The following is a 67,944-nucleotide window of genomic DNA, read 5'->3' on the forward strand; positions in this document are numbered from 1 at the left end:
GATTGACAAGACAGAACTAAATAAATAATTTTACCTCTGATTCAAAAAGCAAAATGGAGTTTGTTTAGGGTTGTTAACAAGAGTTGGATATGACAGAAGATTGACAAGGAAGAGCTAAATAAACAATTTTAGCTCTAATTCAAGAAGCAAAATGAGGATTAAGACCCGGTGCAATACCTAGGGTATTGTATCGGGTGCAATTTACCCACCTTCTCTCACAACATTTTTTAACTTTTTACTTTTTTAACTTTAACTTTTACTTTTTCTAACTTTTTTCTTAATATTTTTTAATCAATGCTTGAAATTGAAAATTACTTTTTGCAACTATTAATCTTAGTCATTTATAAATATTGCATCAGGTGTGAGTATTGCATCTGATTTCAATCGACAAAATGATGAACTCCACTGCCTAGAATCACTTGCTTCAGATTACGTAAGATGGCACTCAGGTTTGTGGCCAACTATAGTGCAATTATTCTCTGATTAGACACAAAACCAATAACTGTAAGCTTTATCAAGTACATATGTATCGCCATCGGACTAGTAAGTGGCTGCTTATTTTTATCTTACTCAAACATTGTCCTATCTTAGCCGACTAAAGCAATTTTGTGTATGAAATTAGGTTTTACTACAAGTTATCATTAAAAGAAGAGTTAGTGCTTCATTCTTGTTGAGGTGTGAAGATAATCCAAACTTTGTAAATAGACAGATGTCATGGATATATTAAGATTCTCATTAAGTCTTAATGAGAATTTTTATATAAAGTGAAGTATAATCCAAACCATATTCTAAATTTTCGTTGCTTTATAAGAAAAAAAACCGAAAATGTGACATACTTTTTTTAAAAATAAGAAATAATTACTACATGTCTGCTAACCCTGCAGCTCGATCCCTTCTTCCCTAGATTCCAAGTATTTTGTACATGGAAAATGTCAATTCAATTACAAAACTCTTCCCCCTCTAAACCCCAAGTACTTTGTACATAGAAAGTGTCAATTCAACTATTTGTGAAGTATTTGGTGTGAAGTATAAAGTAAAACACTAAAAATATGATTATTTATACTGAAAATTTTCTCTCAAAAGCAAACAGGATAACTCTCATTGGCATTGTGATTATTATTTGTCAAAGTCTACTCTACCATAGCGCATAAGTCTCGAGGGCATTGTAGAAGTAGACCTTAAAGTCAATAAAGAAATCGAGAGAATCACGATCAAGTGTAATAATCAATCGCATGCAATTATTTGACGAAAACTGCTCGAGATTTCCAACTTAATAATTCAATCCATTTACTAATTAATAGATCAACATCCTATTATTACACCAAATCGATCACAGTTGAAGGTAACTAAATAGGGCTGGTCTGTTTTTACTCTTTGGACAAGCCGACATAGCCATCTTTATCAACTTTAATCATCACAAAAATTCTAAGCCATTCGTGCCTAATATAATGTGACATCTCGCAAAAAAAAAAAAAAAAAAAAAAAAAAAACCCACAATAATTATCATTAGTATAATTGTAGTTCATCTTACAGAATTGGACTCTATTTACCAGAGTTTCATTCGAAATAAAGCATGGGACAACCGTAAATTTTTTTTTTTTGAGGAACAAAGTACAAAAAAATTTAAAAAATCAAATGAAAACCCATAATAATTATCATTAGTATAATTGTAGTTCATCTTACAAATTGGACTCTATTTACCAGAGTTTCATTCGAAATAAAGCATAGGACAACCGTAAATTTTTTTTTTTTTTTTTGAGGAACAAAGTACAATGTTGACACAAACACATAGAGAGCCTTGACATTTGAAATCCGAATAACCAATAGGTGTGTATTTGATAAAGCCCAAAAGTTAAGAACTAAAAAGCAGAACCAAAAAAAAATATTAGATCCAATTAGACATTTTTAAGAGCCTGGCCTCCCTTGTGCATCTCCACGTTTCCATTAGAGAATTCTTCAGTCATGAATTTGGCCCAGAACCAATGAGACCTCCATACTTGGTTCATCTCTTCAATTGGAATATTCTTTGTCTCAGGCAAAAAGTAGTAGATATATATGGTCATTACCACCACAAAGAAGGCAAAGAAGAGGAATAGCCCAAACTTCATATGGCACAGCATATTTAAGAAGGCTTGAGCAACAACAAATGTGAAAACCATGTTCACTGACACGTTGATACTCTGAGCAGCTGATCGAATTTCGAGTGGGAAAACTTCACTAGGCACCAACCAGCCAAGAGGACCCCAAGACCATGCAAATGCAGCAACATAGATGCAAATGAAGAGCACCACAACGATTGCATACCACTTGGGCAATTCACCAGGCTGACCATCTATTCCAAATTTAGCACCAATGCAAGCTGCAACAATGATCTGTGGACAAAAAAGAACATCAAATTAACTTTGTGTCAACAAAAACTATAATATATTGGATCAAATTACTAGCTGGCTAAGAGTTACCTGGCAGATAAGCATTTGAGCTCCACCCTCAAGGAAGAGGAATCTCCTTCCCCATCTATCAACACCATAGATTGAAACAAGGGTTGCAACAACATTAACAAGGCCAGTGATCACAGAAGACATCAGTGAAGCATCGTCTCCGAACCCAATGGTGTTAAACAAGACAGGTGCATAGAACATGATCACATTGATGCCAGTGAATTGTTGAAAGAAGGGAATCAGGGTGGCAACAGCTACGTGTGGCCTGTATTTTCTTTGTAACAAGTTTCTCCAAGGGTGTTCCACTTGCTTTGATAATTCACTAGCCATGACAAGGTCATTGAATTCCTCATCAACATTTTCAAGACCCCTAATTCTCTTAAGTTTTTCTCTGGCGTCCTCCATGTTACCACGTTCAATCAAGGAGTTCGGGGTATCGGGAAGAAACAGTGAACCGGCTGTTAATATAATTGCAGGGACAATAGCACCACCCAAGCTCAAACGCCATCCCCAACCACCATCAATCTTGGCAAAGAAGTAGTTCAACACATTGGCAATGAGGATACCAACTGTGATTGACAATTGGAACCCAATGTTGAGAGCACCTCTGTATTTGTATGGAGCCGTTTCAGATAGGTAGAGTGGCACAGACTATAATTACAATTTACAAACACCCAAAAAAAGAAAATTTAATCAGATTAAATGTCTGATGATAAAACTGATACTATTTTAATGTGGTTAGTAACAACTAACAAGTAATAATCAGACTGGAGAAAAAGAAAAAAAAAAATGAAAATGTCGTTCTCTAGAGATAGTTTAATAAAAAAATAAAAAAACAATATTTCCAAAAGCTAAATAATAAACAAAATATCAAACAAAGGGAGTGCAGAAGCCCATATCGGATCAGAAACAACTTTGTACACAAAATTCATTTTTTTTCATGTTCCAAACAATTGTCTCATCCGGTACACTTCTTATTTAAGATACCATAGTCAAAACTACGAAATAAGATCCAAAAGGTAAGAAAAGTAGAAGTAGAGTTTCAACAAATCTAAGAATACAAATACAAAGAGGCATATAAAACGACAAAAAAAGAAGAAGAAGAAACAGACATCACTAAAACCAAAGGAATATCGCATTGTATATGTGCTTCGATTTTGTTTTCAGACAACAATATTTTTTTGCTCTCTACAGACAACTTTCTTTGTACCAAAATACAAAAACACACCAAAAATAAAAATCATGATCCAAAACCAAAAAAAAAAAAAACAAAGAACAATACCTGATTAGCGAACCCAATACCGAAACCAAGAAGTATACGGCCAACAATCAACATCCACACAGCTTGGGCAAAGCCATTGAGAAGAGCACCGGCGAAGAAGAGCAGACCACCAAGCAACATAGACGGTTTCCGTCCAAGTTTACGTGTCACAGTGGATGCCACAAGTGATGAAAGAAGAGCAGCCAAATACAACGACGATGTGAACATGGTTAAAGTCTCACTATTATATTGGCAGTACTGGTTGGTCGACGTATCATCATGCTTCGACCGATAAACCTTTGGGAAAAACTTACGCAAGAAAGGGTCCATGGAGGTGACCCCACCTGTTAAAACACCATAACTTAACGTAAAAAAAAAATATTAAAAATAAAGATATTCATGATTCAAATATAAAGTTATGTTCTCGTATAATTACCAGAAATTCCAATATCGTAACCGAAAATCAAACCCCCCATGGCGGCAACGACACATGTTACGAGGACATAGGGAGTGAGGTTTCCAGGGTACTCCTTGCCCGGACCCGTGGGAATTCCTCCGACTGCAGGCATTCTCGCTGTGTTTTTTTGTTCACGTCCAAATTTACAAAAAAATAAAAAAAGACAATGAACAAAAAAATAGAGAGAAAGAGAGTGACCAAAAACCGTCTACTATGCCAAAAGGGAAAAAGATGGATCTCCTAAACTGGTTTAGCTAATGTTTATATAGACATAGAAAAAGTGGAAAAAATATATATTTTTGTTCTAAAATTTTGTTTTAACTATTTTACTTAAATTAAGGAGAATCGTTGAGCTGTCAAACTATAATAATATAGCTATCTTTTATACAAATCCAAGTCAATTTTATACGAGGACACGGTGTTTACTTTGTAGATAAGGTCAATGAAGTGGCATCTATACATTATAAACTTTCGACCGTTGGATTATCCTATAAATTTAGAAATTTATAACAATCGGACTGTGGGAACATCACTAATTTTTTTCCAAACTATCGAAGTTCGTTACTAATAGTCAATTTATTTTTGGATGAGGTAGTTGCCTTTGCAGTTAATACAGGCTGTAATCTCTGAAGTTGTGCTGTAATTTATCTAAACATATTAACAATATATATTTTTCATCTTTTATAAATAAATAAAATGGCAAGATTTAGGTACAGCTTTTAAGTGCTGTTCATTAAATTATCTTCTTAAAATTATGCTATGTGGATTTTTTCTCATGAAATAGAAATGTAATTTTTAGTTAAATAGCCACATAACTTAATCTTTAAAAAAAACTTAAGAAATACCACATAAAAGTAGTAAAGTACTGTACCTAAATTTCGCCAAAATAATACATACATGCATATATATATATATATATATATATATATATATATATATATATATATATATAAGTGAGACATTAATAGTACTTGTAGAGGAAAAGGAATTGCCCGTCCAGCTTATACAGGATGTACTTTTAGAAATTTTTTTGTCATAATTAAAAAAAAAATTAACCATATATTTCTAACTATTAAATAGATCTGATCACAACTTCAAATATGGAATTCAAAGGGATCAAATAGGAAATGAAACTCTGAATCATAGAATTATAATGAAATATACCATCAACCAACATTTACCAAATTTGAAAAAGAGCTAGAAGAAAGGGTTCGATCCTCGCAGTTTTATTTCTCGAACCAAGAGATCCATGAATCGGGATCCTAATGCATATAGATACAAATAGTCCAATGGGAGTAAGAATTTCCAAGAACATTTGGAATATTTCATTTCTGAACAGAATAGCCATTTTCATTTTCAAGTAGTGTTTGATCGAATTCCTATGATGCCATTGGAGCTTATCGTCAGAAAAGAATCAATTTAGATAGTACTTTATGGCTCCGATGGTAACTAGACTAACGTATTATTGCTTCAAGAGAAGCTCCTATCGAAGTTCACTATGAATCTTTGGGTACTTATCATGAGATTTATGAGCACTACTTATTAGTAAGAACACACAGTAATAGGATTTCAAAGTAAATTTTTTTTTTTTTTTATTGGATATAATTTACTTGGAGAGTTTTTTTTTTCAAAATTTTTTTTTTTGATGCATGAACTTTGGATCGATGTGAGTCAGCAAAAAGTTTTTCTTGCTTTGCTCACAAAAAATTTGGCTTAGTTCATGGTATTAGGATAATTTTTTTTGGTGATGTGAAATGGTATTTGGATAAATTTTTATTATTATTTATCAAGGTATTAGGATAATGTTTTTTTTTTTTAGAATACTAAATATTTTTAACACAAACAAGAGGAGAGGCGAGAAATTTTTTTTTTTTTTTTATTATGTTGGATTAATAGTATAGAGTATGTGGATGTGGTAGGTACGTTAGGATATACTATTATGTCGTTGTAATAATAAAGTGGGGGGATACGTGAGCTTAAAAAAACCCTTTACAGCAAAGTAATAGGAGCATGTGATATCAATGATACACCTATACAATTGTACGTATTTTCCGAGGTCTTAAAAAACTTTTAACTAGCCCATATGAGCACTTGCACAAAGTGATTGTATAATTGAAAAAAAAAAATCAGATTTTAGTCAATCATGCCACAAATTTATCCATATCACTTTATAGAATTCTGTAAAAATATATGGTTGAAACTGTAGCCGCGTAAATTACTTAATTTATACTAAAATTTAAATTTAGTTTTATTTTTTATTTACATATCTCGATAATGAAGGAAAGAAGCAGATCATGGTTGTTGTGTGTGAAAAAGAGAGAGAATTAAAAAAATCAAAATTAATCTATTTACTGAAATGTAATGTAAATTAAATGATTTGAAGTAGTGTGTTTTGAAAAGTGAGTATGTCAAATAAAAATAAAAATAAAAGTAAGTTTTTAAACTAAAATAGACAAAAACATTTGTATGAACGGATGCAAAATGCGAAAGAAGAGTTGTCAAACAATAAAAATTAATTTTACTATAAAAAATTTGATTTTCATAAATTAAAATTTTACAATATTTCACATCATAAAAACAGTCATTATTGATTATTATTTTTTATATGGTAACATAATAACATTTATTTTTTTTAATCAATTTTTTAAAGATAAGTGTTACTTCCACAATATTTTCACAATACTTTCACAAAAAATTATAAGCGTTGCTATTGGTTCTAATTTAAACCTATCATTGAAATTACTTCTTTGTCCGCTAATAACAAACCCTAAGGCCGTAACAAGTAATTATAAAATACTCTCGAAATACCATAAATGTATACTTTCACTCTCAAATAATTGTGAGTCCCACTAATTGAAATGGGGAAATACGCATTTATGGTACTCCTAGAGTATTTAATAATTTTTCGGCGATAACAACTTGTCACTTATTATTTGTTGTGAAAGTACAGTAAAGAAGTTGTAAATATAGCATTTTCCTTATTTAAAATTTATATATTAATCAAGAAATAACTTTTATCCATTTCAAAAAAAAAATATTACTACAAAGATGGAATATCAATGAATATTGATTTAATCATTGCAAGAAAGTTGGAAGAGTTTTCGGTGCTATTTTTGTGATTAAGGCTGCGTTTGGTTCTACGGTAAATCAGTTTTAGAAAATATTTTACACATTTGCATGTGTTTGGCAGTAACTGAAAATTTGGTCAAACTGAAAATCACTTACACTTTAACTGTAAAATACCCATTCCCACCCGTAAAACCATTTCCGTTTCTATTTTACCTTCAAATAGAATTTTTCAGACTGAAAACAGAAAAGGAGAGAGAGAGAGAGAGAGAACAACGGTAGTCACACCAGAAGAGAGAGAGAGAGAGCTAGAGGGAGATTGCCGAATCCAGTCAAATCACGCCGGTGAAGCTTAGATCGTCGCCCTCAACCCAAAGCCTTGCCGTCAAGCTCGCGCGAACGAGATCGAAGCGCGAGATCGCACCGTAGAGCGCGCGCTAGCAAGATCGAGGCGCGAGATTCTACCATAGAACTTGCGCTGTGAGATTGGTCTCGTCGCCCATGACCCACCAACCACTGATCTCTCTTTTTCTCGATCTACCTCTCCCTTTCCGTCGATTTGCGATGACTCTCTCTTCCTCCTCCCTCTCTTAGTTTGACCGAATGATTTATGTGGGAATGGTGTTGTTTTGATTTTTGTTTGTTTAAAAGTTGATGTATTGCAATTTTATATTATAAAATTTGTTTGGAAGCTGAGAAAATGGCTGAGAAAATGTGAGAAATTAGTAGAAAAAATTTGCATTTTCAAAATGTTACCAAACACTTGAAATTATTTTCTAATATAATTTTTAAAATGCAACCAAACATTAGAAAATATTTTCCTTTCCTGAAGTTATTTTACACCCGAAAATTAATTTACACTGAAACAAACGCAACCTAAAAGCCAATAATTTTGTTTCTGGATATGTGTGTGGCCTTGGGAGCATAAATCGATGCTAATTTTCTATTTATGGTTCCACTGTAATCAGAATTCAGTTTATCATCACGCTGGGTCGGGCTAATAAAGACATGACTTTTAACTTGTAAGTTAACTGTTGTGGTCTTGTTCCTCAATTCGCAGAAAACAGCGAAGCAGTGAAGACTTTTCGTTTTTTGTTTTTTTTGACAAGTTATAAGTTTAAAATAAATAAATAAGTAAACAAATAAATTTCCTTAAATAAGATAAAAAACCACTGAAAACTGAAAAAAAAAAAAATTCTGAATTGATTTTCTTTTTCTCGCGATGGTCTAACACTCATTACTATGATTGCCTTACATGATGGTGTAGAAAAAAAAAATAGATCCATATATTAATGTAAGATAATCAATAACAATTTGCTATAAAAGAAAATCGTGATAAAATTTATGTAAAAGTGTATGCTACTAACATTATTATATCCTATCTAATAATTTAGTTTTGGTCAAGAAAATATAATTACCAAGAAATTCTATTGGTCTGGGGGGATTTTATCTCTATGTACTATCTTGTGACCCAATTATAATAAAATGCTTATAAAAAAATTATAATAAAATGACTACTTCAACAACTTAAAAGATATATAAGTTTAAAAAATAAGTTAAAATTTTATCCTATATATAGATATAAAAGTATTATATCCACTTTTCAGCTTTAGATAGCATTTCTAAATATATATTTTTCTGTTTTTACTTTTGTTTTTTAATTTTTTTTCCCCACTTTCATTTTTGTCACCATAAAACTCCTCTCTCGGTCGCATTTCTAAATATATATTTGTCTATTTTTACTTTTGTTTTTTGATTTTTTTTTTCTTACTTTCATTTTCAGTCACCATATAACTCCTCTCTCCGTTGCATATCTCTCTGATTTTTCTACCATTGTTTCTTATCCTTCCTTTGCAGTTTTAACTTTTAACTTTTATCTCTTATTCTTCCTTCGTTACACATTCAACCACAGCTCTACGTTGCAGGCTTGCACAAACATACCCACAAGCAAAACACATGCACACATAATGTCAAAACATATCTTAGTCTCGAAATCAAAACACATTTTACTGCAATTATCCAAAATGCCAATATCCAATTTTACCCAAACCTCAAATCTTTGTACCTGAATTCCAACTATACACCAACCCATGAAACAAATACTAGCCAGTCTACCCTAAGTCTTAACAAAAACCAACAGTCGAAATTGGAGGCCGGTGAGAGATCTGGAATAACAATTCTTTTGTTTGAACATTGAAATTTTTGTTCCCATAATAAATACCCACATTTTTTATGGCAAAAATTTCTCCCAATTTTCTAGACATCTGTAAATGTCTGTGACTGTGAGGTTGTCTTTGGTATAAAGGGTGAGAATTTCTGAGTGGAGGAGCTCAGTGACCTTGGCAAGATTGAGCTTTTCATGTTATGAAGCTTCTTGGAATAGTTAGTGTACCTTGAGGAAAGAGGAATAAAGGAAACCATCGTAGCTCTCCAACTTGTTACTAGTAGTCTAGTACTTTGAGTTATTCTAAGACCATAACTATTTTTGCCACAATTTTATCACAACTTCTAACCTGATAGAATATGAATAATTACTTATCATTTTATCACTCACATTTTACCACATCAGAATTATAATAAAGTTATGGCCAAAATAATTGTGATTTTAGATATTTTTTGTCCGTTACTTCTTAATGTAATTCTTGCTTTAATCACCCTACTTTCCCAAAAAGGGAAAAAAAGTCAATCCCCCATAGTCTTATATTTAACGGGATAAATGAACGTTAAAATTTTGTTGTCAATCATTAGATGATTATTTTTATTTTTGATAATTTAATAATTCGATAATATAATTAGGAAATATCAATTGAGCTACAAGTGTTTTATTAGTCATTTAAAGCTAACAAAAAATGATCATTTAATTGTGGGGAATAGAGTAAATGGATTTTCAAAAATGTAAGGAAAAACAAATATTATTCTTTTTGTTTTCCTTGGTAAAATCTACATTGAGCATTTTAATGGTTTATAATTCTTTTTTTATAACTTTTCCATGGGATTTACATTGAGTTTAGTGTAATTATGTCTTTATATACATGGTAAAATTGTAGTATAATTAGATCATCTGTCACTAGCCTTTCATTACAAGATCTTGAACCAACAGTATAGTAGCGACCTATGGCTCCAAATCTCCAATGCTTAAGTAAATTTATTTATTTATTTTGGTAATTAGGAATACTAATTTGCTTTATGTTAATGAACAATTTTAAAAATGTTTTGATACTATTTTTGTGAGAAATATATAAAATTGTCACCAAAAAAAAAAATCAAAATTTTTTTTCATTTTCCATAAATATTTCTAAAAGTATTCCCTAAGTGAATGTCTTAAGACACCTATTAACAAAATCCTTAAATTATATATTTAAAACAAAATACCTCATCATTGTATAAGATTGTGTATGGGAAAGTTTTCTTATATTTATCACTATCCATTGTGGTTGTAATGAACCTTAAATGGTGGTCATTATTAACCCCATTATTATTATTATTATTATTATTATTATTATTATTATTATTATTTATATACAAGATAGAATTCTACTCTAGCCTAATCTAAGTGTATATGTGTGTGAAGCTCCCTCTTGGAGACTTGAACCCCGGCCATTGCCCCTCACACTCCATAAGCACTTATACTTGTGGAGTGACCATCGCACCAAGGGTATACGGTGGTATTATTAACCCCGTTATGTATGTTAATTCTTACAATATACTCATTAATTTCAATAATGGAGGAGTAATAGTCTTTCTCGATCTAATAATTGGTTTCGGTAATTGGACAAAATGCTTAAGATGGATACACCAGTCATAACATAATGCATAAATATCCAAACTCACTTTTTTGGTCCATTTTTACTGAATTTTTCTCAAACCCTCTTTGTTTGTTACTTTCTTGACACTGTCTATTTTTTTCCAAAAAGCTAGCTAGCCACAAGAATATGCTAATAGATTGTGTAAATCAAGGACTTCCACCCGGCATTTTCATTGCACAACTAAAGTGAAAAGTTGGATTGGGAAAAGAAAGTAAATTAAAACAAAGAAAAAGAGATTCAAAACAAAAGGCAAAAGAAAATTAGAGAATTTCTTTTACCTTAATTTGTGGTTTGTGGTGTTCACTATTCAACACAATTTCCCTTAACGATTTCTTCACTTTAAGAACTTTTTTTGGAATGCTTCAGTGAGAAGGTGACTCTTGAAGTTTTTGACTTTTGATTCGTCTTGAAATTATTGATTTTTTTTTTTACTCAAAGTGAAGAAATTAAAAATAATAATACCTAACAAAAGTGAGGTATTAAAAAAATTAATTTAAACAAATAAAGTAAGTTTTTCAAATAAATTCAAACAATAACTATATTGAATTGAATTATTCTCCAAAAAAGTAACACTTTGTGTTGAATTAATGCAATTGTAAGGGCGGGTTTTGGATCCTAAGCCCAAAAGTAAAAGGATTAAGGCCTAAAGAGTCCAATACAAAGAATTTGTAGAGAGTGTGCTAAAAACTAGGCTTCAATTACTTGAACAACACTCACAATGGATTAGAGATGACAAGAAATCAAAGACAAACAAGTTTTATGCAAAGAAACTCTTCCTCAGCAATGTTCGAGAAGAATAGTTCTTGAATATATTTCTTTTAAACTTGGTTACAATTACAGTTCTTAGTGCTACAGTGTTTTTTCTACAAATTCTCAAATGATCCTCGTGTAATGGGGCATTTCTTCATTATATTCTCTTCTTTTGCTTCATCTCCACCCTCCACGTGTAGGTCAAGTTGCTTGCTTTGATCCCTATCCCATCAACACCTTCCTAAAGTTTTTAGAAGTAGCTGTAAAGCTGAATATCACTGTTTAGACATCACCTCCACATTAATACGGCCAGAGAGTTAGCTACAAAACATTTAATGCGGTGGTAGCAGTTTTTCCTTAGATATTTCTTAGCTTCCCTTTATCCTATTCCCTCCTGGTGTTTATCCTCAGTAATAGAATTGCCCCGAGCGTTGCTCTTGGTGTTTATCCTTCTGATCTCTACTCTATTAAGCCAAGAAGGCATTTCTCCTCAGACTACCTTCCCAAACCCTCATGACCGGAATCCTTCCATAACTCACTGATTGGTACTTCTCCATTAAAGCCTACATGTCCTCGGACTGCTAAATGTTTTTGGACAAGGCCCACGGCCCAATATACACTCCTAGCCCCTTCATCCCTACAATAGCCCCTCGAAATTCTCCTCTTTTGCTCCTCTTTTACCCAAAGCACACTCCTAACATTTCAACATCCAAGACGCGCCTGCAGTTAATTTCTGCTGCTCTATGTCCCTCACGTTCTACAGTACGATGAAGATCCAACGGCCAAAGATTTTATGGGGACTTGGGTGGGAATTCTCCCGCTTGCTTTTCCCTCTAATACATATACTGCCTGAAGACTTCATTTGCTTCACTTTTTGCACTCTCAAATCTCAAGAACTAGTCCGAGGAGCCCTTCTTCCCTTCCGTAAGTTGTTTTCAGTATTTTTTTATTCTAATTGTCTCTTCTATTTTTCTTAATTTAGAGCCCTTTCTTCCTCGGCTCCCCTAACATCACCTTGCCTCCCTTCTACCTTCAACCTTTCTTTCACAAAGGTAGATTCGCTTATCTAGTAGACACCTCAGAGGGTATAGAGAGCTTTAAAGCTCAATATTGAATCCCACCAGGGGTTTCTATTAGGTATTGCAAATAGGGGGACTAGTACACCTAAAGGCAAGAGGGAGGAGTGGTAATCCTGATGATCGCCTTCATAGAGGAAGGGATGAGAATTCCTATGGGTAGAGTAACTAGGGATTACTTAATTGCTCACAGACTTACCCCTACCCAATGTACCCCTAATATGTTTAGGATACTAAAGAGTAGATGCCCTCAATAAGAAGATGGGTGTGAACCTCATCCATTATGACATTAATTGGATTTACAATCATCATAAACTAACAGGGCAGGGGTATTACCTAAAAACTAGATTTCCCACGGTTAGGCTCATATCGTGTCTCCCTGAGTCTAACAATGGTATGAATAAGGACTTTCTAATTGTCTCAGGGGAGTGGCATGATGAGCTTCACTGTCCGACCAGAGAAGGGACACCAGGTGGGGTATCTTAGCTCTAGGTTTATGATTCTAACAATACCCTTTTTTTCTCACTAATATTTCCTTTGCTCAATCTTTCTATTTGTACTTGTAATTTAATTTTTCTTTTATATGCACTGTTTTCTAACAATATTTTTGGTTTTTAATGAATTTGCAGACAAGTATTTTGCTATTCCGAACTTCAGCCTTGTTAACGAACCTGATCTGACAAAAATACTTCAAGACGAGATTTTTGTTCACAAAGATGGACAACTAAGAGCAGCCCACCTCATCCTTGGCTACAATCCTCTCTCATCCAACTTCCAGGTGCCTAAGTACGTGATTAAAGCAAAGGACCCTTGCCTATACTTAATCAGCGTTGCGTATCGAGTTTCCTTAACTCAGGCCCTGCTCTAGAAGGTGTGCAGCAAGCATAATTACCTTTCCAATACACAACCAAGGAAGAAGCAACTCCTTCCCAGCCAGCTATTAAAGAAGAAGAAGAAGAAGAAGAAGAAGAAAAAGAAAAAGAAGAAGAAGAAGAAGTGGTTGAAGTCTCAAACTCTGAGGACAACTTCGAGGTCTTCAACCAACCCTAATCCCCCGAAGTTCTAGCTGGTCACTTCAGCCATCTTCCCCCAGCCTAAGTAAGCCACACCCAAGAAGCTTCCACTGTCCTTGACGCTATGGTGCTACAACGCAAAACCAAATCAAGTCTCCTAGACCTGTTGGAGTCTCACGTTAGAGGTAACATGCCCGAAAAGGTGATCCAGACCAAGCCTTTCACCCCTTCCTTTACTTAAGCTTTCTAACTTGACCTTGCCGACAAGAAGAGGAAAAGGGAATAAAAGGGGAAGGAGGTGCTGAAGGAAGGGAAGGGCCTACCTTCCAAGGAAGCTGAGCCCTAACAGGGAGCCAAAGCAGCCTAGAACACTCACACAAGGTCCTCAAGCGAAGGATCAATGGTGGAGAGGGGGAATGACCGCCAGGTTAAGGTACCAGCCTGGAACCCCGCCTTGGTGTTGGACGTAGCTCCTCTTCCAACTAATGCCTCTATAAGGGACTTCTAACATGGGAAGGCCGAGTATGTGGCCAACGCCGTGGTGCAGGCCCTTTTACTGCCTAGGGACATAGTCGGTCTCAGGTCCATAAAAGGCATGAAGTATTCCTCAGTTTGAAGAGGGACCTTGCCCTAGTATGCCTTTTAAATGATTTTTTTTTTAGTTAAGGTTGTGATGGCTTTTTCTAACCATTATGTTTTTTCCTTGAAAGGCTATTCAAGCTGCGCATAGGGCTGAGGAGTTGGTGAACAGCTCCTATAGGCAGATGATGAAGGAAAAATTCTGGTTTTGTAATTCATACAAAACCCACAGCGGAAGCAACGAACTTGGATCTATTTCATTCATGATTGATAACGTGCACAATGTAAATTTCAGAATTTAAGAACAAGATAGCGTACCTTGGTATGGAGAAATTCAAAACAAAGATTAGAAGCACTTGGGAACACTTTTAATCTTCACTCCAATTCCACTTTACGCCCAAGATGTGTGGTCTCTCAATCAGTTTTCAAAGGGAGAATGAAAGTGTGTCTCACACTCTCTCACACATCGTTTCTTTTTCTTTTCTAATCTCTTCTAATAAAAATTCTGTATGTTTCTCCCTTTATAACTAACTGATTATCTAATTGGGCTGGCCTATTGGGCCTTTTCAATTGGGCTTTAGTGTGTGGCTTGGAGTGGGACCAAAAGGGACCAATAAGACACTAGCTCCAATGGGCCTTGGGCTTTTCCGTCAACTCTTGACAAGTCCAAAGTTACCATTAATCACATTTAATACCACTATATAAATATAATTGCACTCTAGGCCTTATTAATAAATTATATCCCAAGACTTTATTATACACGTAACCCCTTCATAAAATATTCGTAGTAACACAAAGTCATAAATGTAGACTGCCACTTTGTAAATTACTACATCTTATCCTTGAGTACCCAGTTTAATTCTTTAAAGTTATTCATTATATATTTATGAAATCCAATTTCATAAATATATACTTTAGTAATTTCTTACTAAAGTGGTTAGGCCTAACTCACTGAATAACTGAAACCATTAAACTTATCTCAAGGGAATATTTTATATCTCTATCAAGAGACTATAAATTCCATCTTGAGAATATATGTTCCATCAACACTAAATGTGGCTACCCAACATACTGAGGTTTTGACCGTCACTTCAGATCTCACTCCTGATATATCAAAGCAACCTACACTTCATGATCAGGTCCATTATTCTCTCAGGATTAAGAGTTCATGCAAATAGAAGTCGTGAGATTTATTATTCATTTGACAGTCATTAGAAGAATAATAAATCTCACAGCGGTCCAGTTCAATATGTTTCAACTCTTAAAACATATCAACATATCAACTAGAAGTTTCCACTTCCATGATCAAGACAAATCATCTTAGTTGACATGTTATAGTCTTCGCAGATGAAATGCCCAATTTCATCACCGACTACGAACTATAAATTCTGAGTTTACAAAGAACTTGTGATTTACATCTTCTGTGACTTTTCACATAAATCACATACAATGCATCTCATGGACTATATGATAATGTCTCATATTCACGTTACCACTATTTTAGATAATAATAAAACAACTTTATCAATCACAATATTAAGTCATACATCATGTCATACATAAAGTCATACATCATGTCATACATAATGTCATACATAATATCATACATAGCATCATACAATTGGATTTAAGGCACTAATCCTAACAGATGAAAGATAAGGAAGGGAGGCCCATTGCTGCTATGGACACCTTTAATGTAGCCGAGAAGAGGATTCAAGAGCTGAACAACAAACTAACCGAGGCTGACAGAGATAAGAAAAGCGTCGAGGCTGCCCTATAAGGAGCTGAGAGGTAGGCGGAGAGTCAACATAAATAGCTCATTCAGACCGAGGACCAGCTAACTGCAGCTAAAGAGCAGATTGAGGTCCTGAAGAAAAAGTTGGAAGAGGCTGAGAAGGCCATAGACAAAGCTAAACAGGATGGCTACAAAGTGGGGGTAACAAAGACCAAGGAGGCACTTAGGGCTGAAGTCTCAGGGGTGTGTAGAATATACTGCCTCCAAGTGTGGAATGAGGTCCTCAACCAGGCTAGGGTTAAGGCCTCCTCTGCCCTTATGGGAGCAGAGAATGTCTACTATCTCCCTGCAATCTGAGCATCAAGCACTCCAAGCTCTAGAGTTGAAGTTGCTTCCAAGGAGACAAATCCTAACCAGGGCAATCTTGCCAAGGCGCTCCCTTCTTCCACCAGTCCTTCCAAAGAGGCAGGACAGACTGACGCAGCTGAAAGGGAGAAGGATGCAACTAAAGGAGTTGTCCCTAATGCCCTCCAAGCCTCTAGTTGCGCCCAAGGACCCCTCTAAGGGTAAGGAAGCCTCTCAGAGCCTAGAAATTGTTCTAGCTACCCTTCCTATGCCTACTAAGGAGGACCCTAAAGGCAAAGGTCTAGCCTCCACAACTGCTGGAACAACCAAATCCACCAAGGCCACAGGAAAAGACAACCCTCCCCTGAAGATTAAATAGGGCTTAGGCTAAAGTTTGTAGACCTTTTTTTTTTATGTATCCGTTATTTACGTTTTTAAAGTTTGTACTAATTTCCATTTCCAAGGCTTAACTTAATGACAGTTACGAACTTTCTATTATATATGTGGTACTTGTGCAAATTCTAATATAACCTTCACTTTATCTTACACTTAGTTGATATAAGAATGAGATACAATTTCATCTGATTTAAAACATGCCTATATCCTTGATTTCAACAATCATTTGTACAAGTGATAGTATAACTGCTACAATCTACATAATCAACTACACAACAGGCTAAGCCTTCCAAATCTACAAGCTTCAATAAAAAGTAATTCTAACTTCAAAGACATACCTTACATGCTTGGAACAAGTAATTGACTTGACTATATGTGCTTTAGGCTTTTCATTTCAACCTTAAATAATGGTAAACCATATACTTACTTACAATTTTGCATGCTCATCCACTTGACAACCTATCAAAACAGTGATAGATGTTAATTTACTTATAGCATATGGTTCGAGGAACCAAACATGACTATAGTTCTGCTAAACACCTAGGGAGATATTGAATAGTGTTAATTTATCCAAGGTATATGGTTCGAGGAGCCCAATATGACCAAGATTATGTTTAACACATGAATATTTGCTTAGGAAGTATTAATTTACCTAAGGTATGTGGTCCAAGGAACGGGACATGACCAAGGTTTTGTTTAATACTTAAACAAATAATAAGAAATATAAATTTACTCAAGGTATGTGGTTCGAGGAACCAAGCATGACTAAAGTTCTATTTGATACCTAAACAAATAATGAGGAGCACTAATTTACCCAAGATATATGGTCTGAGGAACCAGACATGACCGAGGTTTTGTTTAATATTCAAACAAGTAATAAACGCAACACATAATGTCAAAAATAAAAACATGGCAGAGTTTCATTTCATTAATAATAATACCTTCGCATGTTATTTATATTCCAAGGATGTGGTATGACCTTTTCATCTAAATTTTCTAGGAAATAAGTCCCTATACTAGCTACCGAGGTGATACGATATGACCCTTCCTAATTGGGCCCCAACTTTTTCCATGCTGGGTTTTTTGCAATACCAACAACCATTCTTAATACTAAGTTTCCAGGCGCTAATGGTCTTAACCTTACACTTAAGTCATACCCCTATTTGAGCTTCTGTTGATAATATACTAACTGAACCATGACATTTTCTCTTCGCTCTTTAATCAAATCCAAGCTCTTCTCTAATAAGTTGTCATTGCTGTTTAGAGAGAACAAGCTTATTCTCAGCGTTGGGAATCTAGTCTCTAGAGAAATCATAGCCTCGGCCCCATAAGCCATTAAAAAGAGTGTTTTCCTTGTTGACCTACGAGGGGTAGTTCGATATGTCCAGAGAACATGTGGCAGCTCTTCCACCCATTTACCCTTTGCATCATCCAACTTCTTCTTGAGTCCATTCACTATGACCTTATAAACAGTCTCGGCCTATCCATTCCCTTGTGGATAAGCTGGAGTTAAATACATATTCTTGATACCCAATTCGCAACAGTATCTCCTGAAAGCTTTGCTATCAAACTGAAGCCCATTGTCTGAGATGAGGGTATAAGGAATCCTAAATCAAGTGACACTATTCTTCCACACAAACCTCTTGACATCCACATCCTTAATATTTGCTAGTGGCTCAGCTTCAACCCACTTGGTGAAATATTTAGTATCGACCAAAAGTCATCTTCTATTTTATGCTGCTTTAGGGAAGAGTCTTACAATGTCTAAGCCCCATTAAGCAAAAGGCCAAGGACTAGACAGAGGATTAAGGACACCCCTTGGCTGATCTTTGGACAACCAAAACCGAGGAGCTTTTCTTCACACTTTATCAGCCTCCCCCTTCTCCTCGGACAAGATGTCATCCTTAAGGAACAGCACAATAGAGTCCATCCAACTAGGCCCTACCCTAATTTGATGAATCTGGACCTTCTCCCTCTTCTCAGTAGGCTTACATAAATCCCTTAACCAGGATAACTTGAGGTAAACTTTGCGCCGAGGAGGTTGCGATAGTGGCAAGAAAGTCAGCATGCGTATTTTTGCTTCTAGAGATTTGCAGTAAGGTGAAAGACTCAAACCTTGATTGCAAGTGACAAACTTGAAACAAATACTCTTGCATTCTCAAATCCGTGGCTTCCAGTTCTCCCTTTACCTGGCCTACAACCAACCTTTAATCTGAAAATACCTCTACTGTTCTTCCTCCCATTTTTTGAACCATAGCCCTTCCTACCAACAAAGCGTCATACTCCGCCTCATTGTTTGTGGCCGAGAAGTCCAACCTTAAGGATTTCTCAATAATGATCCTTTTAGGGGATACCACAACTAGCCCTACTCCAGATCCTTTTTAATTCGCTACACCATCAACGTATACCCTCCAAGATAAAGTCTCTTGCAAGGAGATCACCCCAACTGATTTTCCATCCATGTATTGCTTTTCCATGTCCTCTTCCATTGGAAACTCAATAAACTCAGCCACCAAATCTGCAAGGACTTGGCCTTTAATAGAAGTGTAAGGCATATACTTGATATAAAAAACTCCTAGGATTGTTCCCCATTTTGCAATCCTCCCTGTGTAATCAGCTTTCTAAAGCAGTGATTGAAGAGGAAGTTGGGTTAGAATCACAACGGTGTAAGCTTGGAAGTAATGAGGGAGCTTCCGTGTAGCATGCACCACCACCAAGATGACTTTCTCCAATGGTAGATAATGAACATCTGCTTCATATAACAAGTTTCTCACATAATAAACTGGTCTCTGTACCCTATCATCAACTCGTATTAGTACTAGGCTTACTTATTAGAGGCTACAACAATGTAAGCAACTAGAACCTCCTTCTCCTTGGGCCTGGACATAATGGGTGGCTGAGAAAAATATTCCTTCAATTGCTGGAAGGCCAAGGCACATTCTTCGGTTCACTCAAATCCCTTCCACTTATGCAACAACTGGTAGAAAGGCCTATACCTGTCCGCTAACCTAGAAATGAATCAATTTAAAACAGCAGTCATTCCTGTCAACTTCTAGACCTCTTTGGGATTCCGAAGAGGCTGTAGATTGTTAATTGCTCTAATTTGATTTGGGTCGACCTCAATTCCGTGATGAGTGACCATATAACCCAAAAAATTTCTTGAACTAATGCCAAAAGAACACTTAGAAGCATTAAGGCGCAATTTGTGTTTCGTCAATATTTCATAAATATTCATGTGATCATTCACATGCTCAGACTCCACTTTACTCTTCACCACCATATCATCTAGAAACTAGTTATTCTTATTAATAAAATAGAAACGTCAACTTAAAAGTGATTATTAACATAACATATGATCACTTGTGTTCTATGTGTTTAAAGGGATTGTTCATGGTGAACAATCCCTACAGTCAAAGGGCAAATGCATACATGCATGTAAAAGTGCTTGCCTTTCTATTAGACCTGTAAACGTTGTGAGGTGGGGGAAGTGAATCATATCTTCGTATTTACTATCTAGAATTGACTTAATCATAGGGAAAAATCAAAAACAAATTAACAGCCATTAAGTTTTTGTGTCTATCTAAAAAATTGACAAAGCAGTAGAGTCAAAGTTTTAGTACCGATTTTAAAGATAGAATAAAAGACAGTGAAAAAAAGAGAGAGATTTGCTTCTATCCAAAAAATTTATAAAGCAATAGAGAAAAAATTGATAAGAACAATTGCTAAAATTTAGTATAAAAACTAGGCAATTAAATAGGAGTAACCACATCTTTTAAATCGTACTTTTATTACATAATCCAAGTCTTCGCTGTTAAATATTGTTTCTGTAAATATCGCTTAGTCAAAAGTTGATGATATGTATTTTTATCTAGTGATCTAATCTTTTAGATACTACCATTTTTGTAAAGATTACGTAGTCAAGAGACTCACTCAAGACTCAAGTGATAATATGTGAATATATGGATATATATACGGCTTTTTAATTTTTACCAATTTTTTTTATTACATTGCAATATTAAAGGTTTTTCAAAATTTTCTATTTAAGAGTTTTCTCTCATCTTAAATCAAAGAGATAACTGATAAGATAAAAGGAAAATTAAGTCATAAATATTCTCTCGTATTAAGTTTATTTTTTCTAATTAAATTAATCTCCCTTCAAAAAAAAAAAAAAAAAACAGAAGTTGATAATAATAATTAAGTTTTTGTGTTTATCCAAAAAATAAATAAATAAAAAGTTGATAAGAAAAGTAAATTGTTTTTTTTTTTTTTACTTTTTATTTAAAAATTTGCTGCAATTTGGTACAACTACTTTTTTTTTTCTTTTTTTTTGTGAGAAAGTGGTACATCTACTTAACTTAACAGCGGCTTCTAAATCCAACTTTTTATACTATGATATGGTATATGATATGATTTAATTATTGTTAGAGTCCCGACAAATAGTGAAACACTTTTAGCCACATATTTACAAACCACACATTCTAATATTTAAGGAGGAGGAAGGTTTTAGTAAAGGAGTTTCGGTCTCACTCTCTCAAGCTCTAAAGCTATTTATATTTTACTATCTTTAACACTTTTTCTTTATTTTTTTAAGTATGCAACTGATATAAGAATCGAGTGTTGTTTTCTATTTATGTAGGACCTAGGTTGCATCAACCTTCAATAGAGCTCCATTCTTCCATCAAACAAAATTTTATTATGCAGGTGTCACTGTGTCAGACTCAATCTAGTGAATCAAGTATCAACTAGTGCCAGACCTTACAGGCTCACACGTGCAATCAAGGTACGATTTTTTGGGTAAGATTGTTTTCGAGGACTAACAAATGATAACTCTAAGGATACACCCAACGTGATAACATGTAAAGATGGTAAATTGTGATTAGAACAATATTAATTTCACATGTTGTCAAATTGAGTGTTTTTAGACTTATCGAGTTATCGTTAACTAATAGCTTATGAAAATTTGTACATTAGCGTCTTCATTTTCGAAAGGATTAAAGCAATCGGTTTGAAATAATGTCTCATTAAACGGAGGTCATTATCGAAATTGCCCCTAACCTTTTCCTAAGAGCAAAACTGACCTACAAAAAATAAGAAAAGAATGCATACAGACCAGTTTTGCCTTATGTCCAACAATGTATCATCTGTCTCTCATAATGGGCCAATGAAATACCATTTTTGTGTCCATCTCACACCTTCTTGAGTCAATCAAAGTGGAGGCCATTGTGGTTACTAAAGACTTCTGACCTCTTTTTGGCTATTAAAAAGATTTATTCAAAAAAAAAAAAAAGGTGAAAGTAGTTTTTACTTTTTACGACATTAGAGATTTGAGAACAATTTATTTAGTTCTTTTTTTGTGTTAAAATATATTTATACTTTGAAAAAAATGAAATTTTAAAAAGCTGTGCATAAAATCAAAAATGCCAAAAAACTAACATATAAGTTGTACCCAAACACACGCTCAGAGACAGATTACACCAAGTCGCCAACATATAATTCAGACTAAATTATTCAACAAACTAAAAATTCAGTTTAAATTCAAGCAGACTTTAAAGAGATGCAATGTAAATAATGTTGACTGTTTAACACCATGGATTTAACAATATTGGAGCACGTCATTTACTACATCAAGAAAAAATATAACGACGTCGAAGGTAACAACCACACAGGCCCATGAGTAGGATATTAATTTCTGGTTAATTTATTAAGTGGACCACCTATTGGTATGGACCTGTTTATTTTTCTTAGTAATAGGACCCATTTCTATGAAGCGTTTTTTAGGTCCTGCTTAGCTTATATTTGAAAATGTGAATGACTCTCATTGCACCATGTCTACTACTAGTAGGTCTAATAATTAATTTGGACCATCATCAAGTGGATGCCCTGTCCCGCCCCCACTCCAAGTTGTCAACTGTCTCATGCAGATTTTCCCTACCTGAAAAAGGAGACAAGATGGGAATGGATTTATCGATCCCATCCTATTTTGCCATATTCATCCTAAATGTATGTGTGTGTATATATATATATATATAATTTATTTTCTTTTTGTACATATTCTAGTACCAATTTATCTTTTTCACCTAATACTCTCGTTGTCACCCTTCCTCGCACACCTTTTACTTTCATCGGCGTAGGCATCACCTCAAGACAAGCAAAATGTCTCGTATGCCTTGTTGCTCCCATCTTGAGCAAATTTTCTCGCCTCGAAAAATTTAGATTTTTCCCTCCTCGAAAAGAAAGATGGGACACTCATGCTTGTTTATATATGTTTCTCTTTTTGCTCTTTTCTCTCAATTTATTGGACTAATTAAGATATGTGCTCTCTCTCATATTTAATATCTTAATTCAAGTTAGAAAAACCAAAGACATGTGCGGAGAGAGAGAGAGAGAGAGAGCACAGGAAAGCCAGGCTAATGAAGATGACAGGCTGAGGGACTCAAAAAGTACTTGATGCAACCACAGCTACACACCAAGTAGACAGAAAAAGACCTATCATCTTCATACCAATACTTCCACATGTTCCGGACATTGGTAGGTCAATTGAAAGCTAAATACTTAAAACTTAGATAATACATTGTATCAGTACCCCAAGCATGTTTTGGAGTAGCAAGTTGGATACAATAAATACAATCCTCATAAAAGCCAGATATTCTTATAGTATTAATGATAATACATGGTATCCCCACCCCTTTTGGGCATAGCAATTGAATTTAATAAATACGCTCCTCATTAAAGCCATATATTTCATGTAACAGTTTCAAATTTCCATACCATTTATCCTATGATATGATATGCTAGAATATGAAGAAAAATACATTTTATTTTTCCCAAGGACCAGAGTTGAGCTCCTTATACATAAAATGTTAAGATCATATTGCAGTTACCTTTCAAGATTCAAAAGGATTAGCATTTTTTGTCCTATGCATTTGAACCTTGGAATTCAATAGTAAGCACTTTCATTCAATCAGACATGAGAAAATAATTATTAACTGCACTACATGAGTAGGAAAAACATTAAGCTCTAACAGATAGACATATGCTTTTTTTTTTTTTTTTTGCGAGAAGATTAGAATTAAAAGAGACATTAAACTGGCACTTAGCACAAATGTAGGAAAGTTAAGGCACAAACAAACATATATGCTAATCTGGGAAGCACGGGTGCGGCGTTTGGGCCGCCGCACCCGCGTCCGACGTGGCCCGATGCGGGGACGCGCAGGCGACGCCGCTGCCTGCACGTCTGTGCCGCGTCGGGCATTAAAAAAATAATTTTTTGGCGTGATTTGCGCTGATACGGCGCCGATTCGGGCCGACGCGCGCAAAATCAGGCCAATTCGGCCCGAATCGGTCCGTATTGGGCGCAAACCGATACCGGCCGAAATCAGCAGATACTGGCCGAAATTCAAAAAAAAAAAAACTAAAGGTGCGTAACCGTTTAACTTGGCCGGAAAAAAAATAAAAATAAAAAATTGTGCAAACGCACCATTTGGAAAAAAACCAAGACCCAGCCCTCTCCCTCTTCATTTTTCTTGCGCCTCTCTCCCACTCTCTGCCTTCACTCTTCAGCTAGGCTCTCTCCCATTCTCTGTATTCTAGTTATTATTTACTATTGCTCTTAAATTTGGTATATATTTCTATAATGTGAAAAAAGTATGTTTAGCAATATATTAAAAATATAAATATAAATATTTTTAATAATTTTTTAATCGCTGCACCCGCACCCTACTTTTTCAAAAATTGCAGAGTCCCGCACCCGCACCCGAATCTCGAAACGCACCCGTGCTTCATAGATGCTAATACACGCTCAGGCAGCTTCATAATGTCCAAGCACAGCATATATCTATCCTGATGATCCAACCATTAAGGACTATACCAACACAACAGAGAATGTTGCACCTGGAGCATTTCAATTTACACTATTTTTGGAGAGGGGGGGAGGGGGGGTTGCTTTGTATATTGGTCATGGTAAATTAGTTCTAATAAATCAGTTCATAAATGATGTGGGACAGAAGGAGTCAATCTTTGTTGTTTGTTAGTTTTTTTAGGCGATAACAATTCAATCGAAGTAAAATTCTCTTATTTTCTGCTAGATTCAAGAGCTTTGGTTGTTGATCTAAGAAACTCAGAATGAGATTCAGCTCTTTTACATTTTAGTACTGCATCCATGTATCATATGCACAAGCAATCAAATGTTGTCAAATGTAACAAGCTTCTTCAACACCCAGTTACAACCTTACAGGGATTGAAATTTAGCACAATGGAATAATTCCAATGTACCTTTGTAGAGTATCAAAAAAGCAGCACAAGAAAAGAAATACCAAATAAAAGCAACATTCAGATATGTTCCACACCTTTGATTCTGCAACAGGAGCGACACCAGCAATCTAATATTCTTACCTTACAGAAAGAAGAAAGAAACTCTCAACAATCAACTGAGCCTTATTACAACTAACGACAACAAAGCTTTAGTGCCCGTTTGTTTCAGCTTTCCCAACCCAAAAAGCACATTTTGAAACTACAAATATAATATATGCATTTGATTAGATATAAAAAGCAACTTTTTGGAAAAAGTTGTATTTTGGGTTTGTGAAGAGAAAGAGCATTTGCAGAATGGAGCTATGAGGAGCATTTTACAAAAGCTCTTGCGCGTTGATGAATCTATCCGTTGGATTATTGGTTTAGTTACCAAATTGCCCTCACTTTTACTTAAAACTCTAACTTTGCCCTTTGATAAATCAACAATCCTTCACGCCAGATTCCTCATCCAACACAAACCCATAAATCAACAATTCTTCACGCCAAAAAAAAAAAAAAAAAAAATATCGTGATTCTTCTTCTACTGCTACAGGCTTCTTCTTCTACAGCGTGATTCTTCTTCTACGGTTGCGGCTTCTTCTCTCATTTTTTTTATGTAATATATTTCTTTCTATTTTGTCTTTTGGGTGAAGAAGAAGAACTGTATTTTGGGTGAGGAAGAAGACCTGGAGAAGAGAAGAGACAAGATAGTGAGTGGAGGAAAAGAAAAGATATTTGATGGGAATGGGGGAAGAAACGGGTGGATGAGAAAAAAGGGAAGGAAAAAAAATTGGTAGTAAGTGGGACATGTGGATATGATGTAAGGAAATTTACTAAATAAAAATTACAATTGTGTTAAAACACAACAAATTTTCATAATAGTTGGGGTATCAAATATTTCATATGTCAAAATAAAATAAAATAAAATAATAAAATATTAGACTAGGATGGACCACAACTAAAAACAAAGAGTATTGTAAAAATATTGTTACATTTTATTATATCTCTAAATTTTTTAAATTAGTACTATTTTTTTTATACAAAAAAATAGTGCTATTGACAGAATATTTTTATAACAATTTCATAATAAAGTTTACATAGTAAGTTGTTATTGGTTCTCATCTAGACCTACTAGTGACATTTTTTTTTCCCTACAATTAACAACTTGTCATATAAACTTTATTGTAAAATTTTTGTGAAAATATTGTGTCCATAACTTGCATTAAGAGAGGTAATTAAAACAAGGAATTCTCTTTATATATATCTTGTCATTTTTGGTAATTTATAACTCAAACGGTCACTTTTATAAGTATTAGCCAAACACTCAGCTTTTTCAAAAAGCCTAATTTCAAAAAGCTGACCCAAACTCACCCTTAGTCCCAAATTTGGGGTCGGTTGTAGATTCAAGCACATTAGTCAAGATCAGCCACATGAAATCTTTTCCTCAACACATGTATTATTACAACCACAAGGTCAAAATTTTGTTCTCTCTTTTCTTTTCTTTTTTAAATAATAAAGAGGCAAAATGTTCCTAAAAATAAATGCAAGTACGCAACTAAGAGTAAGATACTGATAAGTTCTCCATCTTCTGCTTCTATTTAGTAGTAACCATGCCAAATTATCACAGCATAACCACGCATTATTTGAGTTTGAATAAGGGAGATGGTAGAAGATGTGCACCAAAACTCCCACAATTTTCAATAGTTGAGGGACGATATCCCCTCTATTAACTTTCAAGCAAGCCAAATCCAAAATCCTAGAAGAGTATCATAACAAAAACCTTCTAAGTGCAGAAGGATAAGGAATTTCAATAAAGCACTACACATAGCCCACTTGCGTCATATCCAATAGCTATCTTGGCCCATAGGTAGAGTTCAAGGCTACCAATATGCTTTTACGCAGCATGAAATGGAGCATCTTGGCCAATAGGTAGAGGCGTGGAGCCCAAACATCATGCTAACATGAAGATGAAACATTTTTAAGTTTCATGCTTGTAACGTGCTAATTTGAAATTTAATACACCGTATACAAGCTTTCGACCTAGAAACGAATGAAAAGGTTCAATTATATTAAGTAGATTTGCTTTTTATATATACAATTAGTTGCATCAACACTAGGGGTGTCAATGCTCGACTCAACCCGCAAACACGACACGAACCCACGGATTTTTGAGGATTAGGGTTGGGACTTTGCGGGTTTGGATAAACGGGTCAACCCGAAAGCGATACAATAAGAAATGTGTCATAAGCAGGTCAACCCGCATAACCTTTAATAGACATGATCGACACACCAATTTATTTGTGTCAATCTGAAATGATCCATTTAATACAGCCAGTTTAACTCGTATAACAAATAAATATTCATTTTATTTTAAATTTGTCAAATACCTTTTATATCCAACCTATATTTTAAATTTAAAAAGAAAAGTGAGTAATTACAAAAACTTACAAGGAATATAATTGGAAATTGAAAATTTACAAACCCTAGATCTCTAAACCCTACAAACTCTAAATCTCTAAACCTTCTTATAAATATCTTATACCCTAGTTCTATAAATATTTTTTTGGCATAGAACTTGCACAAATGAAATTGGATGAGCTTGAAGGAGATGTTATGAATTTGGTCATCAACAAAGAATCTATGAATGATAATTTTAGTCATAGTTAGGATTAGTCTACTATTTGCTCCAACTCTTTCAATATTGATACTTAACATTTGGCGAGTTCTGAGGATATTATATTTTTGTTGAACTATGTTATTTTGAATTTGGATTAAAGTGTATGCACTTCTTTTGGAGTGTAAAGAACTTATTTCTATATGAATGCTATATTTTTGTTGAACTATATTATTTTTAATGTGGGTTGAAGACTTGAAGTGTATGCACTACTTTTGGGATGTAAAAAATAATAATAATAATAATAATAAAAATAATAAATAATAATAATAATAATAATAATAATAATAATAATAATTCTAGAGGGATGTTATATTTAATATTATGCAAGTTGAAATGAGTTGTGTTACATTCATGTTAACCCAACACGACACATTTATTAAGTGTGTCAAGTGAGTTGGGTCAGGTCAACCCGCCTTATTAACAGATCAAATTAGGGTTGAAGGATCACGACAAGATCATTAAATGGGTAAGGTTCGGATTGAGCCATTTAGTCGAATACCCCTATCTCGACACAACACGAACTCGATACGCTAACCCAAATTGACACACCTAATCAATGCAATGCGTGAGAATAAATAATTATTTTGTATTTTAATATAATGTATAATTTTTTGAAGATAATTTTTTTTCCTAAAAATTAAATAATTTCTATTCAATTCAATTAGGTCTACTTCGATCCAATTTGGTGCACTCAGTCCAATTCAGTCCACTTGGTTAATTCGGCCCCCGTTCAGTCTATTTAAGACTAATTGGGCCTTAATTTGATTCTTTTTGTAGGTTTTCTTTTTAAGTTTAGCTAAAAAAAATTCACTTTTTCCTTAATTTTTGGGTTGAAATGTGTGAAATTTTATTATATTTGGGATAAATGCTTTAGTATTGAGTTAAAAATTATAAATAAAATACTAAAATAAACATTATAAATTAGAAATATGAGTCCTAAAAATGAAATAAAAATGATAAATATTCAAAAGTCTTATTCGGTCCAATTTGATTCTATTCGGTCCTTTTGTCCAATTTGGTCCAATTCAGTCCACTCGGTCCTATTTAGTCCATTTTATCCACTAAATTTCCCCCTAATTCGGTCTTATTCAATCCGCTTCGATCCATTCAGTCCACATTGACCCTATTCAGTCCACATTAGCCCTATTTTGTCTACTTCGGCCCATTTTGTTTACTTTGGTCCATTTTGTCTACTTTGGTTTTATTTAGTCTTATCCGGTCCATTTTGTCTACTTTGGTTTTATTTAGTCTTATCCGGTCTGCATTGGTCTTATTCAGTCTAATAACAATAACAATACATTAATAACAATAACTAAGATAAAAATTTTATATATGTAATATAATTAGCATGGTTTTAAAAACTAGATCGGATCGGTCGATTCAACCAGTTCAACTGAGAACTAGACCTTAATCCAGTCCAGTTACTAATAAAAAACCAAAAAAAAAGAAGAAGAGAAAAACCGCACACAAAAAAAAAAATCAAAAATCAAAAATCAAAAACCGCCGATATAACTAGCAAACTGAGAACCAATATGGTTAAATCAGTTTTAAGCAATTCTTCATAAAGACTTTTGATGTTGTGCTTTAATGAATTTTTGGGGAAAGTACAATCACTAATGGAAAAAGAATAGATTCCATTTCTCATATGCTCTTGACTTAGAATGTGGGAGTCTTGCTATAGTTTAGGCTTGCAAAATATTAAATGGGAATGGCAAGGATTTTTCAGACTAATAAGAAACCAAACTCGGATTTTCGGGGTCTTGAGTTGGGCTTGTATTTTTTTTTTTGGGTGGGGGGGGGGGGGTGGCATTGAGTCTTTTGCTTTTCTGGGATTATTTTCTATAACATTTGGCATTCATGACCAAATCTGTTTCCAATTTAAGAACTTGACCAGAACCTTGCCCAACTACTATGAATGTAAGTAAAACAAATTGCTCTATCTTCCGTTAACTCCTCAATGCAAAGTCAAGGAATCATTAATGACTAGTGTTATGAAGATTTGAAGTTTTTGATATCAAGTTTCTAGACCAAAATAAAAATAATGTCTAACATATTATTATTATACATATGGTCTTCTTCAATATAATTGTTGTTGTGGTGGCTGTTAAAATTATTTTTATTGTTATAATTATGTTATATCAATAACAATAACAATACACATAACATTAAATAGGTGAAAAGTTTTATATATAAATGAAATGTAATTAGATTACCAATGGAACAAAGTTTAGTTACAAAATTAGTTGTAGCCTTATGCTACAACCTTACTCAATATCTTTTTATTGGAGGTGAATTCTGAAAAATCTATTATTGGATTAAATCTTATTCTTATATCCTTCATGTTTGCAAAATGTCTAGAAAATTAAAGACCAATAACTATGTCATCAATAAATTGTTTAAATTGCAAGTTTTTGTAATTTCAAATTATGTATAAAATCAATATAAGTTCATAGATCATATAGTAAATAATATCCAATTAAAACAAAGTTTGACATGTGTATTAAGAACATAAAGAACATGCAATTCAACGACTAAATTTTAAAAAATATGAGGTAATGTTTATGTTATTGAGTAATGTTGTAGCTAAACTTTGTCCTTACCTAAATTCATTGAGTAAACATAATAGATTCTTCCATGAAATTTGATGAAATTTTTTCTGAATAAAAAAAAAATTAGTTTGAATTAAAACTTAGCATTCCAAATTTTTTTTTTTTTAACTTGTTACCCTAGATTGCTTGAACTTTCTCCTCAAGAAGAATTACTCTTCATGTTGATTTTCTCTATTTTGATTTGCTTTTCTTTTTTTAGTTGATTAATAATTCTACATTGTTATTTGAGGTGAAATATCTTGTGAAGATTACTAATATTTTACCTCAATACAATTTATATGTTTTTCCAATTATTTTGAGCCTCATCACATACTGTCTATTACTTAGAGCCTCTTGCAATAGACCTCCAAACATCATGCTAACATGAAGATTAGACATTTCAAAATTTCATGCTTGTAACATGATAATTTGAAATTTAATACACCGTATACAACTATTCAATATAGAAACGAATGAGAAGGTTCAATTATATTAAGTAGCTTTGTTTTTTATATATACAATTAGTCACAGACTCACGCAATGCATGGAAATAAATAATTATTTTGTATTGTAATATAATGTATAATTTTTTCTCTAAATATTTTTGAAGGTAATTTGTTCTCCTTAAAAATTAAACAATTTTTATTTGGTCCAATTTGGTCTACTCGGTCCAATTTAGTCCACTTGTTCAATTTTGGCCCCCCTTCAACTCATTTTAGACAAATTGGACTTTAAATTGATTCTTTTTGTAAGTTTTCTTTTTAATTTTAGCTCAAAAAAGTTTTTTTTCTTAATTTTTGGGTTGAAACGTATTAAATACATTATATTTGGGCTAAACTCTTTAATTTTGAGTCAACAAATACAAATAAAATACTAAAATAGACATTAGAAATATAAGCGCTAAAAATGCAATAAAGTTATAAATATTCAAAAGTCTTATTCGGTCCACATGGGTTCTATTCGGTTTATTGTGTCCTCTTTGGTCCTATTTGGTCTACTCGGTCCTATTTAGTCCATTTTGTCCACTAAAGTTTAATTCGGTCTACTCAGTCCACACTGGCCCTATTTGGTCCACAATGTCCTATTCTGGTCACTTCGGTCCTATTCGGTCCATTTCGTTCACTTTGCTCCCATTCGGTCCACTATGTCTACTTTGGTTCTATGAGGTAGCCGACCAACTAGCCACTCAAAGTAAAGATATGGACGATGTTGAAGAGTGGTTAGAGGAAATCACAACTCCTTGTTTCTCAGATTTTGTTTGGGTGGTTGAGAAACAAGATGAAGCAATTAAAAAACTTTCATCCAATCTATGATGAGAAAATTATCTGGAATTAAAACAGCAAAATTTTTATCAACAGCACATATTACAAGGGTAGGAGGACATACACAAACTCTGAAAATGGAAATATCAAATAAGTGTCTCTGGTCTCTTTTAATTATCAAAAAGAGAGTCAATTTATTAACTGCACTACATAACTGCATATGCAGTTTTTTTTTTTTTTTTTTGCGAGAAGATTAGAAATAAAAGAGACATTAAACTGCACAAATGTAGGAAAGTTAAGGCACAAACAAATATACATACTAATACACGCTCAAGCTGCTTCATAATGTCCAAGCACAACATATATCTATCCTGATGATCCAACCATTAAGGACTATACCAGGAGGGGTAAATTTGGGGTTTTTATAATGTGGCATTTCTTAATGAATTTTTGTGGAGAGTACAATCAAATGCTCTTTAAGTAGGATGTGGGAGTTTTTCTATAATTTAGTCTAGCAAAATATTAAATGGGATTCCAAAAGAAAATTGATGTAGTCACCTACAACCAAAGCTAATAGGAAACCAAACCCGGCCGAAACCTGCACAGTTTTTTGAGGTTTTCGGGTCTGGAGTTGGGCTTGTATTTTTTTTTTTTTTTTTAAATTATTAGATCCAATTAGACATTTTTAAGAGCCTGGCCTCCCTTGAGCATCTCCACGTTTCCATTAGAGAATTCTTCAGTCATGAATTTGGCCCAGAACCAATGAGACCTCCATACTTGGTTCATCTCTTCAATTGGAATATTCTTTGTCTCAGGCAAGAAGTAGTAGATATATATGGTCATTACCACCACAAAGAAGGCAAAGAAAAGGAATAGCCCAAACTTCAAATGGCACAGCATATTTAAGAAGATTTGAGCAACAAGAAATGTGAAAACCATGTTCACTGACACGTTGATACTCTGAGCAGCTGATCGAATTTCGAGTGGGAAAACTTCACTAGGCACCAACCAGCCAAGAGGACCCCAAGACCATGCAAATGCAGCAACATAGATGCAAATGAAGAGCACCACAACAATTGCATACCAGTTGGGCAATTCACCAGGATTACCATTTATTCCAAATTTAGCACCAATGCAAGCTGCAACAATGATCTGTGGACAAAAAAGAACATCAAATTAACTTTGTGTCAACAAAAACTATAATATATTGGATCAAATTACTAGCTAGCTAAGAGTTACCTGGCAGATAAGCATTTGACCTCCACCCTCAAGGAAGAGGAATCTCCTTCCCCATTTATCAACACCATAGATTGAAACAAGGGTTGCAATAACATTAACAAGGCCGGTGATCACAGAAGACATCAGTGAAGCATCGTCTCCGAACCCAATGGTGTTAAACAAGACAGGTGCATAAAACATGATCACATTGATGCCAGTGAATTGTTGAAAGAAGGGAATCAGGGTGGCAACAGCCATGTGTGGCCTATATTTTCTCTGTAACAAGTTTCTCCAAGGGTGTTCCACTTGCTTTGATAATTCACTAGCCATGACAAGGTCATTGAATTCCTCATCAACATTTTCAAGACCCCTAATTCTCTTAAGTTTTTCTCTGGCGTCCTCCATGTTACCACGTTCAATCAAGGAGTTCGGGGTATCGGGAAGAAACAGTGAACCGACTGTTAATATAATTGCAGGGACAATAGCACCACCCAAACTCAAACGCCATCCCCAACCACCATGAATCTTGGAAAAGAAGTAGTTCAACACATTGGCAACGAGGATACCAACTGTGATTGACAATTGGAACCCAATGTTGAGAGCACCTCTGTACTTGTATGGAGCCGTTTCAGATAGGTAGAGTGGCACAGACTATAATTACAATTTAAAAACACCCAAAAAAAAATTAAATCAGATTAAACGTCTGATGATAAAACTGATACTATTTTAATGTGGTTAGTAACAACTAACAAGTAATAATCAGACTGGAGAAAAAGGAAAAAAAAAAATGGAAAATGTCGTTCTCTAGGGACCACATGGTTATGTCATGTTGACATGCTTCTTGGACTAAAAACAAGTTGAAAAAATCAAATACAAAATCACACGGAAATAATTTTAATTTGCTTGATTGATTGAACCACTATCAAATTGCGGTGGCTTTCTATTCAAAAAATTGGACTCTTTAAGTAAACAATAGCGATGGCGGAAAGAGTGTGTACATAGAGATGTCATTTGTGAAGAAAAAGATGGCAATGCTATGACTTTTCAAATAATTGTTCAAAAAAAAAAATTCCACTCTTCCCGTTAGTCCAAAGTCTTCTCTCATACCCCCTCTTTTTTAGGAAAATCATTATCATGTTTTCTTTTTCCAACTTTTCCCGGCAACCAAACAGAATATAATTTTACTTACAGAAATAGAACTCTAAAAGGCGCAAATCAGGGGGGGGGGGGGGGGGGGGGAACTGAGGAGAGAGAAGAGAATCAGAGATGAGTAAAAAAAAAAAAAACCCATATCTCCAAAAGCCAAATGATAAACAAAATATCAAACAAAGGGAGTGTAGAAGCCCATATCGGATCAGAAACAACTTTGTACACAAAATTCATTTTTGTCATGTTCCAAACAAGTGTCTTATCCGGTACACTTTTTCTTTTTTTAAGATACCATTGTCAAAACTATGAAACAAGATCTAAAAGGTAAACAAAGTAGAAGTAGAGTTTCAACAAATCTAAGAACACAAATACAAAGAGGCATATATAAAGACAAAAAAAAAACTAAAAAAACTAAAAAAACAAGAAGAAACAGACATCACTAAAACCAAAGGAATATTGCATTGTACATTTGCTTCGATTTTGTTTTAAGACGACACAGTATTTTCTTTTCCTTTTTCTTTTTCTTTTGTGTTGTTGTTCTCTACCGACAACTTTCTCTGTGCCCAAACACAAATTAAAACACACCAAAAATAAAAATCATGATCCAAAACCAAAAAAAAAAAAAAATACCTGATTGGCGAACCCAATTCCGAAACCAAGAAGTATACGACCCACAATCAACATCCACACAGCTTGGGCAAAGCCATTGAGAAGAGCACCTGCGAAGAAGAGCAGACCACCAAGCAACATAGACGGTTTTCGTCCAAATTTACGGGTCACAGTGGATGCCACAAGTGAGGAAAGAAGAGCAGCCAAATACAACGACGATGTGAACATGGTTAAAGTCTGACTGTTGTATTGGCAGTACTGGTTTGTCGACGAATCATCATGCTTCGACCGATAAACCTTTGGGAAAAACTTGAGCAAGAAAGGGTCCATAGACGTGACCCCACCTGTTAAAAACACCATAACATAACGTTAAAAAATAAAAATAAATAGAGACGTTTGTGATTCAAATCTTACAGTTCAGTCTCGACTGAATAGAGAAATACAAAAATATGGTGTTCTCGTATAATTACCAGAAATTCCAATATCGTAACCGAAAATCAAACCTCCCATGGCCGCAACCACACACGTTACGATGACATAGGGAGTGAGGTTTCCGGGATACTCCTTGCCAGGACCCGTGGGAATTCCTCCAACTGCAGGCATTCTCGCTGTGTTTTTTTTTTTGTTCACGTCCAAATTTTCAAATAGAGAGAAAGAGAGAGTGACCAACTAGGCCAAAAAGGAAAATGATGGATCTCATAAATTGGTTTAGCTAGCGTTTATATAGACAGAGAAAAAGAGAAAAAAAAAAAAAAATTTCTTTCTAAATTTTTTTTAATCTATTTTACTTAAATTATGGAGAATCGTTGAGCTGTCAAACTACATAATAATATAGCTATCTTTTATACAAACCCAAGACAATTGTATACAAGGACACGGTGTTTACTTTGTAGTTTTGTAGATAAGGTCAATGAAGTGGCATCTATACATTACTAACTTTCGACCGTTGGATTATAAATTTATAGCAATCGGACTGTGGGAACATCACTAATTTTTCCAAACTATCTTTTTGATGAACTAATTTTTTCAAACTATCGAAGTTCGTTACTAATAGTCAATTTATTTTTGGATGAGGTAGTTGCCTTTACAGTAATACAGGCTGTATTTTTTTTTTATACAATTTATCTAAATATATTAACAATATATATATTTCACCTTTTATAAATAAATAAAATAGCAAGATTTAGGTACAGTTTTTAAATGTTGTTTAATAAATTTTCTTCTTAAAATTATGTTACGTGAATTTTTTTTTCATAGAATAGAATTATAATTTTTAGTTAAATAGTCACATAATATAATCATAAAAAAAAACTTAAAATATAGCATATAAAAGTATTGTAATTAAATTTTATCCTAAATTATATATATATATATATATATATATATATATATATATATATAAAAATAAAAAGTGAAACATTAATAGTACTTTTTGTGGAGGAAAGGGAATTGCCTACCCAGGTTATACAGGATGTACTTTTAGATTTTTTTTTTTGGTCATAATTTAAAAAAAATATTAACCATATATTTCTAACCATTAATTGAAAAAGATGTTGGTCATTATTAACAGCAATTGGAAGATAAGATAAAAAGACATTGGTAGTTGACACAGTGACAGGATTTCAAAGTAGGATTTCAAAGTAAAATTTACACGTCAGATATAATTACTTGGAGATTTTTTTTCTTTTTTTTTTGATTTTATGCATGAACTTCGTATACGAGTCGGCAAAAAGTTTTTCTTGCTTTGCTCACAAAAAATTCGGCCTAGTTCATGGTATTAGGATTATGTTTTTTTTTTTTTTGGTGATGTGAAATGGTATTTGGATAATTTCTTTTTCTTTTTCTTTTTCTTTTTATCAAGGTATTAGGATAATGTTAGATCAATAGTATAGAGTATGTGGATGTGGTAGGTACGTTAGGATATACTATTATGTCGTTGTAATAATAAAGTGGGGGAAACGTGATCTAAAAAAACCCTTTACAGCAAAGTAATAGGAGCATGTGATATCAATGATACACCTATACAATTGTACGTATTTTCTGAGGTCTTAAAAAACTTTTAACTAGCCCATATGAGCACTTGCACAAAGTGAGTGTATAATTGGAAAAAAAATCAGATTTTAGTCAATCTTGCCACAAATTTATCCATATCACTCTCTATATAAAATTGTGTAAAAATATATAGTTAAAACTGTAACGGTGTAAATCACTAGAATTATATTGATATTTAAATCTAGTTTATTTATTCTTTACGTATCTCGATAATAAAGGAAAGTAGTAGATCGTGGTTGTTGTTTGTGAAAAGCAGAGACAATTAAAAAAAATCAAAATTAATATATTTAATGAAATGTAATGTAAATTAAATAATTTGATGTAGTGTATTTTGAAAAGTGAGTATGTAAAATAAAAAATAAAAATAAGTTCTTATACGAAAATAGATTAAAAAATTATGAATTGATGCAAAATGTGAAAGAAGAGTTTTCAAACAATAAAAATTATTTTACTGAAGTAAATTTAATTTTCATAAATTAAAATTTTACGCTATTTCACATCATAAAAACAAGTCATTATTTTTTTTTTATTCGGTAACATAATAATATTTATTTCTTATTTCTTCTTCTATTTTTTATATATATAGAGAGAGAGAGAGAAAGAGAGAGAGATGGGTTCAAGTTACACCTAGTGTAACTCTTATAAACTTACACATTTTTACACCGTAGATTTCTAAGAGATCTAACGGTTAAAAAAACATCATTAAATGCTATTGTTTTCCACCTTACTACCTAATTAATACTAGCATTCTCTCTCTTTCTCTCTCTCTTTATTTATTGCTTTCCACTAGATAATATTTTCTTCCACTATATAATATTTTCTTCAAAGATTGGAGTCTCTTACACGGTTATTCTCTTTATAGTTTAAGCTTTATTCTCTATGTAGTTTAAGCTTTGAAAAATCTTATTTAGGTGGACTAGATAGCAATTATCATGCTACGGAAACTTTTTTTTTTTAAAGTTGATCAAGCACAAATTCAAAAAATTAAGTGGAGTATTCAAATCCACTTCTTCACACGGGGATTAATTAGAGAGTGCCACCGAGCTAAAATTCATGGTCATGATGGTGTGATATATATGTGGGGAGTAAAAGGACCCAAGCAGGCATTTGGGCCTTTGGGCTCTAGCAAGGAGGGCCGACCTGCTCTAAAATTAAAGAACTTGTTAGTACTGCAAATCGGCCCATACGCCAAGGGTCCAAGGACACATCCGAGAGTGAGTTTCTCCTCGGACAGACCCAAAAAAACTCGGAGATTCACTACGAAGGTCAAGGCAGAATTCCGAAAAGACTGTTGGTTAAGAGGGGGAAACCCTAAACCTTTTAGATACACCGGTGTTAGGAAAATATCATGAGCAAAGGCTGCCACCTCCACATTAAATACTCTGCACCTATCTCCCTAGCCGCATTTATGGGGAAGTGACCCCTGAACAGTAGAACTGAAACTTTTGGTTACTATTCAAAGGCACTAAGAGAAGAAATATCTAGAAAGGAGGAGATTTGAGCAACACGTGGATAAAACATCAAGAGAAGAAGTATTTAAAGGGGGTGAAGGCCAAAGAAAAAGAGGGGATCAGTCAGTAACGAAGAAAGAAATTAAGAATTGTAACATTTAAGAGAGAAAGAGAATTAATACAGAAGTGGTCCTCGGCTCACGTCCGAGGAGGTCCATTTGCAATTATCATCTATTATTTACAAGTGTTTTCACACCTTAGCCTGTCATCAAGTTCTCAGTACCTCTAACTTAGATTTCAAGCTCATACTCTACAAATTTCATTGTTTAAGGCTCATTGGGTCTGTGCCCATAATTGTCTTTGGATCCAGGTGCAATTGTGCACTTACAATATATAACTTGGTTATTAACTTAACTTTTTTTTTTTCGAAATCAAAGATTATAAATGATGAATTGTGGTCAATAAATTGTCAAACCATATATATGCATTTTTAAGCTACTTTCTTCGAGCAGTAATTTGTTTTAACCATATATATGCATTTTTAACCATTCTCCTTGGTATTCACTCTAGGGCTAGAGTCTAAATATATACCTGAAAAAAAGAAAAAAAGAAAAAAGAGCATCAATGGATTTTTTTCACTATTTCAATGTTTTTATACTTAGTATTAATCTTTGTGGGCTTCCATGGTTTCGTATAGGGACGGTTACTTACAGAAAAGAAACCTAACCCAAAAGATATTGTTGCTAAAGCTCGTTGGTTGGTCTTTCAGAATTTCTGGGAAGTCTTAAAGTATTGCTGCCAAAGCTAAATTATCAACATTACAAGATTAATTAGTGATTTCAATAGGTGTGTGTGTGTGTATGCGCGCACGCGCACTACAGTAAGATGACAACTAAAGTAATATTATTTAAATATTTTAAATCATAGTTTTTTTTATTAGATAAATTAAGAATTGCCCATTAGATAATGATAATAGTGGAAAGCAATAAATAAAGAGAGAGAGAATGCTAGTATTAATTAGGTAGTAAGGTGAAAAACAATAACATTTAATGACGTTTTTTTAATCGTTAAATCTCTTAGAAATCTACGGTGTAAAAAAAGTGTAAATTTAGAAGAGTTACACCAGGTGTAACTTGAACTCATCTCATATATATATATAGAATAGAGAGATGGCAAACCTCACCGCCTCCAACACAAGCCAACTGCAAACTCATCCACACCTGAACCCACCACAAAATCTAGCAACCCACGCCCACAATCCACCTAGGGAAGGGAGGCACAACGGTGATCTACTCAATTCCTCGGCCTCAAACCACCGTGAACTCTAGCCTCCTCAAAGAGTTCGACTTTGGCTCCGACTCATCGCCGTCATCATCACCGTTTAAACCCACCCATCAAACCACAGCCAAAAAAAAAAAAACCATTGCTAGAGAGAGATCGGCGTGGAAGTGATCGTCGGCATCGACGTCGGCGTTGAAGAGCAGTGAGGGTGAGAGAAGAAAAGATGAGAGGTTGAGAGAGATGAGAGGATTGAGGATTGAGGAAAAAAAAGAGGAAGAGACTGAAGGAAAGATCAGAGATGAGAGAGAAAATGAATAAAAAATAATAAACACATATAGCATTTTTATCTGTACTATGTCAAAGTTGAGACGATACTATAGCATGTTTCAAAATTTTAACACATTTAACATGCATTATGATATTCTGTTTTTAGTGTTTGATGTGTCAAATGCCAAATATTTGACATTTAACATATCTTATGAGAATACTCTAAATATTGATTTAATCATTGCAAGAAAGTTGGAAGAGTTTTCGGTGTTATTTTTGTGATTAAAAGTCAATAATTTTTTTTCTAGATATGTGTGTGGCCTTGGGAGCATAAATCGATGCTAATTTTCTATTATGGTTCCACTGTTATCAGAATTCAGTTATCATCACGCTGGGTCGGGCTAAAAAAGACATGACTTTTAACTTCTTGTTGTGGTCTTGTCCCTCAATTCGCAGAAAACAGCGAAGCAGTGAAGACTTCGTTTTTTGTTTTCTGTTTTTAACAAGTAATAAGTTTAAAATAAATAAATAAATAAATTTCCTCAAATAAAATAAAATAATAAAAAACAGCGAAGACTAAAAAAGAAATTCTGAATTGATTTTTTTTTTCTCACGACCTATCACATATTACTAATTACTGCATACCCTTGGTACGATGGTCATTCTACAAATATATGTGTTTTAGAGTGTGCGGGGTAAAGGGCGGGTTTCAAGTCACCAGGAGAGAGACTCACACACATATACACTTGGATTAGGTTAGGGTAAAATTCTATCTTGTATATAAAAAAAAATAAAAAATAAAAAAACCACATATTACTATAATTGTCTTACGTGGTAATGTGAAAAAAATAATAAGTTCATATAATAGTGTAAAGATAATCAATATAAATTTGCTATATAAGAAAATTATGACAAAATTTAAGTAAAAGTGTATGGTACTAACATTATTATATCTTATTTAATATCTTAGTTCTGGTCAAGAAAAAAGAATTGCCAAAAAATTCTACTGGTCTGAGGGAATTTGTTTTTATGCACTAAAAGTTTTAAAATAGACTACATCAAATTATTTTATTTAATTTGATGAAGTGTGTTTTAAAAGATACAAGATTAAAAAATAAGTTCAAAACTATATATATATATATATTTTTTTTTTTTCTATTTTTACTTTTGTTTTTTTTAATGTCTTTTTTTTTTCTCCACTTTCATTTTCTGTCACCATATAACTCCTCTCTCCGTCGCATATCTCTCTGATTTTTCTACCATTGTCTCTTATCCTTCCTTTGGGGTTTTAACTTTTAACTCTTATTCTTCCTTCGTTACACATTCAACCACAGCTCTACATTGCAGGCTTGCACAACCACACCCACAAAAATTTCTCCCAATTTCCTAGACATCTCTAAGCTTTTCATCATTGACATCAATGTCGGTGACTGTGAGGTTGTCTTTGGTATAAAGGGTGAGAATTTCTGAGTGGAGAGGAGCTCAGTGACCTTTGCAAGATTGAGCTTTTGATGTTGTGAAGCTTCTTGGAATAGTTAGAGTGTACCTGGAGGAAAGAGGAATAAAGGAAACCATCGTAGCTCGCCGACTTGTTACTGGTACTTTGAGTTATTCTAAGACCACAATTATTTTTGCCACAACTTTATTATAACTCCTAATATGATAGAATATGAATAACTACTTGTCATTTTATAATTCAAATTTTGCCACGTCAGAATTGTAGTAAAGTTGTGACAAAAAAAATTGTGATTTTGGATTTTTTTTTTTCCATTACTTCTTAATGTAATTCTTGCTTTAATCACCCTACTACCCCAAAAAGGGGGGGGGGGGGGGGGGAATAGTCAATCCCCCATGATCTTAAATTTAAAGGGATAATTGAACATTAAAATTTTGTTGTCAATCATTAAATGATTTTTTTTTTGATAATTAAGAAATATCAATTGAGCTACAAGTGTTTTATTAGTCATTTAAAGTTAACAAAAAATTATCATTTAATTGTTGAGAATAGAGTAAACGGATTTTCAAAAAGGTAAGGAAAAACAAATATTATTCTTTTTGTTTTCCTTGGTAAAATCTACATTGAGCATTTTAATGGTTTATAATTTTTATATTATTTTATAACTTTTCCATGGGATTTACATTGAGTTTAGTGTAATTATGTCTTTAAATGCATCGTAAAATTGTGGTAAGATTAGATCATCTGTCACTAGCCTTTCATTACATGATCTTGAACCAACAGTATAGTAGCGACCTATGGCTCCAAATCTCCAATGCTTAAGTAAATTTATTTATTTATTTTGGTAATAAGGAATACTAATTTCCTTAATGTTAATGAGTAGTTTTAGAAATGTTTTAATACTATTTTTTTTGAGAAATATATAAAATTGACAAAAAAAAAATCAAATTTATTTATTTTTTCATTTTCTAAAAGCATTTCTTAAGTGAATGTCTTAAGGCACCTGTTAACAAAAATCTTAAATTATATATACTTTTTTTAAAAAAAACCCTCATTATTATATAAGATTGTGTATGGGAAAGTTTTCTTATATTTAGCACTATCCATTGTGGTTGTAATGACTAATGAACCTTAAATGGTGGTCATTATTAACCCCATTATGTATGTTAATTCTTACAATATACTCATTAATTTCAATAATGGGAGTGAAATAGTCTTTCTCAATCTAATGATTTTTTTTTTTTTTGAAAAACAAACACACATACACACAGGGAAGGGGGAAAAGGATTCTAACACAAAGACATACCATAACTTTGCTCCCAATTGGTTTAATGCATTCTCGATCTAATAATTGGTTTAATGCATAAATATCCAAACTCACGTTTTTGGTCCATTTCTACCAAATTGTTCTGAAACCCTCTTTGTTTGTTACTCTCTTGACAGTGTCTAATTTTTCCAAAAAGCTAGCTAGCCACACGAATATGCTAATAGATTGTGTAAATCAAGAACTTGGCCCCTTGGAAACTTCCATCCGGCATTTTCTTTGCACAACTAAAGTGAAAAGTTGGATTGGAAAAAGAAAGTGAATTAAAACAAAGAAAAAGAGATTCAAAACAAAAAGCAAAAGAAAATTAGAGAATTTCTTTTACCTTAATATGTGGTTTGTGGTTTTCACTATTCAACACAATTTCCCTTTACGATTTCTTCACTTTAAAAACTTTTTTTTGGAATGCTTCAGTGACAAGGTGACTCTTGAAGTTTTGACTTTTGATTCTTCTCGGAATTGTTGATTTTTTTTTACTCAATGTAAGTGAAGAAATTAAAAATAATAATACCTAACAAAAGTGAGGTATTAAAAAAATTTATTTAAACAAATAAAGTAAGTTTTTCAAATAAATTCAAACAATAACTATATTGAATTGAATTGTTCTCCAAAAAAAGTAACACTTTGTTTTAATTAATGCAATCATATATTTAATCTGAAAAACCTAAGCTCCTGCACTTAAATGACTGGATTATGTGTTTGAGATATGCTTATTTTGTTGAAATTGAAAATTTTTTATTGAAAGTATTATAAATAAAAGTAAAAATTAGTTGAAATAATATAATAGAACTTAAAAATAGTACAAAAAATATACTAAAACTTATAAAAAAAAATAAAAAAAATTAAAAAGTAAAATAAGTTAACTTTTTAACTTAACCCAAACATGCATGTCTTTGTGAATCAAAGAGGGCTTCCAAACCTATCAAAAAAAAAAAAAAAAAAGTCTTCCATTTTTGTGAAAGGGACGAGTCATGACAGTCCAAACCCATCAAATTCAGTCAGTGGCCTAAACACTCCGCAGGCTCAGCCAATTTGTTTGAACTTCGAACAATTTATTTCCATGGTACTGGGGCACAGCTCATCTCCCATCAATGAATGACTACAAAAAATCAAGAATAGGCATTATAGCCCCATGTGTGAAAGGACCATCCACTGGCACGTCTGGCACCCAAAATAATTTTGTACCGCAACTAAGTACCCGTTTACGTACTGATTGTTTACGTACTGACCATCCATTAGGGTGTGTTTACGTACTGATTGTTTATATTTATTTATTTTCAGCAAAATAATTCCTTATATTTATTTATTTACGTACTGATTGTTTTAATGTTTTGTAATAAATGAATCATTTTCTAAAAAAATATTTTGTACAAATTTTTTTTATGTCAGTAGCAATTTTAAATAAATTAAAAAATAATTTTATAATTTTCTTTATTTAATTTGTTGTGAGATAAAGTTGTTTTTCAAATAAAATTAATGAAAATAATTTTTAAAAGTAAACTATACTTTTTATGTTGACTAAAAATAATTTTTCTTTAACTTTTTTTTTTTATACTATCAAATACTAGAAAATATGAAAAATTATCTTTACAATTTACACAAAATTTTCCCTAAAAATATGTGTTAATAGTTCTTTACATGATTTTTTAAAACCAAATTGTGGAATAGTGGGAGCAGATTACTTTCCAGTCTACTCGTGCTTGGTGTCAACACCCCAATGCTAATGTATCTTACATTACTCAAACTCGAGTGTTGAGAACATTAGTATGAACATTAGTATTAGTGGTGTTAAAAAGCTATATTTGTATTTTTAGCACCACCAAATACAAAAATTTGGCTACTATAATGTAGCTCAAAGGTAAAAAATATATATAAATTTTATTCATGTGTTCTCTTTTTCTCCCACCAGTGTTCACGTGTTCACACTACTAGCTACTTTTATTTATGTATTCACAAATGTAGTGGTTATTGTTTATTATAGTGAATATATTATTTTATTTTAATAGATATATTATTTTATTATATTGAAAGATAAAATAAAATTACTGATGTTGAGTGTTTTGTAAAATAAAAAAATAAAATAGATAAAATACATTTTTATGGAACTATATTACTAAATTTATGACTCTACTAATGTAAATGTTATAGAAACCCTAATGCTAACGCATCTTGTATTACTCAAACTCAAGCACTAAATACAAAGTAAAAAAAGTGTATATAATTTGTTGTGATTGATGTAATATAATTAATTTATTTCTATATGAGCTGGCATTACTTTATTGTGCAAGGCTTACGATATGCCTTACCATCAATTGTGGAAAAAAAAAAAATCACTTGTGGAAAAATATTGTGTCAAAGTTAAAATAGATAGCTAGATAAGACTTACGATATGCCTTACCATCACTTGTGGAAAAAGAAAATCACTTATAGAAAAATATTGTGTGAAAGTTAAAATAGGTAGCTAGATAAGTTGTTTCCAACTCATCAAAAAAAAAAAAGTTGTTTCCAATTCCAAGTTACAAGTTCCAACTCCCTAGTCATCAAAACACAAAAAGAGCTCTGCAGAAATTACAGGAAAATTTGTTTTTGAGTTTTCAAAAAAGGTCGGCTGGACCATATATTCCATATATGAATTATGAAGTTAAAAGCAGCAATGAGGAGGGCCCTCATTGCGCTTATATAAATATATATATATATATATATATATATATATATATATATATATGTATATTATAGTATAATAGTATATAGTCTGTCCTCATTATCCAGGATTTGACTGTACTCTTATTCTTCAATAATGTTTAGAGATTGGGTGGGTCCATATGTACCCATGTCTTTTTTCACTAGTGTGAAGGATGATTCGTCTTATTCCCACGAATTGTGATTTGGGCGTACAAACGTCACACTCACACTCTATGTATTGACACGGTGTAGTGTACAAATTAGTACATGGCTTTTAATTTTACTGACACTAAAAATTTATAGATACTAATTCGATATTAAAATATAAATCATCAGAATGTATGCTATAAGATAAAATTTTATAAATAAAAAAATGGTGTATTCTCTTTTTCTCTTAAAAGAATTTGTATTATTCTTCTTCTATCTTTTGTTATTAGCAAAAGAAATATTATATTCTTATATTATTCCCTTTATGTCATCAATTTTTAATATTTAGAATCTAGAACATTTTAAATTTTATAATTAGATTGATGATTATCTATAGATAAAGATTAGGTTAAGTGATCCCAATTAATCTTATAAAAAAAAAAAAAGTGATCCCAATTAATGCGCCAATCCACACTCTGATGGAAGTGTGCATTTTTTTTTTTTATGACTTCCTCTAATCTCTATCTTAATTCATAATATTCCCTAAAACAAATGCTAAAATTACCGCAACTTTCACTAAGTTACAAACTGAGATGACAATAAATATTATTGATGAGCTTTAACTCTTTTATAATTGAATATTTGAATTATTTATTTATAATTGATGATATATCAATTTATAAGCTCAGAATGATAAATCTTGTACACACTACTTATTTATGAGGCCCACATGTACCCCTCTCTATTGGGTTCACAATGAGCTATAAAGTTTCCAATGCTAGTGATCCCTTCATTGTTCAAACTTCCCACCGCCCACTTCTCGGCGGCCTATTAATGGCAAGCCTTTACATTTGCATGAAACGCTGCTTAGACTTCTGAGCCACTTTTGTGTAATTGAATTGGTCAAATTGGATAAGCATCCATATATGCATGCATGGCGGTGCAAGAAAAATTAAGCTTGGTCCGGAGGGTTAAAGTGCATTGGTTATTCTTTAGATAAATGCACAAAATTTAATTAAAGAGATACTTTTTTATTAATATTTGTTATTTTCAATTAGATCCAGTTAACGAGTGCTTGAAAGCAATAATTATGATTGAGTTTTTTATTTATTTATTGTAATTGATAAGTTTTTTGGGTGCAGTGACACGTGAGTCATTTAAAGAAATATTTGTTTATATTTATTTTTGTTTTTATACCAGATAAAAATTTTATTTTAGTTTAATATAAGTATATGTGTGTGAACTTCCGTTTTGGAGAGTAAAAGCTTTGACTATTTTCTTCTATATCTCACAACTCACAAATACTTATACTTGTAATGCGACCATCACACTAAAGCTACACGATGATAATGTAACAATCCAAATATCATAAAAAGAGCATGTTCATACAGCTATTAACAAGAACCAAAAATTAATGACATGGTTCAAGAGAAAGCGCGTAAATTGATAACCATTGGCCCATTTTTGATGGATAAGGTAACTAGAAAGAGAGAACTGGTTGTCGTCTTGCATTGCAAGAATTTGAAGGAAGTCATTAGTCTACGCTCATTAAAAAATAGTAAAAGTCAAACTAACGTGCATAAGATTGAGTGGGCCGTCCTGTTTATTAATTCCTCCGCTGAAAGTATGGCTGATTATATGACGTTAACATGGAGGCTGTAGCTGGCGAAGTCTGAAACTTGAGACATTTTACATTGAGTTCGGGTGTATCTGGTTGGCTAGGAATAAAATTATTCTGTCTCTTTCATAATATAGTTAGCTATACGATGATAGAATATAATTATCTTATTAACAATTCTAATTCCGTTGTACTCGTTGAATACTAGTTCTAATACCATGTTAAAAATGCTAAAATAAATATGGATGTATAATACAAAAACATGAGGGTTGTGTTGTTCAACTTGAAAATACACTAATAATAGTTACGTGGTTATGTGTTACAATAAACTCAACATGAGTATATATAGAAGGCTAAATCCTAGACTAACAATACATTTACTGTGATTAATAAACTTATAATACAAGTACAAGACTTGACTTCCGCACAAGATAAGATTATGCTTGGACTTGGCTAATATATCTGGAGCACAAATTAGTTATCAATTACATCTTCATTAAAAAAAATTGTCAATTCTTTTGGATGAATTATTAGTGTGTTATCAATATCCAAGCTACGATGAGAATTGACAATTGAGAGAGATTTATTTCGTTCTTTTTTTGGGTATTCTTGAGAGTTGAGATCATCATATTATGTCTTTTATTGTGGCAATGACTCTGACTAAGCATTGAAAAGAAGGATGAGGATTAAGAGTTCTATCCTAGCAAGAAAATTTTTATTCTTCTTCTGAAAAAGACAAGTCAAACATTAATGTAATTGGAAGTTAAAACACCCAAAATTCAACTTAATTACGGGTTATATAGTTGGAGTAACTACTCTCTACTCTCTAGAGATAAGAAGCTGATGACAAGGCCGTTCATTTTTATTTTATTTTTTGATTTAATGTGTCAGAATGTTGTATTCTATGCTCAACATTGTCGTATATTTAGGTACTAATTATAATTTATAAATCTGTTGCTTTCTCTTATAATACTTTATCTTATGATATGTTCAAATTCGTGGGATAGCTAAAGAATATTAGTTTATATAGCATTCATATTATGTTGTTCTTGTTGTCCTCTATGGCCAAGGGAAACATCTTGAAATAAGATAAGCATTAACCTAACATTTTTTTTTTTGGTGCCTCTCTTCACACGAGAAAATTTTCAATTATTTGCGGTGTTCATGGTTTTCTCGATTATTGGTACATTCATGGCCAAAGATTTTACAATTAATTTTTTTCATTTCACGCCAATTGCATCAACATCACGTGATATATGCCTTGTGAGACTTACAAGTAACAACCGTGCATAAATGCAACGAAAGGTCTTTGTTTGCTGTATAAAACTTTGTTCTTTACTGCTAGTTGTTCTAGTTGGCCAAGTTGTCTCTGTCAAAATACATTTTAATTTGAATTCTTCCCTTAGTTTTTGATCCATGTAACCGTTGGGTACACACTGTTTTTGTGACTGCATGTTTTTGCGCATACAAAAAATTCTATGATCTTTAATTTACATGTTATATTTATATATAATGATGATTGTTCTTATTTTAAAGATTAATAATCATCGATTTGGTGCTAATCAACTTGTTTAAACAAAAGAACATGAAAAAGAGTGTTCTTATCTTATTTCAAATGCTAGCATTGACCAATTTTAATAATGCTTTTTCCTAGTCATAATATATGTACCCTTTAATTAAGATCCGTCTCTTCCAATCAAACAATGTTTTATTTACAAAATTATTTGTCATTTGGTTAAATGCATTTAGTGGAGGTAGTCAACTTTCTGAATTTTATTTATTTATTTATTTATCATTTATATATATTAACTTCTCTGTGGTCGAGTTACAATGACGTGAATAATGATAATTACTTCTTTGGCATATTTTGGGTCAACTTACTAGACATTAGAGCATTAACATCAACTCTTCTGTAAAAAAAAAATGCAATTTGACACATTAAAAGCCTACTTTATTATTTTATCATATCATTTTATAATACGCATTAACTACATGTTTTATTCTTCCATTTTATATTCTACGCATTAAAATAATATTTTCTTAAAATTTATCCCAATACAAAACAATAGCCACCCAACAGGCAATAACCACTGCCCACCGCCACTACTCACAACCCAAAACATAATTCTAAAAAAAACCAAACAAATCCAGCCAAATACCCCAAACAAATTCATTTACAAAAACACTAACCACTGCTACAAAAATTCCAACCACCAGCGCCATACAACAACCACCACCATACAACAACAATCACAATCCAAAATCCATGAACCCAATTTGAAAAAGGAAAAAACTTAAATACAGTACTTTATATACTGTGGGTTAGGTTCCCTCCTTTAAAATCAGCCATGTGGCTATTTCACCTATATTAGTAAACGGACGTTAAACTCAAACGCTTAACTCAAAACAAGCTAGTCCTCTTCTCTCTCAGTTCAATCCCTCTTCTCTCTTTTGTTGGTAATTACGCACCCATGCCTTCTTGAATAGAAATTATGCACTTTTGGTGGGATTACTCTTATAGGAGTAGTGGTGGGCTTGGAATTCAAATGGGAGGTGGGACTCCAAGGCTTTCATTGATGGATTTGGGATTTGTGTGGGTATGAAGGGCAAGGATAGGTTTAGGGACTTCGCTGTGAATAGACTCAAATTTGCAGGATTTACTGGCTGTGAGAATTTTAGATGTTATTGTGGACCTATACTGCGTGGTGTGAGGGGGATGGAAAAAAAAAATCTGGCCTTCCATCAATTTCTGGTTTATTTTTCCCCTGGTTTCTTCTTCTTCTTCCATTTTTTTATTATAAAAATATTCTTGGGTTTGAATCTGGAAAATTCTACAAGAAGTATTTAATATAAATAAAATGCAAAGATTCTACAAGGACATTGAATAATGGATTGAGATTTTGTCAAGGCATGATATATCTGGGTATAATGAAGGCTTTATGGTTGGTTGAAAATGGTATATTGTGGGTTGTGCCAAGAAGTATTGTGATTTTAGTCAATTAGATGGTATTCCTGTTGAAATGGGTTAGTGAATGTGTTGCTAAAAAGATTAAAGCCTTCATCCTCTCATAATTTCAATCCTTCAATGAAAGCCTTGGGAACGAACAGACAGAAAGCATTGAAGTTCAACGCTAGATTAATTGATTAATCTAATGGAAATTAGTAGTTTTAACGCTTGTTTACAAATATATGTAAAATAGCCACATGGCTATTTTTAGGAAGGGAATCTAACGCACAGTATATAAGGTACTGTATCTAAGTTTTGCCATTTGAAAAATTACCCAAGACCCACTATTGTGAGTTGTTAAAACAACAATACCCAACCACCATCACAATCAATCCCACCCAAATCAACCCACCCACAAAATAAAAACCAAAAAAAAATAAAATTCATAAAAACCAGAACTCGCGGCTGGGCAAAGAGACAGCTTGGTGAGATCGGCCTCAAGGCTTGATCGGCCACTGCTAGCAAGATCGGCCTCGAGGCATGATCGGCCATTGCTGGCGAGATTGGCTTTGGGTTGAGGAGTGGCGACTGATGCGATTCATGGCTAGGCGGCGGCTTGGTGAGATCGGTGGTAGATGAGGACTTAAGGACGGTGATGTGCTCTAGAGAAAGGAATAAAGGAGAAGATGAGAATGAGAATGAAAATGAGTGAGGAAGATAAGGTCCGTTTGGTAGAGGAGTTTGAATAATGTTATTTGGGTGTTTTTGATATACGTGTGGGTGAAAATGTGTGTAATGTTGTTTAAAATGTGAAAATGTGTGTTAGAACTAAGTTACCAAACACCCCCTAAGAGAGATGATAGTTGTAGATGGGAGAGAGAAAAGACAGGTGAGAAAGGAGAGAGAAAAGTAAGAATAAAAAAATATTAAAAACTTTTACCATTTCCATCCGTACCATTCCAAACCTAAGAGCGTACTGTAGCAAATGTCAAAATTTTTTGGCATTTGAGACACATCATGATAGTCTATTTTTGGTGTTTGGTATGCCAAATGCCAAATATTTGGTATTTGGCACACCTAATGATAGTGCTCTTAGTAAAACATGGATAACGTCATAACGGTCATCAATCGGCATAATAGAGCAAATTTTCTTTGTTGTGTCATCCAATAACCCACCAAAAAGAATGAAAAGGATAAGCCATTTTTAAATGAGAACTTGTATTATAGTGTGCAATACACAACTTATTTAAAAATAATATGTAATAAATTGAGATTATATTAATAATTGAGAGGTGCTACGTCCACAACATTTTTACAACATTTTCACAACAAATCATAGGTGGTTAGTTATTATTGGTTCAAATTTGAACTTAACACTAAGATTACTTTTTTGCCCCAATAATAACAACCAGTAACAACCTACCACTTAAGATTTGTTGTAAAAATGTTGTAAACATGTGACAAAAATGCATTAATTTTACGTGTATATAGGCATGTATTGTGCTAGTTTATAGTGTAAAATTTATTATATTAAACCATATATAAAATTATAATATATAATTAAGAATAATTATTAAATTTATTTTAGATTACTTTAAATTAGTTACTTGGCATAACTACAACTTCTCTAGAACTCAACTTTGACAAAATAAAATGTCTATGTAGATTAATATCAAAACATTAAATTAGTATCAAGTATCAACATAAAATAATCCAAATTTTGAATCATTTAAAAAATATATACTAATGTTTGTATCTACACTGTAGAGTACAGACTTGATGGACTTTTTTTTTTTTTTTGGTTTAAAGAAGTATTCGGTTTTTATGTCAAAAAATCTTTTTTTTTTGGTTTCAATTTTTCTATTTTAATAATAATTATATGGTGGATCTTTGTCAAATTTTCTAAACAGCTAGCATTGTAAAAAGCTACAAACCACGCATTGGGGCAACCATACTTGGCAATTGGCAATTGGCAATTGTCATACAAAATTTGCACGACATTGAATTTTAAGATTCAAATCTTAATGAGTAAAGCAATACTCCATGTACTGATTTGGTTTACTTCGAATGCTCTCTTTCACAATGTGGCATATATGTAGCGTATGTTATGACTGGCACTTTTAAGTTCTTTAACTAATAATGATCACTTGTAACGAACCAATCATATAATTATTAATTATGAAAAAAATAGAAATGTCAGCTTAAAAGTGATCATTAACATAACATATGATCACTTGTGTGTGTTTAAAGGGATTGTTCATGGTGAATATCTTTTCCAATAGTCTCTACAGTCAAGGTGAATATCTTTTAGTACCAATTTTAACGATAGAATAAAAAAGAGTGAAAAAAAAGGTTTGTGTCTATCCAAAAAATTTATAAAGCAATAGAGAAAAAGTTAATAAGAACAATTGCTAAAATTTAGTATAAAATTAAAAACTAGGCAATTAAATAGGGTATTCAAGTCTTCTAAACCCTACTTTTATTACATAATCCAAGTTCTTCGCTCTTAAATATTGTTTCTATAAATATCGCGTAGTCAAAAGTTGATGATATGTATTTTTATCTAGTGATCTAATTTTTTTGATACTACCATTTTTGTAAAGATCACGTAGTCAAGAGACTCAAGACTCAAGAGTTGATAATATGTGAATATATGGATATATATACGGTTTTTTTAATTTTTACCAAATTTTTTTTTAGTACATTGCAAAAGGTTTTTCAAAATTTTCTATTTAAGAGTTTTCTCTCATTTTAAATCAAAGAGATAACTGATAACGTACAGATAGAAGGAAAATTAAGTCATAAATTTTCTCTCCAATTAAGTTTATTTTTTCTAATTAAATAATCTCCCTTAAAAAAAAAAAAAGTTGATAATAATAATAATTAAGTTATTGTGTTTATCAAATAAATAAAAAGTTGATAAGAAAAGTAAATTATTGTTTTTAACTTTTTATTTAAAAATTTACTGCAATTTGGTACAACTACTTAACTTAACAGAGGCTTCTAAACTCAACTTTTTATATTATCATATGGAGTGAAATATGATATGTACGATATGATTGTATTATTGTTGGAGGTCCAATAAATAGTAAACACTTTGAACCACATGTTTACAACCACACATTCTACTATTTAAGGAGGAGAAAGCTTTTAGTAAATGACTCTTAGGATTTGTTTAGATATCGCTTATTTTATTGAAATTGAAAACTTATTATTGAAAGTACTGTAAATAAAGATAAAAATTAACTGAAATAGTACAATAAAACTTATGAATAGTACCAAAAAGTGCAGTGTAACTTTTAAATAATAGTAAAAATAAATTAAATAGTGAAATAATTTTCATTTTTCATTATTATCCAAACGAAGGCTTAGTCTCACTCACTCAAGCTCTAAAGCTATTTATATTTTAATATCTTTAACAGTTTTTCTTTAAATTTTTAAGTATGAAACTAATTTAAGAATCAAGTGTTTTCTTCTATTATATAAGGTTGCATCAACCTCCATTCCCCCATCAAAATTTTTTTTATCAAGCAAGTGTCAGATTCAATCTAGTGGATCAGCTAGTGCCAAACCTCACAAGCTCACACGTGCAATCAAGGTACTATTCTGCCACATCCTCCCAAATGTTTGCACTTTCCACGTGCAAGCAGACTCTAAACAGATGCAAAGTAAATAATGTTGACTGTTTACCACCACGGATTTAACAATATTGGAGCACAGCATTTACTACATCGAGAAAAAATATAACGACGTCCAAGGTAACAACCACACAGGCCCTTGAGTAGGACATTAATTTCTGGTCATTTTATTAAGTGGACCACCTATATATTGATTTGGACCTGTTTATTTTTCCTATTAATAGGACCCATTTATATGAATCTTTTTTTTGGTCCTGCTTAGCTTATATTTGAAAATGTGAATGACTCTCATTGCTCCATGTCTACGACTAGTAGCTTTAATATTTAATTTGGACCGTCATCAAGTGGATGCCCTGTCCTGCCCCCACTCCGAGTTGTCAACCGTCTCATGCGGATTTTTCTTACTTAAAAGAGGAGACAAGACGGGAATGGATTTATTGATCCCATCCTATTTTGCCATATTCATCCTAAATATATATATATATATATATATATATATATATATATATATATGTGCATATAATTTAATTTTTTTTGTACATACTCTAGTACCAATTTATCTTTTTCACCTAATACTCTCATTGTCACCTTTCCTCTCACACATTTTACTTTCATCGGCGTTGGCATCACCTCAAGACAAGCAAAATGCCTCGTATGTCTTGTTGCTCCCATCTTGTGCAAATTTTCTCGCCTAAAAAAATTTAGATTTTTCCCTCCTCAAAAAGAAAGATAAAACACTCATGATCAAACATTATCTGGTCCCTTTTGCTATCCTTGTTTATATATGTTTCTTTCTTTTTGCTCTTTTCCCTCATTTTATTGGACTAATTAAGATATGTGCTCTCTCATATTTAATATCTTAATTCAAGTTAGAAAAACCAAATACATGTGCGGAGAGAGAGAGAGAGGGAAAGCCAGGCTAATGAAGATGACAGGCTGAGAGACTCAAAAAATACTTGATACAACCACAGCTACACACCAAGTAGACAGAAAAAGACATATCATCTTCATACCAACACTTCCACATGTTCCGGACATTGGTAGGTCAATTGAAAGCAGAATAAAACTTAGATAATACAATGTTTCAGTACCCCAAGCATTTTTTGGAGTAGCAAGTTGGATACAATAAATACAATCCTCATAAAACAAGATATTTCTTATAAATATTAATGATAATACATGGTATCCCCACCCCTTTTGGGCATAGCAATTGAATTTAATAAATACGATCCTCATTAAAGCCATATATTTTATGTAACAGTTTCAAATTTCCATACCATTTAGCCTATGATATGATATGCTAGAATGTGAAGAAAAATACATTTTATTTCCCCGAGGACCAGAGTGGAGCTCCTTATAAATAAAATGTTAAGATCCTATTGCAGTTACCTTTCAAGATTCAAAAGGATTAGCATTTTTTGTCCTATGTATTTGAACCTTGGAATTCAGAGATACAGAACAGCTTTTAGTACAGTCAGAAATTAATGTTGCCTGTCTTTTATACAGATTATATTTACTAGCATATCCATTGAAGTGACTGAGATATGTACTGCTCTGTCAATTGTCGGTGAGAACCTTGAAAAAACTTAGTCCTATTGCAACATATAAATCAATAGAAAGCACTTTCTTTTTTTAATAATAAAAAAAAAGGATGGATCGATTATATATGACTTACCCAGAGCGTGATTTAACAGGGGCATTCCGTTAAAAAATATTGGATTACGCTATAATTATTATGATTGGAGTGCCACAGATCTACTCTAGCACTCAAAGAGAGCCAACGAATAAAGTACCATGCATACTAAAAACCCACCCTACATAGTACTCACCATAACTAGAACGAGGAACTCATGCGTGCATTTCATACCAACTGGCCACCACTCTAGGCCAATAGTAAGCGCACTCATTCAATAAGACATGACTTACTTTAACTGAAGGACAATACTAAATGGAACGTGTTTTTTTTTTTTTTTTTGAGAATAAATGAAACATATTAAGACTTAAGAATAGTCAATTTTATCTTTTTTTTGGGTAAAAAGTTTTATCATATTTACTAATAAGGCAATGAAACATGTTCAATATTTTACATGAAGCATCCCCTTATGACACTCACTACTATGCTAAAAATATTCAAATTTATCATAATTTCTAAATTACAAATTGGAAAAATGTTCAATACGGCTCATAGTGGGAAATGGAAGCTAAACATGAAAGTTTCCACTACGATTTTGGGCTAGGAAAAAGTTTTTCTACATGATCGGATTTATAAGAAGTCAATGTGAAAATCATAGTGTTTGGTGACAAAAATCAAGTGGGTGCAGCACGGAGGTTAAGAATAAAAAGGTCATGGGATGGCATTGCAATGATGTCCAAGAAGATGAATATGGTTGCTGAACACAAGAAAGAGCCAGGCTGCACTTGAAAAAGTTACATTTGCTGATGATTTTGAATTGTGGGACACTGTACTTGATTTTTTTTTTTTTGTTTGCTGATAATTTCATAGTTATAACAACAGAGGAGTAGAGTTATGAACTCTGTTAGAAACACGAAGAGACGCCGATTGAACTATAAGATTCTTCGCTTCAATCGTAGGAACTTGACCTTTAAGTATTGGAAAAATGATTGATGAAGAGAAGCAACGAGTGAATTTGTTTAGGTGCTAGAGGACCTTTCAGTTGGAAAGGAAATGATATGAGGTAGCCGACCAACTAGAAACTCAAAGTAAAGATATTGATGATGTTGAAGAGTGGTTAGAGGAAATCACTACTCCTTATTTCTCTGATTTTGCTTGGGTGGTTGAGAAACAAGATGAAGTAATAAAAAAACTTTCATCCAATCTATGATGAGAAAATTATCTGGAATCAAATCAGCAAACTTTTTATCAACACCACATATTACAAGGGTAGAAAGACATACACAAATTTTGAAAATGGAAATATCAAATAAGAATCTCTGGTCTCTTTTAATTATCAAAAAGAGAGTCAATTTATTAACTGCACTACTTGAGTAGGAAAAACATTAAGCTCTAACAGATGGACATGTGCATTTTTTTTTGCGAGAAGATTAGAAATAAAAGAGACATTAAACTGGCACTTAGCACAAATGTAGGAAAGTTAAGGCACAAACAAACATACGTACTAATACACGCTCCGGCTGCTTCATAATGTCCAAGTACAAGATATATCTATCCTGATGATCCAACCATTAAGGACTATACCAACACAACAGAGAATGTTGCACCAGGAGCATTTCAATTTGCACTATTTTTGGAGAGGGGAGGGGGAGGGCGGGGGGGGGGGGGGGGGTGGTTGCTTTGTATATTGGTCATGGTAAATTAGTTCTAATAAATCAGTTCATAAATGATGTGGGACTGGAGTCAATCTTTGTTGTTAGTTTTTTTAGGCGATAACAATTCAATCGAAGTAAAATTCTCTTTTTTTCTGCTAGATTCTAGAGGTTTGGCTGTTGATTTAAGAAACTCCTTAGTTAGAATGAGATTCAGCTCTTTTACATTTTAGTACTGCATCCATGTATCATATGCAGAAGCAATTAAATGTTGTCAAATGTAACAAGCTTCTTCAACACCCAGTTACAACCTTACAGGGACTGAAATTTAGCACAATGGAATAATTCCAATGTACCTTTGTAGAGCATCAAAAAAGCAGCACAAGAAAAGAAATACCAAATAAAAGCAATATTCAGATATGTTCCACACCTTTGATTCTGCAACAGGAGCGACACCAGCACTCTAATATTCTTACCTTACAGAAAGAAGAAAGAAACTCTCAACAATCAACTGAGCCTTGTTACAACTAACAACAACAAAGCTTTAGTGCCAAATTTGGGGTCGGCTGTAGATTCAACACATTTGTCAAGGTCGGCAATATGTAATCTTTTCCTCAACACATGTATTATTACAATCACAAGGTAAAAGTTTTGTTCTCTCTTTTATTTACTTTTTTTAAATAATAAAAAGGCAAAATGTTCCTAAAAATAAATGCAAGTATGCAACTAAGAGTAAGATACTGATAAGTTCTCCATCTTCTGCTTCTATTTAGTAGTAACCATGCCAAATTATCAACAGCATAACCACGCGTTATTTGAGTTTGAATAAGGGAGATGGTAGAAGATGTGCAGTAAAAGATGTGCACCAAAACTTTCACAATTTCCAATAGTTGAGGGACAATATCCCCTCTATTTCAAGCAATCCAAACCCCAAATCCTAAAAGAGTATCATAACAATGAACAAAAATTTCGCAAGTGCATAAGGATAAGGAATTTCAATAAAGCACTACACATAGCCCACTTGCGTCGTATCCAAAGCTATCTTGGCCCGTAGGTAGAGTTCAAGGCTACCAATATGCTTTTACGCAGCATGAAATGGAGCATCTTGGCCAATAGCTAGAGGCGTAGAGCCCAAACATCATGCTAACATGAAGATTAGACATTTCTAAGTTTCATGCTTGTAACGTGCTAATTTGAAATTTAATACACCGTACACAAGCTGTTGATACAGAACGAATGAAAAGGTTCAATTATATTAAGTACCTTCGGTTTTTATATATGCAACTAGTCATAGATTCACGCCATGTGTAAGAATAAATAATTATTTTGTATTCTAATATTAGTATAATATTTTTAAGATAATTTGTTCAACCTAAAAAATTAAACAATTTCTATTCAGTCCAATTTGGTGGACTCGGTCCAATTTGGTCCACTTGGTCAACTTGGTCCCCTTCAGTCCACTTTAGACTAATTGGGCCTTAAATTGATTTTTTTTTTTTAAGGTTTTCTTTTTAAGTTTAGCTCAAAAATTCGCTTTTTACTTAATTTTTGGGTTGAAATGTTTGAAATTTTATTATGTTTGGGCTAAACTCTTTAGTTTTGAGTTAAAAAATATAAAGAAAATATTAAAATAGACATTGGAAATTAGAAATATAAGCCCTAAAATTGCAATAAAAATGATAAATATTCAAAGTCTTATTCGGTCCACATTGGTTCTATTCAATCCTTCTGTCCTCTTTGGTCCAATTTAGTCCATTTTGTCCACTAAATTTTTATTTGGTCCAATTCAGTCCACTTTGTTCCATTCAGGCCACATCGGCCCTATTTGGTCCATATTAGTCCTATTTTTTCCACTTTCATCCTATTTGGTCCATTCTTTCTACTTTGGTTTTATATAATCCTATTCGGTCCACATTGGTCCCATTTGGTCTAATAACATTAACAACAATAACAATAACAATAACAATAACAATAACAATAACTAAGATAAAATTTTCATAAATGTAATATAATTACATATTAAGTCATCCTCAAAAAAAAAAACAAAACAAAAGAGAAGAAAACTATATTCATTAAGCAAATAAAGTAGATTTTAGTGCACAAATGTGATGTAATTGCTTTTCAAAAAAAAAAAAAAAAAATACTCATCATGAAAATTTTCCATTTTTTGTAAGTATTACTACTGTCCCACCTCAATGTATTTTTTCTCTAATTTTTTACAACCTTTTGTCTTAACATATATACTCGTTATGAAGATTATGTCATGCATATTGACTGTGAAACTTATTATCTTAAACTAGATTCTTGGGGCATTGTTGGCATCTACTCCATACATTTATACTACCTGGTGGGTAACATTAACAATAAAAAAACATTTACATTGGTTATACCTCTTCAACCTTATAGGCTTGATAAGACCAATGATAGTTTGGGTGCTCATTTGTCAATTCTTGAAAAAGAGTGATTTTTTTTTAACTTTTTAATTTAAGGCTTAGCAATGATGTTAGTCATGGGAACGGGGCAAATTTGCGGTTTTATATTGTGGCATTTTTTAATGAATCTTTGTGGAGAGTACAATCAAATGCTCTTTAAGTAAGATGTGGGAGTTTTGCTATAATTTAGTCTTGCAAAATTAAAATATATTGTAATGGTGAAGTAATATAGTCACCTACAACCAAACCTAAAAGGAAACCAAATTTTGATGAAATCTTCACAGTTTTTTGAGGTTTTCGAGTCCCGGGTTGGGCTTGTATGTTTTTTTTTTTACTTGTTTTGGGGCATTGAGTCTTTTGCTTTTTTGGGATTATTTTCCATAACATTTGGCATTCATGACCAAATATTTTTCCAATTTGAGAACTTGACCAGAACCTTGCCCAACTACTATGACTGTAAACAAAACAAGTTGCTTTGTCTTCCATTAATTCCTTGATGCAGAGTCAAGGAATCAGTAATGATTAGTGTTATGATGATGTGAAGTTTTTTTCTTGGACCAAAATAAAAATCATGTCTATCATATTAATATTACACGTATGGTCTTCTTCAATATAATTGTTGTTTTAGTGGCTATCAAAATTAATATTATTATTATTATTGTCATTATTATTATATCAATAACAGTAACAATAACAATAACAACAAACATAACATTAAATTGGGGAAAAGTTTTATATATAAATGAAATGTAATTAGATTATATATGAGACAAAATTTAGTTACAAAATTGGTTGTAATATTATGCTACAACCTTACTCAATATCTTTTTATTAGAGGTAAATTTTGACAAATCCACCATTAGATTACATCTTATTCTTATATCCTTCATTCCTGCAAAATATCTAGAAAATTAAATATTAATAAGTATGTCATTAATAAATTTTTTAAATTGCAAGTTTTTGTAGTTTAAAATTATGCATAAATATAAGCTTATAGATCATATAGTAAATAATATCCGATTAAAACAAAGTTTGACATGTGTATTAAGAGCATAAAGAACATGCAATTCAATAGCTAGATTTTCAAAAATATATAGTTATATTTATTTTATTGAGTAATTTTGCAACTAAACTTTGTTTTTACCTACATTCATTGAGTAAACATAATAGATTCTTTCATGGAATTTGAAGAAATTTTTTCTGAACAGAAACAATTAGTTTGAATTAAAACTTAGCATTCCAAAATGCTTTTTTCTTTAAACGTATTACCCTAAATTGCTCGAACTTTCTCCTCAAGAAGAATTACTCTTAATGTTGATTTTCTCTATTTTGATTTTCTTTTTTTCTTTTTTTTTAGTTCATTAATAATTTTACTTCGTTATTTGAGGTGAAATATCTTGTGAAGATTACTAATATTTTACCTCAATACAATTTATATGTTTTTCCTATTATTTTGAGCCTTACCACATACTATATATTACTTAAAGCCTTTTGCTATAGATATCCAAACATCATGCTAATATGAAGATTAGACATTTCAAAGTTTCATGCTTGTAACATTCTGATTTGAAATTTAATACACCGTATACAACCATTCGAAATGAATAAAATCGTTCAATTATATTAAGTAGTTTTGTTTTTCATATATATAACTAGTTGCAAACTCACGCAATGCGTGGGAATAAATAATTATATTGTATTGTAATTGTAAGGGCCAGAGAATATAGCAGCCCAAACCCACTTAGAACAGTGAGTTGTACAGTTCAACCTTAGCCCAAATCAATAAATTTATAAAAAGAAGGAAACAAACAACAAGAGAGGATTCTGCCCGAGGATGAAAATAAGAAAGAAAGGGCTAATATTATAGAATAGATGGGCTAATGTCTCAATACAAGCCTACCCGAGGAGGCCAATGTTATATAGAAAATTGCACTGTTCACTCTCTTCTCTCAATGTTCTTCTTGTTTTTCTTCTATTTTTTGATACTTGTCTCTTAATCCCTTTTTCTCTGGAAACCATCTTTTTCTTATGTACTCCCCCCTCCTTCACACCTTGACCTCCCATTTTTACCTAACAAATTTCTCCTCGTGACACTTGTCCCTTTAACCATCTGAAGAAGGTGGTAGAAGGAGTTTGCTTAGCTGTGAATTATACTGTTTAGGTCACTTCCTCATCAATGTAGTTGATAAAGCCGTTGCCCACCATTTAATACGGAGGCAACAAGCTACTCTAAACTAGAAAATTCCCCTATTCTCACTGATTCTCTCTCTTCAGACCATTCTTCCCACCTGGAGTGCCTTAAATTCCTTTGTCTCATCTCCTATTCTCCTAGGGAAAATCTCCTCTTCGGGCATGTGATACCCCTTTATTAGTGCTGCAACTCTTCAAACCCATCCTCGGTCCTCGGGCACCCACAATAGCCCCTTAAAACTTTTGCTATTAACTCTGAGGTAAAGGCAAAGTTTTAGTTATACACGCGAATCATGCATGTGCCATATGCGTTCCCACATGGTAACATCCTTTCACTTGTCTCCAACACGCTCTTGACGCTTCGGAATCCACGATTTCACATTTATAGGGTCAGGTAGCTGCTTGTCCCCCCTCATTCTAAGGCGCGATCAGGATCTTACGGTCCCTATTTTCCCTCATTTATGGGTGGGAGAATTACTCTTTTTTTTTACGACTATATAAGGAGAGCTTGGGGTTGGCTGAAGCTCATTTACGCATTTTAGTGATTTGAGTTAAAGCAGCTTCCCAAGGAGAAATCTTTTCATTGCTTGTAGGTGTGTTCATCATAAAATTCCATGGGTAGATTTGCTAAGCTAATAAATACTCCTGAAGCAAGGGCAGTCTTTAGGGAGCAATATAGGATTCCCAATAGTGTTGAAATCCAACACTGTGAATATGGTGAATGGCTGGTCATGAACAGACCTCCTGAATCTGTAGTTATTTCGATGATCACCTTTATAGAAGGTGGGACGGAAATTCCCATGGGAAGGGTTACCAGAGACTATCTAATGAACTATAGACTGACCCCCACTCAATGTTCCCAAACGTCTTTAGGGTTGTCTGGTGTGTAGACATGTTAAACCAAAAAATGGGGACCAACCTCACCTGGCACGATGTAAATTGGGTATACAACTGTCAAAAGGGGGAAAAGACCATATACTACATTAAATGTAAAGTCCCTTCTGTTAAGTTAATCTCCTGCCTACCTGACTCAAGCAAAGGTATAGACGAGGACTTCCTCATTGTCTCGGGAGACTGGCATGATAGATTGCACTATCCCACCCAAGAAGGGGAACCAGGTAGGGTTCCTGAGGACCATAGATGTATATAGGATCTTGGCTAACTTCATAAGTCTGAATTTTTTTTTTTTACTAACTTTCAACTCTCACTGTTTTCATTGGCAGACAAACAACACACTGCCCCGTCCAAGAATCTGGTGAACTTCACAGACCTGAACCGAATCCTCAAATCAGAAATTGTTCTGCACAAGGACGGTCAACTTCGAGCCGCACACGTCATTCTTGGGTATAAGCCCTCCACTAAACACTTCCAAAGCCCGAAGAAAGTCATTAAAGCCAAAGACCCTTGGTTAGCTTTAATAGAAGTAGTTGTCCCAGTCTTTTTACTAGCTAAACCTCCTCCAGCTAGAACTCAAGACACTCAACTCCTAGCCCCACTTGCAGCTAGGCTCCTCTACTCACAAGAACCTTTCATTCCCTCAGACTACGAAGTTAAGGAGCCCAAACCAGAGCCTGTCTAGCAAGAAGTAATGGGCAAAGACTTCGAGGTCTTCTACCAGCAAGAAGACCCTGAGGATGCCCCTAGTACCTCTTGCTGCACTCTACGCCCCGCACAAGTCAGTATCAACTAAGAGTAGACCAATTTCCCGAAGGAATTGGTTTCGAAGAGAAGACCCCGGACCTCCTCGCCTTGCTTATGGCCCACGCTGGGGGCTCTACTCCCGCCGTCGCGGTGGTACCCCGACAAGAAAAGGAAGAGAGTGCAAAGGGGTAAAGGCACTAAAGGTGTCAAGGATGGAGAAGTCACCCACTCCTCTCACCAACCCCCAGCCAAGGAGGCCCGAACAATTAAGGGCCAATAGAAGAAGAGCGCCTCCACTGGAACCTCTAAAGAGTCAGAGGGGGAACGCCACCCAAGCCTTCTGTTTGGAGGCCCTCATTCACCCTAAGCTCTGGCAGTCCTATGATGGATGATGCCAACCTGAGGGATCATCAGAAAGGCAGCTCAGGCCTGGTGGCAGAATGGCTAAAGAAGGCCCTTTGCCTGCTTGAGGATATGTAAGAGCTCAGGCCTTTCAGAAAGTACGAAGTCTTCCTCGCCCTGAAACAAGATTTAGCAAAGGTATATGATCATTCTCCTTAGCATATAAAGTTACACCATACATGCATTAACTGATACCAATCTTGCAGTTTGTCCAAGCTGCCTTCATGGCTGAGGAATGGGTGGACCACTCCATGGACCTGGTGAGGAAGGCTAAGAATAAGCTAGTGCCATTTGAGAAAGCCCACACTAAGGTTGAAAACAAGCTCAAAGAGACCCTTGCCCATCTGATTGAGGTGGAGAAAGCTCAGAAAAATGTTGTAGCTGCCTTGAAAAGTTTTGAAAAATAGGCAACGGATGCTCTAGAGGCCCAAAGGAAAGCAGAGAACAAGATGACCTTAACCGTGGTAGAGCTCAAATAGTTACAAAATTAGCTGGAGGTCAAGGACGCTGAAAGGGCCAAAGTCGAGCAGGATGCCTATGACGCGAGCATGACTAAGGCTGTAGAAAGCCTCACTGCCCAACTCAGGGACGTTGCTAGGACCTTTTTCCTGGAGGTGTGGGGTTAAGCCCTGAATACAGCTGGGGTTAGTACTGAATTAGAGCTCAAGGCTCCTGACAAGGTCTACTACCCCTTTGCCTTGCACTTGGCCCCCCGCCCCTACAACCTTTGGCAGACCCTAGCTCTGCCCCCATTTCCTCCTCAGACCAGCCTACCTTCACTCCGTCTGCCACTTCAACCAAGGCAAAGAAAAAGAATAGCTAAATCCAACAAAAGTGGTCGAAGTGGAGACAGAAGAAACAACTAACGTGGCCCAATTGAGCTTAACCCTAGACTAGGAAACAGATAGTCAATTTTCTAATTGGGCTAAAGTATAATTGGTGCCCTCTCTTTCTTTCCATCGTACTCCAATTCTTAAACTATAATGAAAAAAGTTAAACTTCATTTTATGCTTTTTCAACTGTTAAATTTGCACTTATCAGTTTACATCTCACGTTATTTTCCTTCCCTTATAACAATTTCAACATACTAACTTGTAACTTACTTATGAAACATTTCTTATCGTTCTATTCAGTCTAAAACAACTTATAATACAATTAATAGACTAACTCATAGAATTTAAGAAAAATACCAACCAACACTTACCTTAAGTTAGACTTGGAATCCTAGAGCGAACCCATTAGCACTGACCCTGAAACCTAAGGAAGTACTCAAGGTTCTTAACTTCACTCCTCACTTAGACAACTTCTTGCAGAGATCAATTTGTTCCCAATCTGTGACCTGAGGAGCCATATCAGACCTAAATTCTGGCCAACACCTAGAAACTTTTTCTAGAACTGTTAATTTATCCAAGACTTGCGACTTGAGGAGTCGAACAAGGCCAAGGTTCTATTTAACACTTAAGATTTTTCATACAATGTTAATTTACCCAAGGCTTGTGTCCCGAGGAGTCGAACAAGGCCTAGGTTCTGTTTAACACTTAGGACTTTTCATACAATGTTAATTTACCCAAGACTTGTGACCCGAGAAGTCGAACAAGGCTGAGGTTCTGTTTAATACTTAAAATTTTTCCATACACACTGATTATTTCACCAAATGTATCCACAATGAAACACAACTAAACAAAATATGAATAACAAAGGAGTTCATAACATAAATAATAATAACGCCACAAATTGTTTACATTCCAGAGACGAGGAATTACATTTTCATCCAAGTCTTCCAAGTAATAAACCCCAATGCCAGCATTGGAGGTTATCCTACATGGCCCTTCCCAGTTAGGGCCTAACTTTTCCCAAGCAGGGTTCTTTACTGTCCCCACCACTTTTCTCAAAACCAAATCTCCCGAAGCTAATGGCTTTAATTTCACTCCCTTATCATACCCTTACTTAATTCTCTACTGGTAATGTGTCATTTTCACTGCAGCCACCTCTCTCCTTTCCTCGGCCACATCTAGGCTATCCAAGTGTAAACAAACTATTTTCCTCAACACTGAACTGATTAGTTCTTAGGGTTGATAACCCTAACTCAAGAGGAATTATTTCTGCCCCATAAGTCATTGAAAAAGAAGTTTCCTCTGTTGATCTTCGGGGCATAGTACGATACGTCCACAACACATGGAGCAGTTCATCCACCCATTTCCCTTTAGCGTCGTCTAACCTTTTCTTTAGCCTAGATATTATAACCTTGTTGGTGATCTCGGTTTGACCATTCCCTTGAGGATAAGCAGGTGTAGAATACCTATTCTTGATCCCAACTCCCCACAATATCTTCGGAAGTCTTTACTATCAAACTGAAGACCATTATCCGAGATCAATATATGTGGGACTCCAAACCTTGTGACAATATTCCTCCAAAGCATCCACGTCCCTGATATTAGTAAGTGGCTCAGCTTCTACCCACTTGGTAAAATAGTCTGTCCCAATAAGGAGCCACCTTTGGTTCCTTATAGCTTGGGGAAATGGTCCCACTATATCCAAGCCCCACTGAGCAAATGGCCAAGGGCTGGATAGTGGATTTAAGACTCCCTCTAGTTGATGAATATTTAGGGCATATCTCTGATATTGGTCACACGTCTTCACCTAATCCTAGAAGGTCTTCTGCATGCTCGGCCACCAATATCCCTAGGTGAGGGCTCTATGAGCCAAAGACTTACCACCTGTGTGACTCCCACATATGCCCTCGTGTAGTTCTTCTAACAAGGGCTCCACTACTTCAAAATGCACACACAATAAATACGGCCCTGAATAAAAGCGTTTGTATAACTTTTGTTCTTCAGATAGCCAATAATGAGGAGCACTCCTATGCACCTTTTCTACCTCACCCTTGTCCTTGGGCAACAATCCCTACTTCAAAAAAGTTACTATGGGGCTCATCCAGCTTGGCCTCACTTGGATGCTCTGTACCCCGACTAAAGGTCCCTTTGTAAGACTAGAGCTATCCATATCTTCAATAACAACAACCTGAGGAAGATTTGACCCCAAAGAAATGGCCAGCATTGCTAAAGAGTCTGCATGGGAGTTCAGTCCCCTAGGTATTTGTTTTAAAAAAAAGCTCTTAAACTGAGGCCGAGCCTGTTTTACTTTAGCAAGATACCCTTGCATCCTTTCATCTCAGGCTTCAAATTCTTCATTGACCTGGCCCACCACCAAGCGAGAATCAGAATGCAACTCTACCACGTCTCCTCATAGCTGACTAACCATAGCCACTCCAGCTAACAGAGCCTCGTACTCAACCTCGTCGTTGGTAGTTAGGAAATCCAACCGCAACAATTTCTCCAGTATTAGCTTTTCAAGAGTGATTAACACAACCCCTATCCCTAATCCTTTTTGGTTAGCTACTCTGTTAATGTAAACTTCTCAGGGGAGAACAACAATGGCCGAAGTGACCATAACCCCTAATGCTTTCTCTTCCTCATTCATTGTACCCTCAGTGAATTCTGCCACAAAGTATGCTAGGGCTTGCCCTTTTATAGCAGTCCGAGGCATGTACTTGACATCATAGGCTCCCAGCAAGCATGGTTCCCCACTTAGCAATTATGCTTGTATAGTCTGACTTTCGTAGAAGAGCCTGCAAAAGGAGCTAGGTGAGCACCACCACAGTGTGAGCCTGAAAATAATGAGGAAGCTTCCTAGTGGCATGCACAATGGCCAATACTGCCTTCTTCAAGGGTAAATAACGTGTCTCAGCCTCCTACAAAGACTTATTGACATAGTAGACAAGCCTTTAGACCCCATTCTCATTTCTGACCAAGACTAAACTGATAACATAATCTATAACTACCAGGTACGCATACAACATTTCCTCCTTCTCGGGCCTGGAGAGGATTGGAGGGCTTTACAAATACTACGAGCTCTTCAAAAGTTGTTACACACTCCTCGGTCCAACAAAAGTCCTTCCACTTGTGAAGAAGCTGAAAAAAGGATGACACCTGTCTGCAGAACGAGAGACGAACCTATTCAAAGCCGCTGCCATTCCATTCAATTTTTTCACCTCTTTGGGATTCTGAGAAGGGTGCAAGCTATTAATAACCTTAATCTGATCGAGGTTAACCTCAATCCCTTAGTGCGTCATGTAGCCTAGAAATTTGCCCGAGCTAACCCTAAAAGAATACTTGGATGTGTTCAGGCGTAGCTTATGTTCTCTCAAAACCAAGAATATTTCCCCCAAATTCGCCAAATGCTCTTCTACCTGCATCCTCTTTATCACCATGTCATCAATGTAAGCCTCCATATTCCTCCCAAATTGTGACTAAAACATCTGCGTCACCATTCTTTGATACGTGGATCCTGCATTCTTAAGGCCAAAAGGCATCACCCGATAATGGTAGTTCTTCTATAGACTACAACACATTAGATT

At 33.8% G+C, this 67,944-nt stretch overlaps 2 protein-coding genes across 2 annotated transcripts; both read right to left on the bottom strand.

The window, feature by feature from the left end:
• Positions 1-1,622: 1,622 nt before the first annotated feature.
• Positions 1,623-4,397, bottom strand: LOC142636894 (sugar carrier protein C-like). Its single transcript, XM_075811179.1, has 4 exons — positions 4,136-4,397; positions 3,721-4,043; positions 2,460-3,089; positions 1,623-2,372 (listed from the first exon to the last, which is right to left on the bottom strand). Exons 1-4 carry the CDS (start codon positions 4,266-4,268, stop codon positions 1,896-1,898), a joined length of 1,563 nt encoding a protein of 520 aa, XP_075667294.1. The 5' UTR covers positions 4,269-4,397; the 3' UTR covers positions 1,623-1,895.
• Positions 4,398-32,015: 27,618 nt separating this feature from the next.
• Positions 32,016-35,520, bottom strand: LOC142634531 (sugar carrier protein C-like). Its single transcript, XM_075808837.1, has 4 exons — positions 35,185-35,520; positions 34,736-35,058; positions 32,978-33,607; positions 32,016-32,890 (listed from the first exon to the last, which is right to left on the bottom strand). Exons 1-4 carry the CDS (start codon positions 35,315-35,317, stop codon positions 32,414-32,416), a joined length of 1,563 nt encoding a protein of 520 aa, XP_075664952.1. The 5' UTR covers positions 35,318-35,520; the 3' UTR covers positions 32,016-32,413.
• Positions 35,521-67,944: the final 32,424 nt, after the last annotated feature.

Source organism: Castanea sativa, chromosome 5 (genome assembly GCF_040712315.1).
Source record: "Castanea sativa cultivar Marrone di Chiusa Pesio chromosome 5, ASM4071231v1".
Lineage (NCBI taxonomy): Eukaryota > Viridiplantae > Streptophyta > Magnoliopsida > Fagales > Fagaceae > Castanea > Castanea sativa.

Excerpts from the sequence above, each read along its gene's own strand:
- LOC142634531 (XM_075808837.1), bottom strand. The coding sequence starts at position 35,317 with ATGCCTGCAGTTGGAGGAATTCCCACGGGTCCTGGCAAGGAGTATCCC. Across the intron at positions 35,059-35,184 it reads TTACGATATTGGAATTTCTG|GTGGGGTCACGTCTATGGAC; the intron begins GTAATTATACGA and ends TGTTTTTAACAG. Across the intron at positions 32,891-32,977 it reads GTCAAATGCTTATCTGCCAG|ATCATTGTTGCAGCTTGCAT; the intron begins GTAACTCTTAGC and ends TTTTGTCCACAG.
- LOC142636894 (XM_075811179.1), bottom strand. The coding sequence starts at position 4,268 with ATGCCTGCAGTCGGAGGAATTCCCACGGGTCCGGGCAAGGAGTACCCT. Across the intron at positions 3,090-3,720 it reads GTATTGGGTTCGCTAATCAG|TCTGTGCCACTCTACCTATC; the intron begins GTATTGTTCTTT and ends TTGTAATTATAG. Across the intron at positions 2,373-2,459 it reads CTCAAATGCTTATCTGCCAG|ATCATTGTTGCAGCTTGCAT; the intron begins GTAACTCTTAGC and ends TTTTGTCCACAG.